The sequence below is a fragment of the Pelodiscus sinensis genome, chromosome 21 (assembly GCF_052426305.1).
Source record: "Pelodiscus sinensis isolate ZL-2025 chromosome 21, ASM5242630v1, whole genome shotgun sequence".
In the NCBI taxonomy this organism is placed as follows: Eukaryota; Metazoa; Chordata; order Testudines; family Trionychidae; genus Pelodiscus; species Pelodiscus sinensis.
In genome coordinates this window covers 8,080,009-8,152,097 of record NC_143072.1, presented here as the reverse complement: position 1 = coordinate 8,152,097, position 72,089 = coordinate 8,080,009, and the positions used below count along the sequence as shown (strand labels likewise).

The following is a 72,089-nucleotide window of genomic DNA, read 5'->3' as shown; positions in this document are numbered from 1 at the left end:
AGGGTTCTGCAGCTGGGGACAGGGTGCCAGTGGGGACAGAGTTCTGTGGCTGGGGAGAGGGAACTGGGGAGTGGGGCGTGGGAACAGGGGGCAGGGTGCCAGTGGAAGCAGAGAGTTCCCCGCCTCATCCCAGGATTCCCCCCCCCCCCCCGAGAGAAGCCGGCGTGTGCCTCCTTTCTCCCCCCACCCTCCCGCAGCGCAGGGAAACCCCACGCACGCCTGCCCTGGTGCCGACTCATCCCTCCTGTGCCGGTGCAGGGAAGTCGCCATGCTCCTCCTCAGGGGCCGACGCCCCCTCCTGCAGCACACCCAGCAGAGCAGCCAGCGCATTTCCAGAACCCCTGGAAGTGGCGCTGAGCTGCAGGATTTCCGTCCACCCGCAGGAAGCCAGCACTACTTCCATTTTCGCAGGAGGGAGGTAGTTGGGGCTTCTTGGGGGTGGGGGAAAAATGGGGGGGCCCGGATGCCTCGCGATCGACTGGTCGAGGCCTCATGATCGACCAGTCGATCGCGATCGACCTGTTGGTGACCACGGGGATAGGGTGTCTTTAAATCATCTTTTGTGCTCATGGAACCATGCAAGCCCCTTCCTAGTCCATGTGTAAGGTAGAGCAGCCTCTGGACTGCTCTAATGTACATGTTGGTTCCCATTGCCTATATGGGCCCAGGGAAACAGGGAATACCTGTACTGCAATTCTCCCAACGTGGCTCCTACACAAGGAGCAAGGACAGTGTTGAGCCTGATGCTAGCCTGCATCACCCCTTGTGGAGGGATCCTCGCAGGGGCTGTTTCCATGCATTCCAACATTTCTTTCTAGTCCTGAAGAGGCATAAAAGGGCCTGGATGTAACCAAAGGCCCACGTTTTTCGGTTTCTTTTGCTTTGTGTCTTTTTCAGTTCTTTTGAATATTTAAGCCACTGGATGCCTTTCGAATGCTGTGACATATGGCCGGGCTAGCCCTGGCCTGGCTGTATCTTTTCCGAGCAATATCTCCATGCCTACCACTGCAGGCCAGCCCTGACTGAAAGCCCCGTGAAGAAGTTAATTTTCACAGAACCCTGAAGTGGACGCCTGGGGGCAGAGCATTGGACAGGAAAAAGCAAAATGTTTATACTGGCCAGGGTCACGCATTCCACTGTCCTATCCCCCTCCGCCATTCACAGTCAGGACCGGCCAAAAGGACTTTTTTTCTCCCATTGGAAACAGCCCCATTTCTTTTACAGAGAAGCTCATTTATCCTGTAGTATCTGCAGCTGGGAGTTGAAGCACTTTGGTGGGTCTGACAATTTTCATTGTGTAACAAAGTAACAACCCTGATGAAAGGAAACAGACGAAATCTCTTCAGCTTTAGTTGGAGTACATTTCTTTGCTTTTTTTTTAATCTATCGAACAGTCTATGTCAAGCAACAATTCACAGAATCACACGGCTAAAAGGGGCCACAAGGGTCATTTAGTCTGAAATTCATTGAGTTGACTCTACATTTTCTAACTAAACCAACTGAACTGTCTGGACAAAAAATCAACTGAATAGGAGTCGTCTAAAAAAGTCAAGGAAAACGTTTTCTCTGAAATAATTTCCATCATGCAAGCCAGTTCAGAAGTAAAGCTCAGACAGAGGCTGACACATTTTACAGGATTTCTAGAAGGGAGTCTGTCCAAAATGGTCAAACATTTATGGGGCTGGCACATGGAAACAGGAGTGGAGAGGAAGATTACCATGAGCCAATCCCTACCTAGATGAGCCTACACGCACCCCCTTCCTCATGACGTTTAGGGGGTTCCTTCCAGGAGGCTGTCATGCCAATGAGCACACGGGCATAGAGATGCAGACCCCGATCCCGTGCCAAGAAAGACTCACAACATCCTTCCATGACTTCTACTGAGGAGCCCACCACTAAAGAGAACCCATCAGGTTGTATTTGTCACCCTCCCCCCCATCCCCTTTCCTCCCTCTCTTTTCATGCTACATCTTTATGCCAGGAGCGTGGTGTCCACAGGATCAGGGATCAGACACTGTAAACTCTTTAGCGATTGCCTATAGAGCACCCACAATGCTTCTGGGGGCTCAGATGAAATTCTCCTCTATATATGCCTCATGAAACAAGGTTTACCAGAGTGGTCGACAAAGCCTTCCCTTGTCGACTGCGGTGCGTCTAGACTGCCCCGCTGTGTCAGATCAGCTGATCGTCGGCACAGCATGGCGACCATGTTTATTTTAATGAAGCGGGTATTATTTAAAACCCCGCTTCTTTGCCTATGCCGAATAAACTATTTTACATGGCTCTGTCGACGGAGCCATGTAGTCTAGACATAGCCATTAATCTAGGAGAGAGATGCCAAAGAGGTGAAGTTAGATCTGGATTTGGAACATTCCAAAGTTCGGGGATATTTGGATCCAGAATTTTGGGTCAGTCCACTATAATCATAAAATTAGTGAAATGCAGCTCCAAGTTCAAGATGCCTCCTAAATGCAAGGATTTTGATCAAATATTTCTCCTGGATGAATTGCACAAGAAACAAAAAATACAGCATTCTTCACATACCTGGATTGTTTTAGCAGCTCAGATTTTCTAGCTTTGGATGCTTATTCTGGTCTGTAACAAAAGGGGTCAGCTCTACCATGTCAGAAGACCCTAACGAACCGATGCACTGTTAGCCCTCAGCTGTACAGAACACCCAAACCCAGCTAGATCATGTCAAATGGGAGACATTCAAGAATATGGCACAAAGAAACAAAGAATGTTTGGGCTTCAAAAGGTGCAAGCAATAATTGTATTCACCTGATACAGGAAACTGAAGAATTGTATTGTGTGTGAGACACAGAAGGTTTCTCTTAGATGGTTATCACCTGTGGTTAGCCACATGAAACAATACATTCAGCAGAGACCAATGTGCACATTCTTAGTGAAGTACCCACCAAGACTTACTGTGGTAGGAAAAATGTTCAGGCCAAAAACGTAAACCATTGGTAATTGCTAAGGCACTTAAGCATTTATAAGGCCATATGGTCATTTACAACAAGGCTCCTTTACATTACTCTGGCAATATAAAGGGCCTTAAAACTTTTACACCTGTTTTAAAACCCCTGTAGATACGCGGCAGTGGGGGAGGGGCAGCTGAAGTGCTGGTACTTGGTAGCCCCTTGGCCAAGCCAGTCAGAATCACCTGTCAGAGGCGCCAAGATTTACCAATAGATCCCGATCTACTGGTTGGTGACCACTGGGCTAATATATACCCCTGCTGGCCTTCCACCCCCTTGGTTCCTTCTTACTGGACTACTCTGGTGAAAGGGAGATGGGCGGGATTTGGAATGGACATGAGCAACACATCTTGAAGGACAACAGTTAGGAAAGGCGAGTAACCGTTTTTTCTTTGAGTGATTGCCCACGTCCATTCCAAAGCAGAAACCCTAGGAGGCGGGGTCGGAGTCCTAGCCCTCCATGGAACGGAGAACAGCCCAGCCGAGAGCGGCATTCTCCGTAGCCTGGCGGGCCAGAACATAATGGTTGGCAAAGGTGTGGACCAGAGACCACGTGGCTGCCCTACAGATGTCCAGGATGGGCACCTGAGCCACAAAGACCATGAAGGAGGGATTGGTCCTGCCTTGGGCAGGGGGCTGGACTTGATGACCTCCTGAGGACCCTTCCAGCTCTATGATTCTATGAGGCATGGGCCCTAGTGGAGTGGGCCATCAGAAGAGGGGCTGGCACCCCTCAGATCATCACACTCTCTGATGCAGGAAGTGATCCATGACAAACTCATCCAAATGGAGACCGGCTGCCCCTTCAGCCTGTCCACAACTGGCACAAACAACTGTGGGGACTTGGGAAAGGGTTTTGTCCTGTCTAAATAAACACTAATGCCCTTCTACCATCCAGCGTGTGCAAGGCCTATTCTTTGCCAGAGGTATGGGCCTTGGGGTAAAACACTGGGAGAAGAAAGTCCCGAGATACATGGAACTGAGACACCACTTGAGGCAGAAAGGCCGGGTGGAGGTGGAGTCTGACTTTATCCTTGAAAAAAACCATGTCAGGAGGGTCTGAGGTAAGAGCCCTGAGCTCTGATACACGTCTGGCCAACGTGATAGCACCAGGAATGACACCTTCCAAGACAGGTGTAGTAGTGAGCATACTGCCAGTGGTTCAAAAGGGGGCCCAGTAAGCTTGGTCAGGTCCAGGTTGAGGTCCCACAGTGGAACAGGTGGCTAGACATGTGAGTAAAACCTGCCCAACCCTTTCAGAAGTCAGCGTTTGCTTACTGGTTAATCAGTTAATCGACTACACTATTACATCCTAGTCTGTCCCTGGGAGTGTGAGTGAAAAGAGGAGCTAGCCGCCAGGTGGGCCCTAACAGACAAGAAGGACAGCCCTTGGACCCTGAGGTTGAGGAGATAGTTCAGGACCAGGGGGACCTGGCATCCATGGGAGGAATCCCCTTCTGAGTAGCCCAGATAGAGAAACGCTTCCATTTGGCCAGATAGGCAGCCCTAGTGGAAGGCCACTCTCATTAGTAGCCCTGGACAAAACTTGTCTTGGAGGCTAAAACTGCCCTAACATGGGGGAGTGGGCCATTAGGGTCATGGATAGGGGAGCCATGGGCCCCGAGTACTCCAGCCTTGAGGGGCCCACGCCTTGGATCTGATGGTTGGCCCAGGGTATCCAGAATGGCCACTGGATGGGAGCTTGCCAGTGCGATGGCCAGGATTGCTGCTCTGGCTGCACTGAAGTACTCCGGTGGTGGGAATGGTGCTGGGAGTAGGACTGGTGCCGTGACTTAGACCTGGGACAAGAAGGGATGAGAGAACAGACTCAGTCTCTGAGTCAGTGTGTCGAAGGGTGAGCCCCCTCGACGGTCCGGAAGTCCCCAAAGTTTGGGTCACTGCCCCCTTTTTCCCGGGCAAACATGGCTCAGTTCATGGCAAATGTCCTTCTATCAAAATATCCACGGCCCAAAGGCCTCTCTATCAGGGTATATATGGCCTGGAGGCCTAGTCCGAAGCACAGTTCCCTCTATCAGGGTATCTACGGCCTGGAGGTCTGGTCCACAGGGAAGCCTCCCAGACCGCTAGGGAGCTGGTCTGTTGTGGGGTGGGGAGGTAGGGGGATGGTGGAATACTCACAGTCTGACCAGGGCGGTGCCATAGCAGTGGAAACCGGCGACCTGAGGCTCGGAGTGTGCCTGGCCACACACTCAGGCTTTCTGTGGTGCCAGGGAGGAGGTGGTAGCATAACAGAGCCCAGTGCTGGGACTCCATGTGGTGGAGCAACATGCATGGAAAGGCCCAATGACAAGGGTGGTGCCGCGTGCACAGCCTAGGTCAGTGCTGGTGTCGGTGTTGGTGCCATTGACAGAAGTGGTGCTGGTGCCACTTGGTGCAAGGTGCTGGGTGATTTGACATCAGCACGGTACCATCTAGAGTCACAGTCCCTCGCCGAGCCTGATGCCAAGGCCAGAGACAATGTCAATTCTATAAGGTCTCTAGTGGCCTCGAAGATGTCCAGCATCAAGGGCTCCAGGAGATTCTCCACCAGGCTGGGATCCTGGCCCGGGATGGGCTGGTGCCAACCCGACCTTGAGAGTCCAGGTGCCGAGTCAGATGGAGCCACGTGCCCCACCTGAAGGTGCACTGCCAGCACGTGTTTCGACTGAGACCTGCCCCTACTAGGTCTCTGTTTCTTCTGAGGCACTGGAGATTGAGAGTGGTGCCAAGGCCTCCATGGCACCGGGGAGGCACACAAGTGGCTAGGTGCCTCTCGTCCCGAAGCTGGTGCGCTCTCAGTCACCAGTGCCAGGTCGGATGCCAGTGCTGCACGAAGAGCTGTCTCCATTAGAGGATTCCCTTTCCCACATGGTTTGCAGGGCTTGGACAAATGGGCTTCCCTGAGGCACTCCAGGCAGCCTTCATGGGGCTCACCACAGGGCATAGGCTTCTGGCATGTCATGCAGGGCTTGAAGCCTCGGGGCGCAGGTATGCCCCACTGCCAGCGCTGGGGACGCCAGGCGAGTCCCCGCATGGAAAACAGCTATCTACACTGACAGGACTATTGACAGAAGAGAAGAAAACTATTAACCAGAACACCTAACCGATTTAGAAGACAACAGGGGAGAACTGCTAAGACACGCTTGCAAAAGCAAGAGCAAGGCATGTTCCAACAACCATCACAAGCGGTAAGCAGGAACTGAGGGGGTGGAAGGCCAGCAGGGGCATCTATTAGCCAATACAGTGACTCCACTCAAGGGGGCTCCCCTGCTGGCCTGCGTACTGCTAAGGGAAAACCTTCCAACGACACGTGCACGCACACCTACGAGCAATCACTCGAAGAACAGCAGCAGCATTCCTGCTTATTTTTCCACCTGTGTGCAGAATACATTTTATGTGCACCAAGGCATGTGGAGATGGGCACCACGCTGCTGGCTGCTGTGGGCTCTGTGCTAATCAGGTGGGCGGCATTTGAATCTCTCCTGGGCAGCTGCCCAGGTGCTCATCTTAGAGGGACACTGGTGAACAGGGAGCACCAGAGGGGGCAAGAAAATACTAGGGAGTATTTTAATGCCCAGCTCAGAACATTCACAAGAAGAATCAGCTGAGCTTCCCTGCATGCCTAGAGTAGATTGCTTACACTCACTTCTATGCTCTCCTTGAGCCCCGGAAAGGCCCATGTTGCTTGACTAGTCTAAGTGGGGCCTGGGCTTGGAGGTACAATACTTGCACTGAACTGCACTTTCAGACTGCAGTGAGCTGCTGTTCTGGTGAACAATGAAACTGCTCTCTGGCTCCATGCAATTCAAAGAGCCAGCTGACTTGTGACAGTTTCTCTTCAGTGGGTCTCGGCGTACCGCAAGAAGTGAGCTCAGCTGCGCCAAGTCACTAATTACACAAACTCGATCTGCAGCAAAGATGTCTGTTCCAACAAGGCTTTGGCAGTAGAATTCATAAACAAGATTTTCAAACCACATTGGCCTAAACAGAGAGAACATCAAAGCAACTGGGTTTCAAGCTTTAGGGAAACAATTCTGCAACTAGAGTCTTGTGGGTTCCGCAGAGGAAGTGGGGACATGGAGCTGGACAACTCGGGAGACTGGTGCTGAACAAAGCTAGTTGCGATGACAGGAAACGGGAGAGGTGTTGGCTTTGCCATGGCAAATAATGCAGTTGTCATTTTAGTCCACTATATATTTGAAAGAGTGAGTCCATCCATCTGTGAGTCTGTTTGTTCAAGAACTCCTCCTAAACCGTAAGAGCTACGACCACCAAATTTGGTATGGAGCTTCCTCTTGCCATAGCTTAGAGCAAGGAATGGGTTTGGCTGTGCCAGGACAATGGGACGTCCTTGGAACTTGATTGTTTCTCATCAAATGGAAAGGGAGGGGTCAGGTAGGAGGGAGCTATACTGTAGAATGACCACAGGGGGCAGCAAGGGGCCAGAGATGCGGACTGGGACAGCAGTAACCCCATTGGGCGAGCAGGGAGCAGGGGTGGAGAAAGGGACAGCTAGCTACTATATATTTTAGAGAGTTTGTCTGCTTGCGTATGTGTGACATGCATCCCTCCCCTGGCTCTGGGCCCTGGGCAAGTGCTTCTCATCTGGCCCCAACCTGCTGCAGTAAGAGACGGCTGGGGTAGTCATCTCTCCCTGGGGCAGCCCCCAGGCCCAGCCCCACCCCAGACCAATGATTTAAATGAAGAAAAACAAAATGTATTTGAGCGAAGGACTGAGCAATGCCAGGTAAATCTTCTAGTTTTAGATAAAGGAAAAAGTCATTTACAGAACAAATTTTCTGCTAACCTGCGAATCCCCCATATGACCTGCTGTCCTAGGGGGCGGGGCTCATGCCCACTTCAAAACCCCTTGATCCAGGGGCTGGGGAGGCGGACCTTGTTCCATGCAGTGGGAATGGGCAGTTTCCCTCTCTGCTTGATCTAACAATTACAGCAGCCAGGACTTTCCCCATCAGAGTCTTGAGTGGGGCTGCCCTCCCAGAGCTGCCCTTAACAGCAGCCTCCCCAGTTGGCCAGAAGATACGTCTATGCTAGGCGCTGGGGAGCTCGAGGAGGGTTTGCATGCTAAAACTGGAGCGTTCGAGCAGCAGTGTGAGCTGCAGGATCTGTCGGAGACCACAGGCATTCACGCAGGGTCTCCAGCCTCTTCTACTGCTCATGCAGAGGCAGCAGCGTGCTATTGTTTGCTATCAGAGTTAGCATGGTTGCGTCACACCTCCAGCTCACACTAGCAGCAGGTTTGTATAATTTTGGTGGTGACCAGAATGGTCAAAGTCCCCTCCCCCCCCAAACACACACCTGTCTAAGGCTCTGGAAGGGAGTTCAGATGAGGAAGTGGTGCAGATTACAGGAGGGAAGTTTGGGTGCAGGCTCTGAGCTGGGGCAAGGGTTGGGGTGTGGAAGGGAGTGGGGGTCCAGGGCTTACCTCAGGCAGCTCCTGAAAGTAACCCTCACCCCTCTCTGGTTGTGGCTCCTAGGCGGGGTGCCTGGAGTCTCCGCGCACCACTGCCCGCAGGCACCATCACTGCAGCTCCCTTTGGCTGCAGATCCCAGCCAATGGGAGCTGTGGAGTTGGTGCTTGGGGCGGGGGCAGCACACAGACACCCCCTAGGGGCCACAGGGATGTGCTAGCCACTTCTGGGAGTGGTGCAGAGTGAGAGCGGGCAGGAAGGAGCCTGAGCCCCCACTAGTGGCAGCAGTGGCCGTGACCCTGGGCCCAGCCCCAGTGACAACTGCAGAGCTGCAGCACATGCAGGGTGGCTGAGCCAGGCTAAAAGGAGGGGTGTGTTCTCCACACGCCAGACGCCTCCCATTGTTCTTTCAGGGGGAGATGCCCAGGATCCACACACCAGACAGAAGCCTTAGTATCAAAGCTGACAAGCTTGGTATCAAATCAGGGAGCTGTAGCCAAAAGGCTGGAAAACAAAGGCCTCCATCATACCCATTGCCTTGCATTCAAGGTGGGTATAATCTTACTTGGTCTGCACTGAGCGCTGCAAATCCATAACCCGCTGTGTCTACTCACCTGCTTACTTATATGGACGAGTATAGTCGATGCTGTGAAATTAATTAGGGGGGAGGGGTTCAGGACCAGGCCTGGAGGACAACTGCCCCTGTCAATCAGAACGGGGATAGCCGCCTCCTCAGAAAAGCTAAGGAGGCTCTTACCTGGAGACATGGCCCCTCCCAGCCAGAGTTGAAGCACATCAGCAAAGGCTGCAGCTACCTTTTTTTTTTTTTTTTGCATCTGGCACTTTGTTCTCCAGGACTTTCGATCCAACATTTGCCACCAACAGAGAGAGTGCACAGGGAGAGTTAAAAGAAGGCTTCATTAAAGCCAGAATATGTGATGCCCTGCGGAGAGTTGGCGTCTTTTAGTCAAACAAATTCACATGTTCTAGGGTGAACACAAAAAATGTCAGGTCAGCACCACTGTGCTAGATGGGAAGAGGATAAGTATCTGCACCAGACTTTGTTATAGCCAAAGGGACAAAATAATCAAACAACGTACCCAAGCGCCCATCTTCTCATGCATCCTCAACAGCAGCCTTGTCTCTGAGCTCCTTCCCAAGGCGCAATCTGGTACGGACCATGTGTCAAGAGTAAGTTAAGAGAATGTTCTTCATTCCCAGATCCCCGCCCCTGGCTGTAGGCCAGCATTGCAAAAGTGAACATCCTGTACAAGACAGGCATCAGTATTCACCAACTCCAGTGACTTGAGTTACACTGGGGAGTTGAGCATCTATGGGATTGTTTCGTGGGTGTTTCCACCGGAGTCCCCTCCATGGCTGTTTTCAAAGCTCATTGATCCTTTTTGGACTCCTCTTTTCCTTTCAGATGGTTCCCTCCCCTCCATAGCCCCCGGCTGGTTCCTGCACCACTTTTGTTTCAAATTATAATCTTAAAGCTTTTACAGCATCTTGCACACCTTTGAAGATGGCTTTATAAACCAGTAAAATGAATGCAATAAACATTCTTAGCAATTAAGGAAATTAATTCAACCAATATGCTTTGACAGATTTTGTTGCTTGTGGCATGCAAAGGACTTGAGGGTCTAACAATGTCTTCTAAGTGCACTGAACATTTAACCAAAGCAAATTGGCTGAAGCTCTTATTTCAGTTAATTCTTGTAGTCTGAAATGGTTCTGCGGTCACATAGACTGTTTTCTTTCATAAGGTTTACCGCATGTCCAACCAAAACCAGATTGCTATTGACCTGCTGTGGGTTCTCGGGCACATCAACAATGCTGTGCCTCAGTTTCACTATCTTTAAAATGGGGCGGATGCCGCTTACCTGCCGTACAGAAGTGTTGAAATGGTTAATGTTCATAAAAAGCTCTGACAGCCTCTTCCTTCAGAGGACATGTGTAGGGTGTGTCTAGACTAGAGTTTTGTCGACAAAACTATACCTGCGTCTACACTACCGCTGAGTTCTGTCGACATAACGTCGACAGAACTCAGCAGTTTTGTCGACGCTGGTAAACCTCATTTTACGAGGCAAAACACCTTCTGTCAACAGAGTTCTGTCGACAGAAGGTGTTATTGCCTGTAGGGTTGCGTCCAGACTACGGGGTTCTGTCGACAAAGCAGCTTGCTTTGTCGACAGAACTCAATGTGTCTGGACGCTCTTTGTCGACGGAAGTTTTGTCGACAGTATCTGTCGACAAAACTTCCGTCGACAAAACGCGGTAGTCTAGACGCTTCTTATTAGCACTGGAGGGCTGTTATGTGGTCGCACAGCTAACCCGTTACTACAGATTAAAAAATAATGCTGTTGCAGAGAAAATCAAAGGCACGCACCTATCCTCCTGCAACATCATACCCATGTTTTCACATGAGTCTACCCTGGGCAATCAGAACTAAATAGATGTTCTTTACTGGGACAGAAAGACAAACACAGAAACTTAATGCTTCAAATCTGAAGATACGATAATGTATAATAACTGTGCTAATATGGATATCACTGATCTCTCACTTGACTGCTTTCCAAAGTGCTTTGCAAATAATTAATAAAGAATTAATCCATCAGTTAATTAATCCCATAATATTAATTAAATCAATTTGCACTGTGCAGAACAGGCAAAAATCTCACGGGGGGCATCAGGCTGTGAGCGTTAGCGGTGCAATGAAAGGATCTGTTTAGGGGCTGCAGGACATGAAGGCCACTTGCCATAAAGCAGCGAAATAGCTTGTTATTAACAAGGGACTGATGGAAGCCAGCACTGCAATGTTAAGCAGGGACATGGCTGTAACAGCAGCTCTCCCTTGCTCCTGCTTTTCCCCACCCAGTTCCTTCACCCTCCACACCAAACTGGGGTATGTCTACATCACACAGTTTTGTTGAAAAAAGGGTGTTTTTCCCCCAAAACTTGCGGAACATCCACACTGCAATCCCGTTCTTTCGACAGTAAATGGAAAGATCAGCAGGGTTTTTCCGACGCTGGTAACCCTCATTCTACGAGGAAGAACTCTTTCGCAAAAAGTCGCATGTGGACGGGGAGGCGGGGTTTTTTGAAAGAAGAGGCCTCCAGGAAAAAGCACTGGTGCCCTGGTGGCCAGTTCATACAAGCCAATCACAGCTCTCTAGCTCCTGTCTCCTGGCCCCTCTTAAAGCTCTAGGACCCTGGACAAGCCTTGTGGCAGGAAGCCGGCCAAAGAGCAGCACTTCACCGTGCAGCTCTCCTTGCCACAGGCCTGCTCATTGATGACCGAGCCTCAAGCTCCCCGCAACTCCCCTGGCCCTCGCAGGGAGCAGCCCCAGCGGTCCCAGGATCCACCCAGGGGGATGAAGAGGCGCATCCCGTCCTGGTCTAGTCCAGAGAATCAGTCCCTCCTCGAACTGTGGGGTGAGGAGGAGACTTTACAGGGTCCCTGGGCCAAACGCTGCAACACGGACGTTTATGGCCGGATGGCCGAGTCCCTGGCGGAGCAGACACCACCTCGGACCTTGGAACAGGTCCAGAGTAAGGTCAAGGAGCTCCGCCAGGGACGTGTCCGGGCCAGAGAGCGCAGCTTGTGTTCAAGGACAGGACTCCACACCTGCCCCTACTACAAGGAGCTCCACAAGACCCTGGGGACAGGGAAACATCTTCCCCACCCATCCTCGTGGACTCCGGCCTCGAGACCCCAGCGATCGTCCAGCCGGAGGTCTCTGCAGAGGAGGAGCAGGAGGGCCAAGGCCCGCCGGCTGTGGCGAAGGAGGAGACGGGCACTGTGAGCCTCTCCCGTGAGCCGGTGCCAGTGACCCAGGACGTCTCCCAGGCCTGCTCGGACGCCAGGGAGGGATCTTGCGGTGAGTGGTTGCACTTTGTCACACACACAGGGGGGAGTGTCGCTCGGGCCGGACATCGTGCTGCGGTTCGTGCACATGCAACCACGTGCTGTGTTATTGTGTGGCATGTGGACACAGCAGCAGCCCCTGAGCACTGGTGGGATCCTGCTGCCAGGCTCACGGGAGGCCACACGCCCTGGGAAGCAGGCTGGCCACGAGAGCGCAGGCCCTGCCCCATGCAGACGGAGGAGTGCCGCACACAGCACACGGGCATGTCTCCCACACACACCCCAGCGACCCGCACCTGTGTGTGCGGACCCCAGGGAGGCCCAGGCTGCTCACGGCTCCTCTGCCGCCCATGAAGGGATCCCACCGTGGCTAGACGCTTCCCTGGGCTCATGTCTGTGGGCTGGGAGGTGCGCTGGCAAGCAGGCAGCACGGTCCTCTGGGCACATTGGGGCCCCTGTGAGACAGGGCCAGCTGTGCAGGCCCCACATGGCCTTGTACCTGGGACATCCCACTCCCCTGGGCTGCAGACCACTGGTCACTGCTCCCAGAGGAGGGCACGGCCTCAGGGACAGTGTCTGCAGGAAGGACTGACGGCCTCTCCCTCTGTGTGTTCTCCACAGCCGGACCAGCCGGGACTGAGGGGCGAGCCTCACCCACCGCAGCCACCCGCCAGAGCCCCAGGGACCCGAAGGGTGCCAGGGTCCATGAACACCTGATGCGCCAGCACATCCATATCCTTCGCGACATCCACCATAACGGTGGGACCGTGCCTGGGACCAGCTGATGCAGCCGTGTGACGTGTGCACCATCATGTCCCGCATGACGGCACACCCACCTGAGGCTGCTGCTCCTGGCTTCCACCCTCCTGCCCCCCTGCTATGCCCATTCCCCATCTTCCTGCCCCCCTGCTATGCCTCTGCCCGCTCCCCAAGTGATGCCTAATTGATGCCCATTAGGGGGCAGGTGCTTGTGCCCGTAAATCCGCCGCTTGACCGAAGTTAGTGGCGAGGGAGCCCGCTGGGCCCGGTCCTCTCGGGGGGACAGGAACTAGCACCCCAAGACTACCGTCACAGCCTTCAGTAAGGCTGCTTTAAAATACTGCCAGCTCTCCTGGACTCCTTTCCCCTTCATGTTAACATCCCAGGGGATCCTGCCCATCAGTTTCCTGAAGAGTCAGTCTGCTTTTCTGGAGTCCAGGGTGTGTATTTTGCTGCTCTCCTTTCTTCCTTTGGTCATGATCCTGAAATCGACCATCTCATGATCACTGCTTCCGAGGTTGTCACCCACCTCTACTTCCCCTATTCGTTCCTCCCTGTTTGTGAGCAGCAGGTCAAGCTGCGCATGGCCCCTGGTCGGTTCCTTCAGCACTTGTACCAGGAAGTTATCCCCCCAACATTCTCCAAACACTTCCTGGATTGTCTGTGTCCTGCTGTATTGGTCTCCCAACAGATGTCAGAGTGATGAAAATCCCCCATAAGAACCAGGGCCTGCGATCTGGAAGCTTCTCTCAGTTGTCCAAAGAAAGCCTTGTCTACCTCATCCACCTGATCTGGTCGTCTATAGCAGACACCAACCACAACATCACTGCTGTTGTTTGCCCCTCTAAACTTAACCCATAGACTCTTAACAGGTTTTTCACCCTCTATATACTGGAGCTCTGAGCAATCATACTGCTCTCTTACATACAGTGCAACTGCTCCTCCTTTTCTCCCATCTGCTCTTCCTGGACAGTTTATACCCTTCCATGACAGTGCTCCCGTCACGTGAGTCATCCCACCAAGTCTCCATTATTCCAACCAAATCATAGTTCTTGGACTGTGTCAGGGTTTCTAATTATTTCTGTTTGTTTCTCAGACTTCTTGAATTCATGTACAAACACCTTAGATAACCAGCTGATTGCCCAACTTCCTTCATTTGAATCAGGGGTCCTCCTTTGTTGCCCCTTCCTCCTTGTGTTTATTCCCGGTATCCCACTTCCCCACTTTCTTTAGAACATTATTTTACCCACACAGTTCAGTGGTGTCACTCTGTTAGAAATGATTTCACTGACTCCCAGCATGACTCAAGTTGCAGTGGGGGAAGTCTAGGTTTGATATTAGGAAAAACTATTTCCCTAGGAGGGTGGTGAAGCACTGGAATGGGTTCCCTAAGGAGGGGGTAGAATTTCCATCCTAGAGGTTTTTAAGTCTTGGCTCGACAAAGCCCTGGCTGGATTGATCTAGTTGGTTTTGGTTCTGCCTTGGCAGAGGTTTGGACTTGATGACCTCCTGAGGTCTCTTCCAGCTCTATGATTCTATGAATAACATGCCTATATTCCTAGGCACACAAATGCCAACGCTTATCGGTGGGTGCTATTCTTACAGCTGGCATCGGAGAGGTATTATCTCAGGGAACAGCAAATACAGAGAACACAGGCACAGAAAATACTAGACAAAACAAAACCAGTGTCCAAATTCTATGCAGTCATGAATGGGGCTTAGTTTAACTCGGAACTAAAATTCCAACCTTGCTCACATTGATGCCAAAGGACTAGGCCCAACCAATGAAAATGGGTGAATTGTTCTAGACTTTGGGCAGCGAAAGTTGACACTTCAATAGCAAATGAGAGATGCGTGTTGTTACAAAGCTCCTACGAAAACTCGGTGGGTCCTGCACTTCCTGGCAGATTTGCTTGACTCAGGGCTCAGAGCAGTCCCCAGTTTTAGGCACCACACCCAGGGCTTTCATTTGCTGTTTGCTGAGCTCTTTCCATCATTGGCCAGCGGATGGTAAAACAGAACAAACTCCACAGTCCTTCTCCCCGAGTGGAAATGGTGGGTGTTGGGGGTATGCTGGGCCCAGCCTCTACTCCAGGTTCCAGCCCAGGGCCCTGTGACAGTAGCTGCCTGTGTGCATCCCCTACACCTGCTCTAATACAGCTCCAAGACCCCTAGGCTACTTCCCCAGCCGCTTGCCACTTCATCCTCCTACTTGTGGTCTCCCCCGCCACTGTAGGCCAGCTTCTTCTACAGCCAGTCTGAACCGGCTTTCTTAATTACTCCCAGGTGTCCTAATTGGCCTAGGCTGGCCTGACTCCCCAGGCCTGGTCAATTAGCCCCAGGTGTGCCACTACCCCCCAATGAGGCTGCTGGTTCTAGACCAGCCCCTTCCCTCCCTATTCTTCTGGGGGCAGGGATCTCCCCACTGCTGCTTTTTTATAGAACCTCTGAGCTGCCCACAATCCTTACCGTGCTCCCCTCCACCCCGCTCCTCTCTTCTCCGGGGGGGTTGCTCAGCCAGCCGGCCGTGGCTGTTTCTCATTCTGGGCCACGCCCCCTCTTCCTTCCTGCTCCTCCCTGTTCCCCCCTCACCTCAGCTACCTGCTGGGCATGGTGGTGAGTGGGGGCCTCTGCTGCGCTGCCCCTAGATGGAGGAAGGGGAGGACCCCCTCTTCTTGGGGGTCTACCTGCCCCATTTCTTTCTCACTGCTGCAGGCCTGGTCTCCACTGTTCCTGCTGCTCCCCCTTGGGCCTTGGAGCAGCTCCTGGGTCCTCTCTCCCCACAGCCTGCTCTGTGGAGGTGTTGGGGGGAGTTTGTAAGGGGCCTTCTCGCCAGCTGTGTCCCTAGGTGGTGGCTGGTGCAGCTCTTGTGGGGCACTGGGGGTGGTTCACCTCCCTCTGGCTCTGCCTGCTGCATTTCCGCTGCCCCTGCCTCCACCTAGGGTTGCCACGTGTCTGGTATTTTTGTCTCCTGTCTGGTAAAAAATATTCAGAGAATACTGGACACCTGAGATGTCTGGTATTCTTTGAATTTTTCTCCAGCCAGGAGGCAAAAATGCCGGGCACCTGGCAACCCTATAAACACTCAGTGCCCGGCTTCCCTTCCCCCCCAATCCCTATGCTTACCTGGTTCCCCAAGGCTACTGGAACAAAATGGCTACCGGCCGAAAGACCTAGGCTCCCCTGTTCCCATCCCTGCACTCACTTTTAAAGGGGACATGCTGGTTTTTTTGTTTTTGTTTTTTTTTGCTCAACAACTTTGGTTTCTTCCCCCCCCCCCCCTTCAACAGAATTTTTTCCCTGTTTTTTGGGGGGTTGGGGGTTCGGTATTTTTGTTTCAACTATCTGGCAACCTACCTCCACCAGCACTGCTCTCTCCCCAGCCTGAGTTATTGGCCCCATGGCTTGCCTGACCCCATCCCCCCTCAGTTTGCTCTGCTGGGCCCTGCAGTGGGTGCTGTGGGGTTGCCACTCAGGCACCCTTGTCCTCTCCCCGTACCAGCAGTGTCCTGCTGCTCTCTCCCCTTTTCCTTGCTGCCTGCCCTCCCTCTCCACAGCCTCCCCCTTTTCCTGTGTGCCCAGGTTCCCATTTTCTTCTGTGTGGCCGAGGAGCCGGTCTTGCCATCCTGTGCTGGGAGTTGTACCCCTTGTTCCTCTATCTCCCTTTCCCCTTCCTGTATCTCTGCGCTCCCACCCCACTTCCAGCCTCGCAGCAGGGAGTGTGAACCTTCCTCTTCCCTTCCTCCCCCCCCCAGAGCTCCCTCCCCAGCACAATTGTCCCCTCCCACTTGCTTGTTCCTGCAATGGGCCATGGAGTAAACTTTTTTTTAAATGGATAGAGGCCGATAATGGCCGATAATTTTCAGGAATAATGGCATTGCACAAAAGGGGTTTTCTTGCGCAAGAAGAGGCAGTATAGACAGCTCCTTCTGGCGCAAGAACCTCTTCTGCAAAAATGGCGGCTCATTAGGTATGCAAATGAGGCTCTGTGATATTCTGTGCTTAGCCTTGTGACGCAAGAAGCCGCGAGTGTAGACATAGCCTGTGGGCCCTCCCCATAGGCAGGGAGAGGGTCCTTGAGCTGTGGGCAGCATAATGCCCACCCACCTCCCAGACTCCAATAGGAGTACTTGTTTATAGCCTTCTGTTCGACATAGTGCTGACACAATATGTAGGGTGGAAAGTGAAGAAAAGCTGCTCAGATCGGTCCCAATAGAGACGAGTGAGCCAATGGAGAGCTGCAGGGAGAGGGGTGCTATCATCAAAGGACTGGGCTAGGGAAATGATCTTTGCAGCAGCATTCTGAATGGACATTGAGTAGCACTTTGACAGGTCAGTTTAGAAAGTAAATGATCTGTGGAGCCATAAATGTCACCTGAGATACCTTATTACCTGATTTCTCAGTTTCCGTAGAAACATAAAAGTCCAACATCAGAACATACTCACTGTAAGATCATTGTCATTTTTTATTCCATTTTCTCTTTGCCCCGTTTCCTAAAGCTTTTGTCAGTTGTCTTGTGCACTTTTCACTTTGACTACTTCAGCTCTGATCCCTCTTATCTCCTTTCCATCCAGAACGCTCTGGCCCAGTTAACTTAACCCTTTGCCATTTACCCCCCCTCCCCATCTCGAATCCCTTAACTATCCTGCCGTCTTGTACAGCAACAATGCCAAACCCATTCCCACTGTTGAGATACTACTTAACCTTAGCCACCCTACACCTCTGCTTTCATTTCCGTTTACTCTTCTCCCAGATTCTCCATTTACTGTCCCTTGCAGCGTCACTCTTGTTTTCATGCCCTTTTTCATGGTGCCCCTCTGCTTGGAAACATCTATCGAACTCTTCTCTATTAAATTATCTTTGCTCCTCTTTCAAAATTATTTTTTTCTTCAGCAATATTTCTTTCACCCCCTCCTTTACCTAAAGTTCTGATGTGTTCTATCAAGGCACTCAGACCCAGATGCACCAAGGCTATATCTACACTGGCAGGTTCTTGTGCAAGAATATCTTGCACAAGAACACGTCCACGTGCTTTTGCGCAAGAGCATCCATGGCAGTGTGGATGCTCTCTTGTGCAAGAAAGCTCTGATGGCCATGTTAGCCATAGGGCTTTCTTGAGCAAGAAACCCGCCACGCGTCCCCATTGCCTTCTTGCACAAGAGGGCTTATACTTGTTATAAAAGAGTGTAGCTCTTGCACAAGAAGCCCTGGCTGCTGACGCCGTACTGTCAATCTTCTTGTGCAAGAGTGGGCGGGCAGTGTGGACACTCTGCAGAAAAACGGCCGTTCTTGTGCAAGAACCCACCCGTGTAGACATAGCCCAAGGGTGCATCTACACCACACCATTATTTCAAGGAAACTAGGGTTATTTCAATGTAACAATGAGAGCCATTCTGTTATTTTGAAATAATTTCAAAACAGATGGTTTATTCCGAAATCTGTACACCTCATTCTACGAGGTATAATGCCTATTTCGAAATAAGGTGTGTGTAGACGCTCCACTGCTGCTATTTCAAAATAGCCCCTCACCAAGGCCATTCTAAGTTATTCCTTCCCGGTGCCTCCTGGGGCTCTAAATTGAGATAGCAAGTCTACATTAGGGAAGTTGCCTCAGACTAATTTTGAGGCTTCCCTGCAGTGAAGTGACCACCAAGTCATCTTCATCGTTGCTTGACAAAGACGGTACGAAACGTGGAGTAAACGAGCGTAGGAAGCTACGCGACGTGGGGGTGCTGTCGGTGCCGAACAGTGGTGTTGTGGGCACCGAGGATACCCTGAGCACCTCCTCCATGGTGAATGGTGCTGGCCCTGGGATACGCAACGCCAGGGGAAGCTAGGGTGGAACTATGGCCACAGTCTGCGGCGCTGACTGTACCGAGTGAGAGGGCGTTGGTACTGCATGCTTGTGGCTCCTCGGTGCCAGAGGCAGCATAGGTGTCGATGGTACCGTGTGCAGCTTTGCCTTCTTCGGTGCCAGTGGTGCCACGGTTGTGGCCAGCTTGATTTTTTCCTTCCTCATTGCCGACGTATGCACCAGCAGTGCTGATGGTGCTGATTTTGCCTTCGCCTTGCCTGAAAGCTTATGAACGTCCTTTGACCCTTGGGAACCCTTGGTAGGCATTGTATCAGGGGGCAGTTTAGATGCTTGCTCCCATTTTTTTGAGGGAGAGTCACCTTTGTTGGAGGAATGGGACCTTCCTATTCTGGTCAGAGGAAGAGTCCCTCAGGGAGACGCTGGCCAGCGTTGACTTTTCAGACATGGCTGGGGTGATGGTCGGCACGGGGGAGATGAATGCTCCGGATCTGAAGCAGGTCTCACCGTGTTCTCTGGTGAGAGAAGTTTCAACTGGCGCTCCCGTGCCTTCCTTGTGCAAGCTGTGAGTTATTTGCAGTGCTCACATTGTACTATAATGTGTGCCTGATCAAGGCAGCGCACACACTTGGAGTGACTGTCAGAGACAGAGGGGATAGAAAACCTGCAGGAGAGGCAGTGTTTGTAACATGGGGAGCCAGGCATCCCAAGGATAGTAGGACTGCTAGATGAAAAATTTGTGGTTTAACAGAAAAATCATTGTTTAGATATATAAAGGAAAAGAAATCTTAATTCTATCTAACTAACTGTAACTATGTTGAACTAGTACGCGAATACAGGCAGTCCCCAGGTTACGTACAAGATAGGGACTGTAGGTTTGTTCTTAAGTTGAATCTGTATGTAAGTCGGAACTGGCGTCCAGATTCAGCCGCTGCTGAAACTGATCAGTTTCAACAGCGGCTGAATCTGGATGCCAGTTCTGACTTACATACAGATTCAACTTAAGAACCCCAGGCGTCCCCAAGTCAGCTGCTGCTGAAACTGATCAGCGGCTGATTCCAGGAAGCCGGGGGAAGAGCAACTCTGCCTCGGGCTTCCTGTAGTCAGCCGCTGGTCAGTTTCAGCAGCGGCTGACTTGGGGACGCCTGGGGCAGAGCAGCTGGGGTGCTGCTGGATTGCTCCAGTAGCGCCGCTCCTTGGCGCTACTGGAGCAACCCAGCAGCACCCCAGCTGCTCTGCCCCAGGCGTCCTGGGCAGAAAAGTCTGGTCTGCTGGATGGGAGGGGGCACTAGCTACGCCCCCCCCCCCCCCCCCCCCCCAGCAGACCAGGGAGACACAGAGCAAAGCCGCGGAGGACACCCGCAGCGGGATAGCCCAGGCGCGCCGCGGCTGTCCCGCTGCGGGCGGCCTCCGAGGCTTTGCTCCCCGTCTCCCTGCTCTGACCAGCAGACCAGGGAGACGGGGAGCAGCTTTTCTCGCCCCCGAGGATGCGGGCGGCGGGACCGCGGTTCATCTGGGCGTCCCGCTGCTCCCGTCCTCCGGGGCGAGAAAAGCCCCGTTTGTAACTGCGGATCCGACATAAGTCGGATCCGCATAACTCGGGGACTGCCTGTAAGGAGAGCAACTGCGGTTCCGACTGACGCCGATGGCGGTAGAGAAGGAACTGAACTGCGCGTGCCATCTGCCTTGCATGCGCGGCACACCGGAGGGCACTGCCACTAAGTCTTTGTCTAGAGGCGCAACGCCGTTGCAAGACCTAAGGTGGAGCACCCACCCACAGCGACACTCCTTGAAGAAAAATATTTGTTTTCCATAAACCATTTCTGAGTCTCAGGATCATGGCTTCCAAGTAACCAATCTGAGTGAAAACAAGCATGAAGCAAGAGCTGTTTATAGTTCCAGCATCCACCACCTGTATTTGTGCAGTCAGAGAATACAAGCAGCAGATTTAAAACAAAATTCCTTAATGCAGTGCACATGTTGAAAACCTATATAGCCATTCACAAAATACTTCCATTTGGCAAAATACTTCCAAATCTTTTTTGTGTCTTCACTGAGCTAAGTAGACTATTCTTTATTTGTACAAAAGTAACTATCATCATTCATCTGGAAATGATTTATTGTTAAATTTAAAAATGTAGTAAATGGGCTGTTTCCTAGCAATCCAAGCAACACATTTTCAACTTTCATCATAAAACCACACTGATGCTGGTGCAGATATATGATGTGATTTAACAACCTCTAACATTTCCAACATTAAGTGTTTGAGCCTGTTGTCTGTGATCAGATAAAAACTCCTGACTCCTGTGGAAGTTTTGCTTGGGCAAGGACTGAGCCTTGTTAAACTTCTGAAAACAAAACAGGGAAATTCATAGTTAAAGTTGCCATGTCATTGTTAAATCACCCAGTTGTGCCACAGTACCATAGCTCAAGTGGACTGCACACTACTCTGCCTACACAACAGGTGAGTCAAAGGAAAAAAAGCAGGCTTAACCTTCTAAATGCCTGTTGTCTGCATTACTAAGAACCCCAACATTATGGGCCAAATCCTCAGCTGGTGTGAATAAGAACAGCTCTACTGACTTTGGGATTCTGTCCTTTTACATCAGCAAGGGATTTGGCTCTATATTTAAAAGAAACATAGGGTCATATCCAAGGTGTCCTTGATACCAGTTACCATATCAGCATAACCTTTACATTCTTTCCACTCTCATGGTATAAGCTGCAAGGATCTATTACAGCTGATTTTATATGGTTATTTAATAACTTCTGAACTTCATTCTAATTATGTATTGATACCATAAAATGGCTTTTTCTGCACAGAATTAGGCACTGCATTGTAAACATCTGAGTAATTCAAAAACATATGAAATCAGTTATAATTATAGTATATTGCTATGATAATTAAAACATTGCCAGTTGCCTATAATCCTGCTCAGAAGAGAACTGTTACATGGGTAATTGAAAAACAGAATATTAAAGCTTAAGGTTTGTTTTCCCTATTTTTCAAACCGCTGTGTTATGAAGCCAGTTACTATCTTTCTCATAGCTCACAAAAGGCTGACATGAAAGATCTCCTTTGATTTATGTTTCTTGTAAACAACAGTTACTCTTATGAAACCTCCAGACATGGTCTTTGTAATCCAAAAGTTTAGCTGGTTCTTTTCCCACTAAGTTTTTGATGATGTTGCCAACTTTGGGTCAGATGCCGTCTATTCTGGGTCACCTTCTTCTTCAGCTCCCATTGCCGACGGTCTCTGAAGCTCTTCCTCTGGGTTCCCTGGAAGAATGCTGGAGACTGTCTGAAGAAGTGACTCAATTTGCTCTTCTGTTAACCTTTCTTCACTTTCCTCTACCATCTGCAAATTAAAAACACTCTACTGTAAAGTGCTGAATTCTTCGGATAAAAACATTCCTACGGAATGAGAGATGCTCCATGGTTATGATGGTGGCTAGATCTCTAGTACAAACCAGATTTGTAAGATCCCATCTCCAAAAATCAAATATTTTTCTAAATTTTGCTTTCCATGTCATTCCCAAGTACATGAGTATTTTAAAGAAAATGCATTACAGTTGAGACCATTTTAAAGTTATAGAGCTATATGACTTGGATAATATTGTCAAAAGTGCCTGAGTGGTTAGGAGCTAGAATTTAAGTGCTTAGATCATTTTGGAAAAAGAAACTTGTGGTGCTTTTGCAAATGTTATCTTTGGTATAGAGGTTCCAAATTCCTTTTTTCCCCTGTTAGCTTGCTGAGGAAAGGAATGCTTTTCAGGTTTTGTTTCTTTGAGAGGTGTTATTTTTAAGTGTATAAACATTTTGGGTGGATTATTAAAGAGCGCTCAGACCTGGCCTCTGCTCTGAAGGAGTGAGTCTTTGCCATGATTCAAGGGGAAAAGTTAGGCCAAAACTGAATGCTTTGCAAGGTCCCACCTTTGCAGCTTTTCCTTATATTCATAAAAATATGTTATTATTTACTCACCACGGTGCACTAGCAGAAAACTTAGGGAGCTCTGGCATATTATAAGGAACCTTAAATACTTAATTTTGAAACAATTAGGTCTAAGGAAGAGACCAGTATATTAATTCTCCTGTGTGCATCCATCAATTTACTATTACTTTAGTACACAACAAAGGGGGATACAGTACAGGCAGAGTGGGAAGGTGTAACCTGCATGGGTCAATAGCAAGTATGGAGACATATGTGGAAGGAAGAAAATGGCTGCATTGCTTAACTATTCACTTCCAGAATATCATACCTTGGATTTTTTCCCATGAAGTCAAATTTCCATGGGAATTATAAAAAATATTTTGGAATCATTCATATCTGTTGACTATAGACACAGTAAGCTATATCCACAAAGGGATTTAGGCACCTAAATCCAAAATTAGGATCTTCAAAATTTTCCAGTGTTTTAATTTACTTTTCCTTGCTAAAGCAACTGAAAAGACTCAACTCAAACAACTGGCCTGTCATTCTATCACTAAAAGTGCAGGAGGGAGGGAGAGAGAGATTGGTCTACCTGGTTTTGCACCATATTATAGTGTTATATTATTAATCAATAAATGTTATTGTAGGGCCAGAGCCTTAATGTGCTAGGCTAGGGCCTGTCAGAGTCAAAGCTAGCTTAGATTCAACGATTCATTTCTCAATGCATTTGTTAAACTGTAGGCTGCTTTAACTTCTCACATGAATAGTAATGCTGCCATCAATAGTAATATTCAAATGAGGAAGTCATACAGCACTGGTTAATTCCAAACAGTGATTTAAGCATGCACTCTCATTCTCAACAGTTCTTATATACTGGAATGGGAGCAACAGAAAAAGTTTTAATGTTTCGGGTGAGCTGAGCGCGTACTACTGAGGTCCATGTTTCTGCAGAGGTGGCATAAAATCACTGAGCTCTAGGATCAAAAGAATAAACTAGAAAATTAGAATCCCCTACCCCCAAAACAGCAAGTGTAATGACATGAAACATATTAGAAAACAGCAAAATAATATGGTAACAGAGAAATGCAAAAGATTAAGCATGAACGAGATACAGACAAAGAGACAAGTGGAAATAAGTCCAATAAAAACAGCAAGAAACAGAAGGAGATTCAGTTCACCAGACTTTAGTACACACGCTTCTGATTTGCTCCTGATTTGCAATTTTAAGACAAAATGCTCTCTGATTACAGTACTGATTATGGTATTATCACAGGCAGTGGCTAAATATACTGCTTGGGGAGGCAAGCTCCACAGCCTCTGGCCCCACCCATATTCCACCCCTGCTCCGTCCAGGCCCTGCCTCCTTACTCCCTCTCCACTGTCTCCCTCTTCTTTCTGTTCACCAAGGTTTCCTCCAAGTTGTGCGGCAACCCAGCCCTGCAGCTGCTGGCCCAGCCAGAGGCTCAGGCTCCATGCAAGAAGCTACCTGACCAGGCGGGGCTGAATAAGAAGCTGCAGAGCTGTGCTGCAGCAGAGCTTAGAGGGAACCTTGCTGCTCACCCCTTCTAGCCAAATCCCTGAACCCAACAGTAGAAAATGACATTTGGAAAAAAAATCCCACTCTTCTAAAGAAAATGGAGTGTGTTTTCAATTGCATGCCAGATTGTGAAGACTGGATATGCAGAAGATAATTAAAGGCACTAAATTTAGGAATAAAAAAAGTCAGCCACAGATTTTTTTTTATATACTCTGAAGTTTGTCAGAGATTTATTTGTAAAAACTCTGTAGGAAAGGCAAATGTATTGTCCTGATGAATGCAACATTAAATATTATGGAACACATGATGCAGCCCTTCTGTTTTACATTTTCTTCATCAGTATTTCTAAGTTAATTTTTTTTAAAAATATACTTGTAAGCAGAGCTCGCCGAGCCGCAGCAAGCCTCGCTCGCCAGCTGCGCAGATTGTTCTGTGCATGCGCAGATTGCCCGAACCCAACTTGTCCGGGATGTAATCTACTCGCCATGGGTGTGTAGATTACATAGATTGTCGAATCCTGCTTGTAAGCCTTCATTCCAGATCACTACATATTTAAACTCACTGAAACATAGACATTAGTTAAGAATGTTGTCTCTTTAAGGGCTTCTTCAACAGAAAGGTGAAAGGAGAGTACAGGCAGTCCCCGGGTTACGTACAAGATAGGGACTGTAGGTTTGTTCTTAAGTTGAATCTGTATGTAAGTCGGAACTGGCATCCAGATTCAGCTGCTGAATCTGGACACCAGTTCTGACTTACATACAGATTCAACTTAAGAACCCTAGGGTCCCCAAGTCAGCAGCTGCTAAAACTGATCAGCAGCTGATTCCAGGAAGCCTGGGGCAGAGCAACTCTGCCTCGGGCTTCCTGTAGTCAGCCGCTGGTCATTTTCAGCAGCGGCTAACTTGGGGACGCCTGGGGCAGAGCAGCTCGGGTGCTGCTGGGTTGGTCCAGTAGCGCGGCCGCTCCTCGGCGCTACTGGACCAACCCAGCAGCACCCCAGCTGCTCTGCCCCAGGCGTCCTGATTCAGCCACTGCTGAAACTGATCAGCAGCGGCTGAATCAGGACTCCTGGGGCAGAGTAGCTGGGGTGCTGCCGGGTTGGTCCAGTAGCGCCAAGGAGCGGTGCTGCGGGACCAACCGGCAACGCCCCACCTGCTCTACCACAGGCCCCGGGCTTTGCTCCACATCTCCCTGGTCTGCTGAGGGGGGCACTAGCTGCGTCCCCCCCAGCAGACCAGAGAGACGCTGAGCAAAGCGGCGGAGGACCCGGGGCCGGACCCGCGGCGTTTCCAGATCAGCTGGAAGCGCCGCGGGTCCGGCCCCGGGTCCTGCGCGGCTTTGCTCAGCGTCTCCCTGGTCTGCAGACCAGGGAGACGCTGAGCAAAGCCGCGCAGGACCCGGGGCTTCCAGCTGATCTGGAAGCGGCCGCGGGTCCGGCCCCGGGTCCTGCGCCGCTTTGCTCCCCGTCTCCCTGGTCTGCTGGCTCCTGCAGCAGACCAGGGAGACGGGGAGCAGCTTTTCTCGCCCCGGAGGAGGCGGGCGGCGGGACCAGGCATCCCACCGCTCCAGTCCTCCGGGGCGAGAAAATCCCTGTTCGTATCTGCGGATCCGACATAAGTCGGATCCACGTATCTCGGGAACTGCCTGTAGTCATTTGCTACTCTTGTCATTTGGTATTCTATAAAGGACAGGAAGACTTTGGACACAAGCTTTTGCACTATAATTAAAATTAAAATGTGTATTTTTGATAAGGGTGGTCTTTTTGAAAAAATTATGTATATCTGAAGATCCAAGCATTTAAGGCTCAAGCTGTGCAATACCTATGCATGGATTTTTAGAGATGTCATTTTATAATCTTCAGACACAAACCAATGAAACAATTAAAGCAAATTTTAAACTAGGGTCTTGCAGACATAGTTATGCACAACAGTTTTGTCAGTAAAATCAGGGTTGGCACATGCCTATTAAATGGTTTCATTACCACTTTATGGCTCTTTCACAGGTTCAATGCATGCTAACAGGTCTGGCAAGCTGGAAGGCTTTTCATTTTTAAGTTAACAGATGCACTTTGGGGGAGGAATCACCCTGCAACAGCCTGTTATGGGAGCCTTCAGGAACGGTCAGAATAAGGAGGAAAGCAGTTGAGCACTAAGACCCAGGGGAGATATTGCCTCCCCCCCCTTGCCTCTTATACCTGTAGCCTATGATTACAAACAAACACTAATCTCACAGAAAAATATTACAAAAGAAAAAACACAAAGGGAAGGAAAGAAACAAACATTTTAAGTATGAACATTTATAATGAAAGTTTCACAAATAAAGGAACAATTACCTTTACAATCCACTTATCGATTATAAAACAGTCCTACTAACCCCTATCCTCTGGCTAACAAGATCAAATTTATTGCCATACTACAATAAATTTGACACAGACAAATACTTCAATTCAATTATTTTCATTCAAATGTGATATATTAATACTATGGGCAACAATCACAATTCTTCTCTCTTTCTAGTCAGCAATGGTCACTATGACAAGTTCAGAGCAGGAGCCAGAAAAAAAAAGGTAATTTAAGTGAATACTATTCTTTAATATAATTGGAGTAAAATGCTTTCAGATGAAAAAAAGGCTGTTCCTTAGGCATTTGATCCACAAATACGTACTGCAAATGCTGGAGAACAAAGAACTTTAAAATACCCTGCACTGTTGAACAATATCTGATATGCTAATAAGACTCCAGTGCCAGTGAAGAGAACAAGCTGTGGGTTGCACATTATTGTTTTTCTGTAGATAATAGTTTCAAGACTGTATTAAATAAAAAAGTCACTAACAAAAGAGAGAAAGGTGCATTGGGTGTTTCTCAGAATTACCAATCATAATACACTTTTGTTCCAATGCAGGAGACCCTTTAAAGCAAGGAAATACCTGCAGTCTCCTCAAATGTAGAGTAATTCCAAGATGTTCAGCACAAACATACAAATAAGAGAGACCATGAGAAAAGGAAAATACAGCAAAAGGCTGGATTCATCTTCTTGTGACAGGAAGCTAGATAAGTATGCAAAGTGCACAGCTGAGAACATGAAACATTTAAATCTTCCAGCCTTTTGCATTTTTTCAGGGGAATAGGTGAAACTGTTATTCTGCTCTGCTCAAAAATAAATGGCAATCCGACTGTTTGGTTGCATGAAGTGGATACTAGGAGGCAGTGAACTCCAGGTGTTGAAGTCTAGTTTTAAAATATGCAAAACTGCTCCACTGAGAGACAGATGCAGAACAATCTGTTCTTTAAAGAGAAGTGCCTCACTCTTCTAACATATTTGTTAAGTGTTACATAAAGTTGGCACCCATGTCATGGATAGAACAACATCATTGTCTTTTTTATTCTGTGTGAGTCACCAATCCATGAACAACACATGTTGGAGATTAAAGCTAGAGGTCAAGACAACTGTACTGTATACAATGTTTTACCCAGTGGGATAAGGATTACAATATCATGCTGCTTTTGTTATTTAAAAACAAATCTCAGGATTAAGTCTAGAGAAGGAAAAGATAAACCAAGTGCAATGGCTTCTGCAAGAGGAAGACACAAAAAATACCCACATTAAAACAAAAAAAGGTACCTCTCCTCAGAAAGATGGCTTTTAGATGTTATATAGGTACTCTGACTTGTATTTTGTGCACTATTACAGGGCAGGAATTACACAGCCTCTCTCTGAGTTACGAACGAGTTACAGACCAAACACTTGGCCGTAACTCGAGCTGTTCGTAACTCGGACCCCACTGAGTTACATGCGACCACACTGTTTGTAAGCGCGGGTCGCATTCGTAACTCAGGGACCGCCTTTACGACCGCTCCATGGGAGCTTTGGTCGTAAGTGCGAACGGTCGTAACTCGACTGTTCGCGACTCAGGGAGTGGCTGTATAGGAGAAAATATAAAGCAGGCCTGGACAAAATACCCTCCGCAGGCCAGATTCAGCCTGCCAAGCCACCAGATCCGGGACAGACACAGCAGGGGGCCTCAGGCAGATCCCTGCCTGCTCCCCACTGATAAAAGCTGCTGCGGGGCTGTTTGAACAGATATGAGCCCGGGGGAGGGAAGGGACATTTCATGTGCTGCTCCCGCCCCCAGGACAATCCCATTGGCTGGTTTCCAACCAATGGGAGCTGCCTGTTTCAACAGGCAGCTAAGGAGGCACTCCCACCCCAGGCTTGTAGCTGTTCAAAAACCACATGGGCCCTGCAGTCAGTGTGGGGGCTGGGTAGTCAGGGAGCCTGCTTTAGAAGACTGCTGGCTGGGTATCAAGCAGGTAATTCTCCCAGCCAGAGTCTGCCTCTGGCACGCCAACCCCTCTGCCCCCATATCCCTTCCCAGATTCTGCCCCCCATTCCCCTGCCCCATGTCACAGTTAGGGTTGCCAGATGGTTTAACCAAAAATACCAAATACCCCCTGGTCCCCCCAAAAAAAACCACCGGGAAAAAAATTCTGTTAAGAAAAAAAAAGGGGGGGGGGGGAAACCAAAGTTGTTGCGAGAAAAAAAAAAAAAGGACCCCAACAGCAGTTAAGCCAAAAAATAAAAATAAAAATCAGCCTTTAATAAAAGGCTTTTTTGCTGGTGGCCATTTTGTTTTTCTGCTGCAGCCACAAGACAAGCCCCTGTGGTACAAGGTAAGCGGTGGGGAGTACGAGGGAGGGCCCGGCGGAAGGTCCAGGGGCTGGGCCCGGTTGCTGAGTGAGTCGTAGGGTTGCCAGGTGTCCGGTATTTTCACCTCCTGGCAGGGAAAAAAAAAGTAGAAAATACCAGGTACTAGGTATTTTCTGAATTTTTTTTTTTTTAAACCAGACTGGAGGTGAAAATACCAGACTATCCGGTTCAATACTGGACATCTGGCAACCCTAGTCACAATCTAAACCCTCTGCTTCCCTCCTGCCCCCATATTCCCTCCCAGACCCTGCACCCCAACCCACTGAACCAGTCCTCTGCCTGAAGCCACAACCTCCTCCTTCCCTAGGTCACTGCTCAAACCCCTCCCACACACTAGTCCTGTAACCCAGGTCCTACACCTCCTCCATTAATATGTAGGAGTGTGGCCCTTGACCACTTTCCAAATTCTTGGAGTGATGCCCCCATCAAAAATTATTGCCCTCCCCTGACAAAGACTTGATGTCAAAACCAAATAGCATTAAACAACCTTTTATATACACACTTTTGGGGACCTGGCTTGTTTTGTTTTTTAGTCAGTTCCTCTTTTAAAAACTGAATAAATAATATATAGAGATATACCTATCCCATAGAATTGGAAAGGACTTTGAGAGGTCATTGAGTCCAGTCCTGTGGCCTTACAGCAGGACCAAGAACCATCCCTGATGGATTTGCCTCAGATCCCTAAGGGGTCCCCTCAAGGATTGAGCTCACAACACTGGGTTTAGCAGGCCAATGCTCAAGCCACTGAGCTATCCCTTCCTCCCTCAAATTCAGCAGCTTTTGGTAAAACTTAAAGTAAAAAAATGTTAAATATCAATTGCCTCAGATCTCTATCCAGGGATGAGTCAAAGTTTTTAAGAAAAAAATTCACATGGCAAATGAGGCATTTTTCATGGAACCGGTGTATAGATAATCTGGGTCCTCCTGAAGTTAATGATGTAACTTCCAGCGGCTTTTGTTTTTATGTATTAAATTCCTTATAAATACAAGGAGGCTCTGCTTAGTTGAGGATGCTGTAACTCTCACTCTTGTCATTATATCGAAAAAACAGCCATTCATTATGCAGATCCCAAAGGTAATGTTCACAAAAATGGCTTGTAACTCTCCAAATAATGACTAGCTAAATGAAGAATCTATGTAGTTTAAGTTTTTTGCTGACTTAATTTGACACAATGCCATGTGTATATGAGCAATCCACTATTCTTAATATATTGTGATGCTGTAGAAACTTGAACAGCTATAATCTAATCTAGCATTAATAGTTCACTCTACTGTCTAGTTTGGGGATGAACTCAACTGTATCATTGTCAACTACAACATTACCTTACTCCTAAGAATAATTTCTTATTACATAACAGGTTGCTTTGGGTTACTTAGAGAAAGTTTACATATCAAACTGATGAATTCACATTTAACTTGTTTTACTGCCTCAAAACATCAGTTTTAACAGAGCAATTTTAATTTTTATATTGCTAAACCTTGAAAGAGCTGAGGTACAAATGTTACATTAGTACAATAACTTTACTCCATATCAAAGTCATATTTTGCTTATAGTTGCCTCGTCAACGTGAAGCTACTAGCTGGATATTGGAGCATCAACAAATATTCTCCATGTTATGTGGACAGACAAGATAATTAGTGAATGGGAGAGCAATCACAGACGAATGAGGTCTATAAAGTGACAATAAAATGAGTATATTTTAAGAAGAGGAGAAAACAGAATATGAATATGCTGGAACCTAATGAATTATAAGTGCAATGCGACAAGCTAACAGAAATAGAGAGAAATTCTAAATATTTAAAGGCTCTACTTCACTTCTGAAGAAGCTGCGTATCAAAACTAGTGATGCCTTCATGCTCTTGTCTGCAGTTGTAGAAAATGGAATTAACTCATGGTAAACTTGATGATAATAGTTCATATGGTATCATATCAGCTGTTTTCATCGCTGGAATGTCTAGTTCTTGGCTATCAAGGAATGTGAGAAATACAGGATGCAGTCCAACTAGCATCCACTTCTAACCTTTTTGCCACAGAATGCAGTCCTGCTACAATCAAGTCTCAGGATAAGATTATCAACAGATGTTCTCCATGCAAGACAGCTGTATTAGAGGAACAGTCTTGTTATAATAAACTCCTTATTAATACAGCATTTGTGTTCTTTGCAGGATGGCCTGGAGACCATTTAATCAATCTATCTTTTTATCCTTGACATCCCTTTCTCCAAATGCTGCGTTGGACAATAGACTGATAATGGATCGTTTCCAACTGAAAGCTTTCCAGCATACAGTTCTTATGTCACACAGTCATTTCAAAGCACAGTAGCAAACACTCTCCCCAAATTTTTGGCTTTTCTGTACTTTAAAAATAATTAAAAGGAATATACCATAGTAGTTTTCTAAATCAAAATTCATATTCCAAAGTTCTCAACTACAAAGCAACTGAAGAAAACCAAAGATAAATTTTCAATCTGAAACACTGGAACAAATGTGAGAGTGAAGGATATGTCTTCGAGGAAGAGTAAATCTTATAGAGGCCTCACTGGGGAAGCCAAGAGAAAAGAAAATCAGAACACATGAATATAAAGATGTGTAGAGAAGTCCTATCAGTCAGTGACCACGAGAAAATGATTATTCAATTGATTTTTCAAGATTAAAGCTACTTTAATAGGGTATGTCCACACTACAATGTTAGTTCGAACTAACGGACGTTAGTGCGAACTAACATTCATAGACGCTACACTAGCGCTCCGCTAGTTCGAATTTGAATCGAACTAGCGGAGCGCTTAGTTCGAACTAGGAAAACCTCATTTTACGAGGATTAAGCCTAGTTCGAACTTACTAGTTCGAATTAAGGGGTGTGTAGCCCCTTAATTCGAACTAGTGGGAGGCTAGCCCTCCCCAGGTTTCCCTGGTGGCCACTCTGGCCAACACCAGGGAAACTCTATGCCCCCCTCCCGGCCCCGGAACCCTTAAAGGGGCACGGGCTGGCTACGGTGCCCGTGCCAGGTGCAAGCCTGCCAGCACCCAGCCAGCAGACCCTGCACTTGGCACGGCACAGAGCCACCCACCCGATGTCCCCCAGCCCACCCCCTCTTCCCGGGACCAGGCTAGCGGCTCCCGGGAGCTTGCCCGGGACCGCAAGAGGCGGGCACCTTCCTGGGCTAGTGCGGAGATCGTGGACCTCGTCCACGATCTCCGCACTAGGCACAGGAAAGTGGCCGTCTAGGGCAGGAGAGCTGCCAGCCTGGCCACCCAGGAGCAGGTGTGCATGAAAATCAAGGGGGTCCACTGAGACCCCCGACCCTAAGCCCTGAGCTTACAATGGCCATCCTGGGTCAGACCAAAGGTCCATCTAGCCCAGTAGCCTGTCTGCCGACAGCGGCCAACACTAGGGACCCTGGAGGGGATGGACCGAAGACAGTGACCAAGCCATTTGTCTCGTGCCATCCCTCTCCAGCCTTCCACAAACTTTGGGCAGGGACACCACTCCTACCCCCTGGCTAAGACTACTCCATGGACCCAACCTCCATGACTTGATCTCACGTCCCTTTAAACTCTGTTCTAGTTGTAGCCTTCACAGCCTCCTGCAGCAAGGAGTTCCGCAGGTTAACTATTTGCTTTCTGAAGAACAACAACTGTCTCTTACTAGTTTGAAGCCTGCTACCCATTCCTTTCCTTTGGTGTCCTCTAGTCCTTCTTTATGGGAACTCAGGAAGAATTTTTCTGAATGCACCCTCTCCACCCAACCCCTGCTTTTAGAGACCTCTATCCTGTCCCCCCTCCGTCTCCTCTTTTCTAAGCTGAACAGTCCCAGTCTCTGTAGCCTCTCTTCATCTGGGACCTGTTCCCAACCCCTGATCATGTTAGTTGCCCTCCCTTCTCCCAGCCTTTCTCTTCCCCTCTCCCACCTCCTTTTCCCAGTCTCCCCCAGTTTTGTTCAATAAAGACAGAGTCAATGTTGGAAGAAACGTTATCTTTATTTTGTACATCAATAAGAAGGGGGGCTAGGGAAGGGTAAGTGGAAGGAGGTGAGGGAGGAATGGGGTACGAGCCCCCGATGGGGAGGACTGGGCTGGCTCTGCGGGCGGAAGCTCTCCTGCAGCCCCCCGATTGTCCCCTCTCCCCAGATGGCAGCCTGCGGCAAGTGCAGCCGGGCTGATGGCCGAGTGCTGTGATGTGCCCAGTGTGGGTACTCCGGGCACTCCAAGCCAGAACTTCTTTGCAAGTGGGGCACCCCTTAGAACTGTCTGTCCGGGGTGGGGGTCGGGACCCTTTAAGCGCAGCCCTTGGCTAGCCTGAGACAGCATCTCCACGCTCTAAGTCCTCCTCTGATGCCCTGCCGGCACTGCTTCCGGCCATCCTTAAGCCCTGTTCAGAGTCCACTCAATGTGGACTTGCTAGTTTGAATTAGCAAAACGCTAATTCGAACTAGTTTTTAGTTCTAGACGCGTTAGTTCGAATTTGCTTAGTTCTAATTAACTAATTCGAACTAAGCTAGTTCGAACTAGCGCTGTAGTGTAGACATACCCATATATAGTAATAGAGATGTAACCGTGTTAGTCTAGTCTAGCTGAAACAAAAAACAGGACTATGTAGCACATTAAAGATTAACAAGATGGTTTATTAAGTGATGAGCTTTCGTGGGCCAGACCCACTTCCTCAGATCAAATTGTGGAAGAAAATAGGCATGACCATATATACCAAAGGGATACAATCGAAGAAAGTGAACACATATAAAAAGGACAAATCAAATTTCAGAACCAGACTTGAAAGAGAAACCTCTGAACTGTCATTCATGCTTAAATTTGACACTTTACACGGGGTCTTAACAAAGACACTAATTATCTTATCCATTACAAAGATAGCTTCCCCAATTATCATCTCTAATATCATTAGCTCACAGACATTTACCTTCCCCCCCATTCCCTCTCTCTTCTGAAATTTATATATAGATTTTGAGCAGTTAAGAGCATTATAACTTACCAGCTGTATCTCAACTGCAGTCATTGGCCTGTGGTTAAGCAACTGTAGCTTCTCTGCTCTGTTTAAAAGCAAAACATTAAACATTTATATAGGATTCTGAATAAATGAATTGTCAGAAACAAACATTTCCTTAATACTTGAGACCTGAAAGCTATTTCCAGAGGTCTCAATCAATATTCTCTCTCTCTCTCTCTCTCTCTCTCTCTCTCTCTCTCTGAATGACACCACCACTCACGCTCTCAAGCTATTGACAGGGGGAGGGTTGGTGAGCATAATGAGCACAGGGCACAGCCTGGTAGTAATTCCGTGTTTATCTGTTCTATGTAAACTGGTAATTGGCAGCCCAAAGTGGCAAAGCTGTTTTGGTTACAATCTCGTGTTTCCACACATGCCTAACTTACTAAAGCATTCATCTTTTGAAATGGAATTTCCCATGCTTTGTCTCTGCCTTAATTATTTATTAATTATTTTTTGCACTCCTAGAGCATCTTCCATCTTGAACCTCTTTAATCCAACAACCCTGGGAAACAGGGTACACCAGATTAAGGATTTTTTCAGAATATGGAGGGTGGCAGGTGGATGAGAGTGTGGTGCTTCACTCCTGGGAGCACACATAGTTCTGTACCCCCTACAACTCCCAGGCACTTTCCCCCACCCCTACGGGAACAGCAGGAAAAAGCCTTCAGAGAAATGCATTACTATGCTGCTGTTCCCCCAGCCGGGGGCGGGGAAAGGGAGGAGAGGAAGTAACAACATCCAGAGTCACTCCCTCTTCCTCCTGCCAAGGTCCACATCACAAGTGTTTCTGAGTCAGGGACATCCAGAGTACAGACGTTCAGGTGTATCAGTAAAACTAACCCTCAACATCCATGAGAGGTAGGAAAGCATTGTCACCAAGCCTCAGCAGACCGCAGCTGAGAATGCCAAATTCAGGACCGAGGCTAAAAAGTTGTGTTATTTTTTTAAATAGAACGATGAACTGGCAACGAATAACTAACTAGTAACAATAAAATGCTAAAAAGGCAGGAATAAAACTGAAATTATTCATAAAGAGAATAGATGCCCGAGGTGAGAGAGAATCTCCATCGGTGACCGAGGATGGTAAGTGAAGAACTGAAGGGGGGGGGGGTGGTCAGGCTGTGCACAAGAGGTGTCAAACTATCAATAGCGTAAGTAGCCTTCCACGCACGCACAGCCCAACTGACAACTGCTAAGAAAAAGTTCCGAAATGCAGCTCTGGGGATGACCAACGGTGGAGCACCTTTGGGGACATCATCCAAAGAAGAACTTTAGATACAAAGGCAATACACAGATTTGACTATGATAATCATATTTGATAGATTGTAATATTTTCTGCCCCAGGTTGGTGCAGGGGTTGATTGCAGTGCCACTGTCGGTGCAGGCATTGGTGTCACTGCCTGTGGGGTTGGTACTGCTGGTGCCAGGAGGTGAGCTGAAGTCTCGGTATTAGGCACTGATGATGTTCTGTGCTGCAACTTTGGTTCCACGGCACCCTTCAAGTGGGAAGTCACAATGCTGGATGTTCCCAGCTTGTCCCCCGTACTCATGGGGCATCTGTAAAGGTAAATCTTTTGTGCGCTCTGTTTGCAACTGTTAAGGATTATCCTTTGTACTTCCTCTGAGCAGGTGAGGGGCTGCCATGAACTGAAGCTAGTGCACTTCTGGACGGAGAACTCATCCCTAGTCCTGATATACTATATTCAGCCATTGTGGAAGAGGAATCGGAGGAGTACTCGACATCTGTGACAGGTAAGGGAACCAGGTTTGTCTGGGCCATGTGGGTGCTATGATGATCACACTGGCCCGGTCTTGTGTATGACTTTCCCAAGGAGAGAAAGAGGCAGAAAGGCATACAGTAAGTAGCGAGACCAGTTGTTCAACATGGCATCCCCCATTGAGTTGTTGCCCAGACCAGCCCTGGAATAATACCTGGGGGACTTGGTGTTGAGTGATGTGGTAAATAAGTCTATTTCTGCAAAGCCCCACCTAAGGAAGACAGTATGTAGGGCTTGCGGATATATTTCCCATTCACGTTCTTGGTGAAATATGCAGCTCAGTAGATCCACAGCGATGTTTTGTTTGCCTGAGAGAAATATTGCTGATATGCTGATGCGATGGAGGATGCTGATGTGAGACAGTGATGTGGCCTCATTGCAAAATTGGTATGATCTGGCTCCGCCCTGTTGATTTATGTAGAACATGCAGGTGGTGCTATCTGTATATTTTCACCAGTTTGCCCTGAATTAGGGGAAGAAAGTGCTCGCAATGCTCTTCTTACAGCTCATAGCTCGAGAACATTGTTGTTTAGGTTTGACTCATGGGAGACCATCTTCCCTGCATACTGTGTGTGCCACCCAGCCCTCCAGTGTGGCATCCGTCGTTATGTGAATAGACAGGGCTGATTGATGGAAAGGAACCCCCAAGCAGAGGATGCCATCATGTAGCCATCATGTGAGGCTGACCTTGTCTGAAGGACTGAGCCTCCTGTGCAATGAATGCCTGCGAGGGCACAAGCGCATGTGTAGCCACAACTGGAGAGTTTGCATGCGTAACCTCGCGCGAGGGACTACGTATGTCATTGCTGACGTGTCCAAGTAACTGCAGGCATTGCCTGGCGGATACCGTGGGGCTGTTTATGATTGTTTTTGCTAGCATAGTTAGGGTGTGGAATCTGGCAGAGGTAGCTGAGTCTGTGCTTGTATGCAGTCCAGCATGGACGCCTATGAACTCCAGCTCCTGAGATGGTGTGTGATTTGACTTTCGCATGTTTATTTGGAGCCTCAACCTTGTAAAGAGTCTGATCATGACCTCAGTGAATTGTTTGGCCTGTTGCTCTATTGGAACCACTATCAGGCAATTGTCCAAGTAAGGGAAGATCACTATGCCTGATTTTCTTACATGGGCCACTGCTACTGCAAGAACATTGGAAAAAACACTGGGTGCTGCTGACAAACTGAACGGTAAGACTTGGTACTGATAATATTGAACCTTTGGAGTGAACCCAAAGAACTTTCTATGAGATTTGTCCTTGGATTTTGGCCCTATTTCTGCTCAACTTCAAAATGAGTTGAAAAAATGTATTTAAACAAGTGTCCAACTAGAACCAATGATAACAAAATACTGGCTAGCCATAGGGTCTTCGGTTGGAACATTTAAATATATGTATAAGATGATTGGGCTGCATGCATATTGGTCAATCCAGTTGTGTTGGTAGCTGCTTTAGAATGCAGACTCCATGTTTCAACACGGCTTCTTAACTCAGTTTGAGCCCAGTTTGGATGGGATGTCTGCCTGGAGGTGGGAGAGCTAGTTGCCACTGTTGCAGTTAAAGCATATTTTAGCATCTGAACATTTTTTATAATTTTATTTTCTGGAATTAAAAAAAGGGGCAAGAAACTCAATACAGAAAAATACAGAAAAATGGCAGGGATCAGATGAGTAAGCAAGATGTCAAGGTTTATACTGAAAATATATAATTCTGAAAAATACACAGCTTTAACAATCTAATTCACAGCATCTAGCCAAAAAGAAGTCACTAACAAAGTTGTAGTCTGCACTGAACAGAATGGAGCAAGGAAATTCTGTGAGAAACAAAAATCCCTCATCTCTTCCCAGAGCTACCCCAATTAATTATGGAAAAGAAAAACCTCGTACATTTTTTCTCATTTTTTACTAAATACTTAATTCATGAAGGAGAACATTATAATACATTTTTGTTTTTTCCGAATGATGTCTTGTTAATTAAATGTATACTGATCACATAAACCAAAGCTATATCATTCCTAATACTAAAGATGTTATAATTTAAGTCTTATTTATTTAGAACAATTTTAAAAGACATAGATCTCCAGCTATCCATACCATATTATTGCCAGAACAGGCAACAATAAAAACAACTGAAGACAAATGGACGTCATAACTAAAACCAGCTAATGTGATCATTAAGCAGAAATGCTCATCATTCCTTGAGACAAGGACCATAGGTTCCAAGAGTATAAAGCAAGTCCATCTCTCAAAAAGTGTTCTGACTTAAATGTAATCAATAGAAAATATAATAACCTATAATGTAGTTTTTAGAAGGCTTATCAGCAATACAATATAATCACAATGAGAAATGCTTCAATAAAAGATGAAATAATACAGACTGTTCCCAGTTTTCAAAATTTATGTGCAGAAAAATGAGGGGTAATTTAGTAGCAAGTCATTAAAATGTGTTATTTGGACAATTTCATTGTGCTTTTGATTATAATGTTCCCTTGCAGAAAAATGACTAAATGCACCAAAAAAGCATTAGCAGCAGTTGCCATGTCTTTTTTTCATCCTAAAAATGTCTGAACAGGTCCTAGCAGGTTATAAACTGAAAATACTAATTTATACTGAAAAAAAATTAGAAGACTCGAGCATAAGTATTAATGTCTTTCAATCACTGGACAGTCAGGATTACAAACAATGCATTTGATATAAAATACAGCACTTCAACTGGAAACACTAAGGCTACGTCTACGTTGGCCCCTTCTCCGGAAGAGGCATGTTAATTTCCAACTTCAGAATAGGGAAATCCGCGGGGGATTTAAATATCCCCCGCGGGATTTAAATAAACATGGCCGCCGCTTTTTTTCCGGCTTGGGGAAAAACCGGAAAAAAGCGTCTAGACTGGCGCGATCCTCCGGAATAAAGCCCTTTTCCGGAGGATCTCTTATTCCTACTTCGAAGTAGGAATAAGAGATCCTCCGGAAAAGGGCTTTATTCCGGAGGATCGCGCCAGTCTAGACGCTTTTTTCCGGCTTTTCCCCAAGCCGGAAAAAAAGCGGCGGCCATGTTTATTTAAATCCCGCGGGGGATATTTAAATCCCCCGCGGATTTCCCTATTCTGAAGTTGGAAATTAACATGCCTCTTCCGGAGAAGGGGCCAATGTAGACGTAGCCTCTGGGAAAATATCAAAAGTTACAGAGGGAGCTATTTGAGAACCAGTACCTAGTCATCTATTTACTGACTGACCTAAATCCTGTTCTGACCATCACAGAAAAAATGGTTACTTACCTCGTAACTGTTGTTCTTCAAGATGTGTTGCTCATGACCATTCCAGTTAGGTGTGTGCGCGCCACGTGCACGGATTCTGGAGCTTTTTTCTCTTAGCAATATCTGTTGCGCCAGCTGGGGAGTCCCCTGGAGTAGTGCTGCTATACTGGTGCATGTATACCCCTGCTGGCCCTCCACCCCCTAAGTTCCTTCTTGCCGGAGTCCTCTGATGAAGGGGAGGCAGGTGGGATTTGGAATGGACATGAGCAACACATCTCAAAGTACAACAGTTATGAGGTAGCTGTTTTTTCTTCAAGTGCTTGCTCATGTCCATTTCCTAGCAGCATCACAGAAGGCTGAGTCAGAGACTAGTCTGCAATGGACTGCAACACAGCCCCCGCAAAGGCCGCATCATCCCTGGCCTTCTGCGCAATAGTGTAGTGACTCATGAAGAGGGCTCAACAAACTGCTGTATCTACTTGCCTATGGCAAGTAGATTTCAGCCGGTCACCCCATTTGCCCTGTTCACCGGCGCTGAGCGCATGCGCGGTGCGGAGCTGGCGAGTAGATCTCGCCGCAGTTTGTCGAGCCCTGCTCACGAACATATGAACCGAGGACCACATGGCTGCCCTGCAGATCATGAGAATAGGCACTTGCGCAATTAATGCCGTTGACAAGACCGGCATCCTTGTGGAGTCAGCTGTAAGGGGAAGGTGCCGGCCTGTAAGCAAGATCATGACAGGTTCTAATACGTGATGTGATCCAAGAGAATAAGCATTGTGCTAACACGGGTAAGCCCTTCTTCCTGTCATGAGGGGTGACATTTGGAGACCTTTGATTAAGGTATGCATAGTCATGAATCTGACCCTTGGAAGGGAAGTCCTTGCCACAGTGGAGTCCAAGTGGGCCCCTACAAAGTCTATTATTTGAGTGGGTTTGAGTGTGGATTTCTCCTCGTTTATGAGAAGACCCAGCCTGAGAAACAGGGCCTTGGTCAAAACTATGTGGTCTAAGAACTGTTCCTTGGTTGAACCCCTTATCAACCAATCATCCAGGTAGTGGAAAAGCTGGACCCTGCATCTCCTTAAGAGGCTGCCACCCATTTGGTGAAAACCCTCAGTGCTGTTGAGAGGCCAAACGGAAGGACCACAAACTGGAAATGATCCTGTCCTACTGTGAAACTCAGGAATCTCCTGTGAGCTGGGATCACTGAGATGGAAGTATGCTTCGTTAAAATCCAGGGCAGCGTACCTGTCTCCTTTCTGATGGGAAGGAATGATGGAGGCTAGGGTAACCATCCTGAACTTCGCCTTTTTAATGAACAAATTTGGGTCCCTTAAGTCGAGGATGGGATGCAGCCCTCCTTTGGATTTCGAGATAAGGAAATACTGGGAGTAGAATCCTCTCCCCTTGAACTCCTCTGGAACAGGTTCAACCGCTCCTAAATGCGGCAGCAAAGAAACTTCTTGCCTTAACAGATACTCATGAGAGGGGCCCCTGAAGAAAGAGAGGGAAGGGAGTAGGAGGGAGGAACTGAAACGAAAGAAATGGCAATAACAGCTTTCTACCAAGTCCACAACCCATAATCCAAAGTAACCTAGGACCAGGCCTAGTAGAACAGGGAGAGACAGCAACCATACAGGGGTATAGGGTTGGATACTGGAACTCTCTTTGGGAGTACCTTCAAAATGAGGACTTGGGGCTGCTGATTAGGCGGTGGGGCGGACCTCCTGTCGGAGTCCTACCTTGACCCCCTGCTCCTATTGTTGCTGTTGCCATTATCATTTCTACCCTTTCTTCTGCCACATTATTTTATACCTATTTGCTTATGAAATATCCAGATGCACGTAAGTGTAATAAAAAAAGCTGCAACTATTGCATGGGAGGCCCACATTAGCAGATTAGGGATGTCAATGTGTAAATGACTACACCATTAACTGATAAGCTTGGACTTTTCACTTAATCTTGTCAACTACACACATCCCCCCCCCTTTCCCGCCTCTGTATCAGAGGCAGCAAGGAGAGGGAGGGAGGTGAGAGCTGGTACCTCCCCTCGCCCTGCACTGCTGCCTCTAATAGAGAGGTGCCAGCACAGAGGGTGAGGCATGCTGACTCCATGGACCCACCTCTCCCCCCACCCCCACCTCCTACAAAGGTGGCTGGTTGTGAATACAGGAGCTTTTAAGCTGGTTGCCCCCAGCACAGGCTCCACGGTGCTGCCTGCCCCACATCCCCCACACTTCAGAGACAGCAGTGGGGGTGGGGAGAAGGGGAGGCTGCTGTGAAGCAGCTTCTGTCCATGGCACACCCAGGCTAGCCAGGGACAGAGCCTGCTCTGTGGCAGCCTCCCCGTCTGCATAGGGTCCAAGCTGCAAGTGGAAAGGGGCTGCTCCGGTATTCCAAGGAACAGCCTCTGTGCACAGCAAGTGTAGGTCTGCCCTGTACAAAAGCTGCTCAGCAGCAGCAGCAGCCCTTGTCCACCGGGAGAGGGGGGGCGTGTCCGAGCTACCAATGGACCCCACACACACAGATGGGGGATGCTGCTGCAGAGCAGCCTCTGTCTGCAAGAAGCTCGTTCCCACCACAAACAGGGGATGCTACCACCCCACGCTATCCCCCTTGTGGCTATTGCTATAGTGAACTAAAAATCTTGTACAAGTGCTGCACAGCAGGCTTAAACTCTGGTAGTCTCCTCCTGCAACATAGGTGGAGAATGTACTATATTAGCACAAAGATCCACCATTCAGAACTAGAAACCAGAAAATCCTCCCTCTGCATGAAGGCAGATTATACTTAACGACATTGGTCCAGGAACTAGGGGTTCAGAGGGTGCTGCAGCATCCCCCAGGTATTACACAAGGGCCCAGCTGCTGATCCCCAGCCCCAGCCTAGACCCTCTTAACCTTGACCGCATTCCCAGAGCCCCAGCCCTGCTCCCAGTCCACCACCCCTAGAGCCAGGAGGGCATGGACGGGGGGGGGGGGGGGGGGGGGGGGCGGGAGATGCAGCAGCCATGCTCTAAAAAAATATTCCAATGCCATTGCTTGAGGAATATAACTTTTCTAGTTGCTAGAAGAAAAGTCATATTGCGGAATCATACTGTGGCATGTGCTTTCACGACTTTATTTTAGCACATGCTTCAAACCCACAGGGTTAAATCCTATCATTGCAATTCAGCCAAGACTCCCCACTAGGTGCCTGGCTTGAATCAAGATTACAGGAATTTCTTTATAGATAATATGCCCAATTATGATTGCAGTGAAGTGTGGGAAGTACAATGGATATTTTTCAGGAAGCTAGAAAATTATGCTGCTACTTTCATAATACCATTCTGTCTTCCAAGAAATGTTTTCACTCTGAAAACTCTGACAAAACACACAGCCTGCCCTAAAACATTTTAACAGTTTTGCTCTATTTTAATTTTTGCCATTGACAATGGAAAAGTATAATCAGGATGAAATTCATTTTAAAGTACGACTGATTTTCAGGTCTAAAATTATTTGAATTTGTTGGTTTAAAGGCTAAAAAGATAATGGCTGAGTCCTAACTGTTATCCATCTGTTGTAGGAAAATTCATTCTCCCAAAATAAAAGTTATATAGGTAATACAAGTAAGAAAAAGTGAGAGAACAGTTCTATTTAAGATTGATACTTGCACTTTTAAATAAAGTGGCATTAACAACGACAGAAAAATATCAGATCCTTCTAGAGAAGATTAGACATGGAAAATATAATCCGAGTGATGCAGACTCCCTTCCAGTTGTTGCCTAACTTCAGGGAACATTATCATTTATATAAGATATAGGATCACCAATTCATCTGATCATAACTGAATAAAGTTCCTGTCCCAGAATCAGGCTACACAGAGTTTTGCAAAGAATCTTGGGGTGTAGGACAGGACATTCAGATTGGAAACAAAATAGTCTTACAGGCTTTTATTTCCATAAATGGAATGGTAAACAAATGGAAAAGCCATCAGAATTAAACAGAAATAATACCCTTCTTAGAGGTACATGTGGTATCATTTACTATGTTAATATAGGAAGTTTTATACTCACACCCTCCCTTGATGATCCCACGCTAAGTGCCAACTTCATGTGTGGCATAACAAAATTGTTGCTGTTGTTTCCCTCTGCTCCCGCCCCTCTGGTTGCAAAAGGCTCTACAGCTTCTGCATACATAATGCTAGGCAGTGCAAAAAGATGATCCAGCATCTGACAGAGAATCAGATGCTGCTGAGAGATCATTCTGAAGTTCTCGGTTCCTCAATTCAAATACGTTTTGTTTTTCTTCATTTAAATCATTGTTCTGAGGTGGGGCTGGGAATGAGGGGTTCAGTATGCAGGCTGCCCCAGGTACAGAGGACAACCTCAGACCTCTCTCACCGCAGCAGCTTGGGGCTAGGTAAGAAGCATCTGTCCATGGTGGCTGCACCTGCAGGGGCACAGCAGGGAGAGGAGTGCATGTCCCCTACTGGGGGACAGACACAGACTCACACACACAAACAGATAAACTCTCTGAAATAGAGTAGAAAGCTGTCCCTTTCTCCACTTCTGCCCCCTGCTGGCCCAATGGGGCTATAGCTGCCATGGTCCTCATCTCCTGCCCCTCGCTGCCCTCCTGTGGTCATTCTGCAGTATAACTTCCTCCTATCAGACTCCCCCCTTTCCATTGTATGAAACAATCAAATTCTGGGATGTTATTACATGTGCCACAGGTTCTGCAGGGAGTGAAGTCCCCTCCCCGGGAGCTGGACTGGCAGGGGCTGCTAGGGAGGTTCTGCTGAAGGCTTTGCAGCTGGGATGGAGCCTTCCAGCTCCTAACTGAAGGGCTCCTTGGAAGAAGGAGTGGCTTCTGGGAACCGGCATGTGCTGGGACACAGCCTGTCGGCAGATTAAACTGCAGAGCCCACAGCAGGGGCAGGGAGGGGATCTGACTCCCCAGGCGGGCAGAGTTTAACCGATAAAATTAACCAACATGAAAGCAGACAAGGACAAGGAGTAATGGGCTTAAAGTGCAGCAAGGGAGGTTTAGATTAGACATTAGGAAAAAATTCCTAACTGTCAGGGTGGTCAAATATTGGAATCAATTGCCAAGGGAGGTGGTGGAATCTCCCTCTCTGGAGATATTTAAGAACAGGTTAGATAGACATCTGTCAGGGGTGGCGTAGACGGAGCTTGGTCCTGCCTTGAGGGCGGGGGGCTGGACTCGATGACCTCTCGAGGTCCCTTCCAGTCCTATGATTCTATGATTCTATAATCAACTTATTGGTTAACTGGTTAATCAGTAACTCTAGCAGCCATACTGCACATCAAATGTGGTGGTCCTAGCTCTTACCAGTTAGGAAGAGATCTTGAACAAACAAACTCATAGATGAACAGACAGATGCACATTTCTGAAAGAAGACTGAAAAATAAACTCACAAGGGTAATCAAGGGGACCAACAGAATTGCCAGGTCCTTGGCCCAGGAGAATGGGGGTGGGGGGCGCTCCATGCTCCTGGAAGGGGCAGGGCCTCAAGTGAAAGAGGTGGGGCTGGAGTTAGCCTTCCCCCTGCCAGCCTTCAGTATTGCCTGGGATTTTAGACTATGCTGTGTGGGGCTCCAGAGGCAATTTAAAGGACCTGGAGCTCCAGACACTGTCAATGATGCAGTAGCAGAAGTGGCAGCTAGGAGCCCTGGGCCCTTTTGAAATGCCAGGCCCCAGGGCAGTCATCCTCTGGGCTCCACCACACCATCAGTGGTCCTGAGGGCCACTAACCTCCAGCAAGTGGGTTTTGGAAAATGCCTCACTGAGCACAGCAGCAATAATGAGAAACTTGCATCAGATCAGATAGCTGGTCCCACAAGGCCACTCTGAGGAATAAGAAAAGGCTTGTGGCAGTTATTTTACTGGGATCACACCATATTAAATGCTTTGAACTATAAAGCTATTGCTAGAAATTAGGACACAATGACCAGTCACTAAGGCAATTCTCTTCCATGGCTACTCATCTTGTTGGTTTGCAAAGGGAGGGCTGAATAAAAAGAATTCGCTTGATAAGGCATAATTCTTCATGTAGCGCAGCTTGAATAGCCACTGAGCAAACAAAACCATCTAAAATTCTGCTTTGTAACAGCTCCCCCTTATGTTCAATCCATGCAATAACAAATGGAAAAGGCCACTTTCTTATTCTCACATAGCTCATGTTGCATACCTAGCTCTTCCTCTGCCATCAATACAGTACTTCTTCCCTGGGGAGCCCAGCACATTCAATATCCTCTTGTCACAGTCTACTGCACATTCTTCCTTATCCTTTCTGACTTTCTCTTTTATCCCTCGAATACCCAGCTGAATGTTTGCTAAGTTTCTTCCCAATCTTTTCCACAATGTCCCTCTCCCAACCATCTGAGTCTCCTCTCTGAGGATATTTTCTAACATGTCCTGCTTTATCAGCTGCCTTTTGCTCACATTTGTTACTTTATTATTCTATTAAATGTATTGTCTCTTTCTCAGCCATGTGTGATGGGAAGCTTCCAATCTCTGTCATTGGCCAAGTCTTAGCTCCATAGCATTCTCAGTACAAGGACATGGTATCATCTTATCTTTAGTTTGATGAGGACACTTCTGTTTGACCAGAGATTGTTCATCCTTCCAAAATGTGGCATTTGCTTTTCCTCATCTTGTCTTTATCCCAGACACCTTTAAACATCATCACACTGTTTAGATAGCAGAACACTTTTAACCTGTTTAATTTATTATCGATCCACATACACCTTTGCATTCATTGCTCAGTTTCTTACTCTCATAATCTTGGTATTCTCTGCATTTATTTTCAATCACATTTGTATGGCTTCCTATTCTACCTCAGATAGAAGAGCAATCATTCTTATTTCACATCATATTTAGTAAAGCAATACCACCAGGAAAATCAAGATCATGTAATTCATTTCTGCACACACATTTTACACCATTCACAATGCCTATTGTTGTCTGTTTCATCACCCAATTTATTGCTAATGCAAAGAGGATTGGTGATAACTCACATTCTCATCTAACTCTAGTCTAAACATCAAACTATTCACCCAAGAATGTATGCAATCTTTCTGCACATTTACTTCCATCATATAAACTCCTTATTATGTTGACCAGTTTTTCTGATTCTCCAAAGCTTCTTGCAATATTCCATGTGACTATGAAGTGCTTTTTAAAGTTGATAAGATTTTTGATGATATACAGAAGAGTATCTGTTCACAACATAATCTATCTGGACGGAACACAATTTATTCTTCTCATATTATTTCATCCACAGCCATCTTCATTCTATTCATCATGACAGCATTCAATACTTTGCCCACAATTAACAGAAGTACAATATCTCTTCAGTTCACACAGAGAACGTCTACGCTGCAGTGCTACATTGGGTCTTTTGAGTGTACCTGTTATTTCAAAATATAATGGGCTCGCTATTCCGACGTCCCTGTAAACCTTATTCCATGAGGAGTAAACGACACTTCGGAATAGTGATTAAATAAGCTATTTAAAAATTGACTAAATAAGCTACACAATTTGCATAGTTCAAATTGTCATTATTTCGAGCTCCTGGTGCAGTGTAGATGCACCCACACTGAGTACAGATCACCCTTTTTTGGCAATGGATCAAAATACAAGTGAAAGAACAGCTGCCGTAAGACTGACACACTCTTTTAAACTGTCCCTATTCTAAAGAGGCATATTAAAGGCACAAAACACAAACTATTGAGTCTCCAGTGAACCAGTAAATGAAGCTGAGATGTATAAGATTTTAAAAATACTTCTAGATAAAAAACTGCCAATCATTCATTCTTCAATCCTCTTCCTGGATTAGCATCCGAGGGAGAGTAAGGAACAGCTCAATTTTAGCAGAACAGTAACCAGTACATCTGACTGGGTATGAACAATCAGAGGTACCTTTTAAAAAAGTGACACTTGCTGGTTACACGTGGAAAGGTCTGTTATGGGGATTTCAGGAACACCTCTCTCAATCTCAGTGTCAGGCCGTTATAGTAAAGACTTTCCTCACACACCAATACTTCAATGTCCAACCTGGAAGGGATTAGGAGAGCTTGTCTGAATGCTTGAAGATGAAATTGTTCTCCTAGATTATGTAATTTGCTCAGAAATCCTTAGAGTGCTTTAAGTATTGTGGCATGAATGTGGTTTATAGGATCTATGCAAAGTACTTCATTGTAGGATATAATTTCTGGGCAATTAATGCTAACTATAATTGAAATGAATGAAAGCTGCACAAACAAAAATGACACTATTGATGTGAAAGTCGAGTGGCTTCTCAGGATTAGTAAAATGTCAACAATAAGAGTAATACCGGGTGTTCAGCCAAATGTTGCTAATACACTGGGCACATGGTACCTGGGGCTGAATGGATTTTCTTTCTGTCAAATTTACTCTTTCCAAAGGAGTAAGCATTTCCCTTGTAGCGCTATATATGACAGATAAGAGGTTACTCACCTTGTGCAGTAACGGAGGTTCTTCGAGATGGTTGTCCCTAAGGCTACATCTAGACTGCATCCCTCTGTTGACAGAGGGATGCAAATCAAGCACATCGAAATTGCTAACGGATCTGTCGAAAAATGGTTTATTTTCGACAGATCCGTATCTAGACTACCGTTTTTTCTGAAAAAGCTGTTTCAAAAAAAAGCATTGGCCATGTTTATGCTAATGAAGCATGAAATATTTAAATCCCTGCTTCATTAGCAATTTCAATGTGTCTAATCTACAGCTCTCTGTCGACAGAGAGGTATAGTCCAGACACACCCAATGGGTGCTCCACTTTAGGTGTCTTGGGCGCCGCTGCACGCCTGATCAGGGATTTTTGGTAGCCGTGCTCTGCAATATACCGCGTATGCGAGGCAGACGGCAAACACGGTGCCTCCACCATGCGTGCGCGGCAACCTTCCGTTCCTTCTCTGCCTTTGAAGGAGAATGCAGTCCACCGAAGCAGAGGGGAGGGAGGGACGGTGGTGGAGCACCCACAGAGACAACCATCTCGAAGAACCTCTATTACTGCACAAGATGAGTAACCTTCTCTTCTTCTTCATGGAGTGTCTCTATGGCTGTTCCACCTTAGGTGACTATGAGCCGTACCCGTGAAGGAGGTGGGTGCTTCGGTTAGGTGGTATTTTGCATTGTATGGATGACAGTGTGGCCAAAATGGCCCTAGAGGGGCAACTGTCCAGGGCATAGTGCCTTACGAATGTGTGGGCAGAGGAACACGTGGCCGCCCTACAAATGTCTATGCGGGAAATGTCCCGCACGTAGGCCGTGATAGTGGAGGTAGCTCTAGGTGAATGGCCTTCATGTGGAACGGGGTGACTGTCCGCTAGAAGCGTAAGCTAAACTAATACATTCCACTATCCACCGAGATATTCTCTGAGTGGAGATGGGCATGCCAAGCGATCTCTTTGTAATGGAAATGAACAGTCTGTTTGTTTTGTGAAATTGCTTAGTTCTGTCCAAGCAGAAGGACATCACATGTCTCACATCAAGTGTGTGCAATACCGTCTACCTAGCACTTGTGTGAGGTTTTGGGAAAAACACAGGTAAGATTATAGGCTCATTACAGTGAAAGTGTGAGGAAACCTTTGGGAGAAATTTTGGGCGAGGATGCAACAGTACTTTGTCTTTATAAAATATAGTGAACGGTGGGGTCTGACATGAGAGCGCCAATTTCACTGACTCTCCCGGCCAATGAAGCATGTTGCCAGAGGTTCAAATGGTTTCATAGTGAGGACTCATAAGACCAGGTTCAGATCCCGTGCCGGAGCAGCGGGACCATGAGACGGGTAAATAGTTTGTATGCCTCTCAGAAATCGTTTGGTAGTAGGGTGAGCAAAAACTGATTTGTTGTCGATAGGCTCATGAAGTGCTGCTATGGCGGCGAGATGAACCTTAAGAGAACTGAGCTCTAGTCCAGAGGCTTTCAGCTCTAGCATATATTGCAGGATGACGCTGAGAGGAGCTGTGGTTGCTAACAAGTACCACTACATGTGAGGAACTGTAGTGGGGCCGCCCGCTGACACAGAGGAGGAGGAGGAACCCCTCCAGCCACCATGTTGGGCAGAGGCTGACCCCTCCCAGCCACCGACCAGAAGCTAGGGGGCGGGCCCAGAACTATAAAACCCCAGCTGGTGGACTCAGTGAGGGCTGAGCCTGCAGAGGGACCAGAGGTGTGCTCAGGGCTCCCGGCCTGGAAGGCTGGGACTGAGGCCTGGCCAGGGCCTCCTACCTTCCTGGGGCCAGCGGCCGACTACCTACTCCCACCATGGGAGGCTGAGGCCTGGCCCAGCCACCTTCACAGACCTTGCAGAGGACCAGCCTGATCCCATGCCCCAATCCTTGCCCTGGAACTGGGAGAAGCGGCTGCTACTGTCAAGACCGGAGGCTTGGCCCGGGACTCTGACACAGCCTGACCCTGAGGCCTGGCCCTGACACTGCCTGCACCAGGAGACCGGCTGATCACTGGAGACCTGGAAGCCACAGAGAATTGGACTGGACCGCCGGGACCCAGTAGGATGAACCTGCCCTAGACCCTGTGAGCACCCAGCTAGAAAGTCAGGTACCGGCTGAGGGGGAGACAGGAAGTGGCCCAGGAGTTAGTGGGGGCTGTTAAAGGCCCCAGGCCGGCACGTTTTGGGCTGGAGCCCCTGCTGAGCCCATAGCAGCCTGCACTTCTACTCCTAGGGCTCTGGGCCAGGGCACAGTGGAGTGGGTGGGCCTGCGCGTCCCCCGCCACCCACCTACTGGGTGGCAGTCTCCCTCCTCCTTGCCACCACCGCAGGCAATTGGCCTACACCCCTCCTGAACAAGGAGCCCCTGAACCTGTGTTTGTTTGCGGCCACGCCCTGAACCAGGGCCTGGCCTCCCTGTTGAACTGAAGGGGGTTTGTTTGTTGTCATGCCCTGCACTAGGGCCTGATCCCTCTGTGAACTGACTGTGTTGTCCCACTCTGAGGGCCAGGGCCTCCAAATTGACTGTGTTTGTTATTGCCACACCCTGAACCAGGGGCCTGGCCTGTACATAAACTGATGGTATTTGCTTGCTGTCACGCCCTGAACCAGGGGCCCGGACTGGATAGAAACTAACTGTGTTGGTTTGCTGCCACGCCCTGCCTGTAAAATTGACTCTGAATTGCCCGTTGCCATGCCCTGAACCTGGGCTTGGCATATCTCCAAACAGGGGCTTTGTGGACTCGTGGCCCACCCTGAACCAGGGCTGGGCCTGGATAGATACAGCGGCTTGGTTGCGTGCTGCCCGCCTGAAGGAAGGTCAGGCATGGACTTGTGATGTGGGGGCTTGGCTTAAAGGGACCGTGCAATGGGGCAGAGTGGCCAGCCACTGACATGGAGGAGGAGGAACATCTCCGGGAAGTCAAACTGACTACAGGAACAGTGATAGAAATGTAGCCGTGTTAGTCTGGGGTAGTTGAAGCAAAATGCAGGACAATGTAGCACTTTAAAGACTAACAAGATGGTTTATTAGATGATGAGCTTTCGTGGGCCAGACCCACTTCCTCAGATCAAATAGTGGAAGAAAGTAGTCACAAATGCCCACAAAACAGATATTAGACAAGATCACAAAGAGAAAACAGTTTGCCACTTTAACCAGAAAGGACACTCTCTAAATGACTTAGCCACCTGCATTCTGCTACAAAGACCTTTTACATCTGCACTTGAAAGGGAATCCTCTGAACTGTCATTCATGTTAAAATTCGACACTTACGGACAAGGACTTAACAAGTCTTTGAACTTTCTCACCCATTATCAAGACAGTTTCCCCAATTATCACCTGTAATACCATTAACTCACAAACATCCCACTCTCCCTACCTTTAATATCAGCAATTCACAGACACTTACCTTCCTTCCTCCCCCTTCCCACCCCCCCGCATCCTCCTTCTGTTCTGCAATGTGATTTGTCCTTTTCATATTTGTTCATTTTTTTAAATTGTATCCTTTGGTATATATGGTTGTGACTACTTTCTTCCACTATTTGATCTGAGGAAGTGGGTCTGGCCCACGAAAGCTCATCATCTAATAAACCATCTTGTTAGTCTTTAAAGTGCTACATTGTCCTGCATTTTGCTTTGACTACAGGAACCTGTGCCATTTGTAAAGGTAGGATTTTCTGGTTGATATTCTGTGACTGTTGAGTAAGATTGGTTGAACTTGTGTCGAACATGTTAGCTCTAACAAGGTGAGCCATTGAGGAACCAAGCGTGAAGATGGAGTGACTGGAGGTTGGGATGATGCAGGGTGCCCTTCTCCTGTGTTAGGAAGTGAGGGAGAAATGGAAGATGCCATGATTGTTTCGTAGACATTTGAGTAAGGTAGGTGTACCACATCTGTCTCGACCAGTCCAAGGCGATAAGAATCACCGTAGGTAATTCCAGTCTTATTTTGTTAACCACCCATCCCCCGCGGTGCATGAGGGGGATGGGTGGGTAGGCATATAAGAGTGTTGTGTTCCATCATATTGCAAACATCTCCCCCCCAGGGGGAGTGCCTGCCAATGCCCACACGTGAACAGTAACGTGGACACTTCTTGTTGGCATTAGTTGCAATCACGTCCAGGTCGGGAAACCCCCAGCATGTGAAGAGGTGATCATAGAATCATAGGACTGGAAGGGATCTCGAGAGGTCATCGAGTCCAGCCCCCCGCCCTCAAGGCAGGACCAAGCTCCGTCTACACCATCCCTGACAGATGTCTATCTAACCTGTTCTTAAATATCTCCAGAGAGGGAGATTCCACCACCTCCCTGGGCAATTTATTCCAATATTTGACCACCCTGACAGTTAGGAATTTTTTCCTAATGTCTAATCTAAACATCCCCTGCTGCACTTTAAGCCCATTACTCCTTGTCCTGTCCTCAGAAACCAAGAGGAACAAATTTTCTCCTTCCTCCTTGTGACACCCTTTTAGATATTTGAAAACCGCTATCATGTCCCCCCTTAATCTTCTTTTTTCCAAACTAAACAAGCCCAGTTCATGAAGCCTGGCTTCATAGGTCATGTTCTCTAAACCTTTAATCATTCTTGTCGCTCTTCTCTGTACCCTTTCCAATTTCTCCACATCTTTCTTGAAATGTGGTGCCCAGAACTGGACACAGTACTCCAGCTGAGGCCTAACTAGTGCAGAGCAGAGAGGCAGAATGACTTCACGAGTTTTGCTTACAACACACCTGTTGATACAACCTAGAATCATATTTGCTTTTTTTTGCAACAGCATCACACTGTTGACTCATATTCAACTTGTGGTCCACTATTACCCCTAGATCCCTTTCCGCCATGCTCCTTCCTAGACAGTCGCTTCCCATCTTGTATGTATGGAACTGATTGTTCCTTCCTAAGTGGAGCACTTTGCATTTCTCTTTATTAAACCTCATCCTGTTTACCGCTGACCATTTCTCTAACTTGCTACGGTCATTTTGAATTATGTCCCTATCCTCCAAAGAAGTTGCAACCCCACCCAGTTTGGTATCATCTGCAAACTTAATAAGCGTACTCTCTATCCCAATATCTACATCATTGATGAAGATATTGAACAGTACGGGTCCCAAAACAGACCCTTGAGGAACTCTACTTGTTATCCCTTTCCAGCAGGATTTAGCACCATTAACAACAACTCTCTGACTACGGTTATCCAGCCAATTATGCACCCACCTTATCGTGGCCCTATCTAAGTTATATTTGCCTAGTTTATCAATAAGAATATCATGCGAGACCGTATCAAATGCCTTACTAAAGTCTAGGTATATGACATCCACCGCTTCTCCCTTATCCACAAGGCTCATTATCCTATCAAAGAAAGCTATCAGATTAGTTTGGCATGACTTGTTCTTCACAAACCCATGCTGGCTATTCCCTATCACTTTATTACCTTCCAAGTGTTTTTCCATCTTTCCTTTTTCAAGCTTTTATAATATCAATGGATCCAGTTCCCATTCGTGCTCGGATTTGAAGTTTCTGCTGAGTCTGTTGGCCATTAGATTGTCTCTGCCCGGGAGGTATGAGGCCTGTCATACACTATGCACCATGTCCAGAGGCGGACAGCTTCTCTGCATAACAGGAAAGATCCTTGCCTGTTTATGTAAAAAGTTGTTGCCTGATTGTCCGTGAAAATCTGAATTGTACAATTTTTATTTGATGTAGGAAGTGTTGACACGTGTAGAATACTGCCCTGAGCTCCAGAACGTTTATGTGGAAGCTGGATTCTGGTCCGACCATTGACCTTGGGTAGTGAGGCAGCCCTCCTTAGGTGGGGGGCTCATCTAGGCATGCGCGGCACACCAGAGAGCACGGCTATCAACTATCTCTGACTAGGCGCGCAGCCGCGCCCAAGACACCTAAGGTGGAGCACCCCCAGGGATGCTCCTTGAAGAAATTTTTTTAACGTGTGTCCTCTTTTTGGACAGGACTAAGTCAGACTTCTCCCTAGAGCAAGATTTCTTTATGAAATCTCCAGAGAAGAAAAAAGTAGTCAGAGTGTCCACGTGGAGTACACTGGTCCCTTGTGGTGTAAAGCAAGAGTTAAGAAAACAAATGAGCCTTTGTGAAAAGCTGCGTTTGAAAAAGGAAAGATGGAAAAAGATAATTTAAAGCTATGCAAAAGGGGGAAATGTACTCACTCCTCCCAATTCTCATGAGTCTGAAAATGTATGACAGACTTCACTCCCAGTCTGCTGCAAGGTGGAAAAAGGCACTAGGAATACCCATTCAGGCGGTAGGAATATCCATTCACACATGTTTTGGAAGCTTGTTGTAGGTATGAAGGAAGCCAGTCAAACTTCTAGGGCACGGGGCTGGACTTGATGACCTTCTGAGGTCTCTTCCAGCTCTATGGTTCTATGATTCTACTCTGAATTGCCCAGAAGAGACAGGCTGCTGTCTGTTTGTTGATTCAAGTGAACACACATTTCCTGGAAATCACAGAAGACTTACTTGTAGTGTTCAAGGAACACAGGGGCAGGATGATCTTAATTTGCTCAACATGAATAAATTAGAGGGTATGGCTCCTGGGAAATACTGAACACCTGCAACTCAGAGACTCAGGCAATAATTAGTTTCTTCAACAGATTACAAATTGCCCATACATCTTCACTGGGACTTCATTATCTGTCACACTGCCTATTCTTTGCTGAGGAGCCATCCACTATTTTAGGAATGGATTAATTTTTCTGAGGCTAGTAATGTGCAAGGTGACAATACACTGAGGTGTCTCTTAGTGCCCCTCTTTTTTATGAAAATCAATCCACTTCAAATAGTTTCTATCTCAGCAAACATTTTTAAGACTTCTTTCCATTTTGACTATGAGAACTCATGTTGAACACTAAGGGAAATACAGGCAAACAGAAAATGTTGGCAAACATCCACTTAAAGCAAATGTGTATGTGTGTAGGTCTTCATCTGACAAGAAAAGTATAGTTTGGACAAAGAAATTAAAATTTGCCCTTCTTTTTCTGTGAAATTGATTAGAAAAATAAACCAATTTCTTTATTAATGACCTGGATGAGGGATGGATTGCACCCTCAGCAAGTTTGTGGATGACACTAAGCAAGGGGGAGAGGTAGATACGCTTGAGGGCAGAGATAGGGTCCAGAGTGACTTGGACAAATTGGAGGATTGGGCCACAAGAAATCTGATGAGGTTCAACAAGGACAAGTGCAGAATCCTGCCCTTGGGACGGAAGAATCCCAAGCATAGTTACAAGCTGGGGACCAACCAGTTAAGTAGTAGTTCTGCAGAAAAGGACCTGTGGGTTACAGTGGATGAGAAGCTGGATATGAGTCACCAGTGTGCCCTTGTAGCCAAGAAGGCTAATGGCATATTAGGTTGCATTACGAGGAGCACTGCCAGCAGATCCAAAGATGTCATTATTCCCCTTTATTCGGCTTTGGTGAGGCCAAATCTGGAGTATTGTATCCAGTTCTGGGCCCCCCCATTACAAAAAGGATGTGGACGCATTGGAGAGGGTCCAGCGGAGGGCAACCAAAATGATTAGGGGGCTGGAGCATATGACTTGTGAGGAGAGGCTGAGAGATTTGGATCTGTTTAGTCTGCAGAAGCGAAGAGTGAGGGAGGATTTGATAGCAGCCTTCAATTTCCTGAAGGGTGGTTCCAAAGAGGATGGAGAGAGGCTGTTCTCAGTAGTGACAGATGGCAGAGCAAGGAGCAATGGGCTCAAGTTGTGATGGGAGAAGTCCAGGTTGGATATTAGGAAAAACTATTTCACTAGGAGGGTGGTGAAGCACTGGAATGGGTTACCTAGGGAGGTAGTGGAGTCTCCATCCCTAGAGGTGTTTAAGTCCCGGCTTGACAAAGCCCTGGCCGGGTTGACTTAGTTGGGATTGGTCCTGCCTAGATCAGGGGGCTGGACGTGATGACCTTCTGAGGTCTCTTCCAGCTCTATGGTTCTATGATTCAAAGCAGACAAATAATTACATTCTGTTTAAGAAGAGCTGATTTTGAATATTCTCATGCACTCACAAACACAGACTCAAAAGGAGATCTTTACTTACTTGGTTAGTTTATGGCCTTTTGTTGCTATGAGGAAATCTCTTACAACCTCAGGACTTTGGAATCTGCACGGTGTTTTGGATATGTATTTTAATGTCTGCACAAGGTTGGAAAAAAGCATAGGTTACTCCACTTTATGTTATGAAAAATCTCTTCACACCTTTTGAGAGAAGTCTGAATGGGAAACTAAGTTCTTTAACTTCTTTCAGAAGACGGAATGTGCTGTCATATTTGGCATAGTTATTTGGATCTGCCTTGATTCTCAGAGACCATGTTCATTTCTAATGATAGTGTAAGCAACAGGCAGTACATAAAACAGTCATTATGTGTTGGCAATTATTCCAGCATTTTACAAGGAAACCCCGCTGAAGTTGATTCTTAGAGAAATATAGAAACTCCTATGTTCTTCTAACCCAACTATGAAAGTTCCCTCTGTTGCATTGGAAAAATCACTTAACCTTCCTGTAACTTCACCTATAACATGGGGATATCTACCCATATTTGCAAAGTGCACTGAGGTATATGGGATGAAAGGTTCTTTTTCAGTGCTAAGCATTTAAACACATACAATTAAAAGAATATTCACCTGTAACAAATTTTCATTATCAATTTGAATGAAATGATCATAACTGGCAAATCAAATTGACCAAAATATTTCTCACAGCATTAGATATTTAGAATGTTTTTAAAAGCTATAATATGTATAATTCTAACAATACAGAGAGTCTCAAAAGCTTGTTTAAAAAGGCCAGTTGTTGTTAATGTTGGACTGAATAACTATCTTATTCATCCTTGGGACAATGTAAACTTATTTTCTGCCAAGTGTCCAAGAATTCAGTGAGTGTGGAACTAATTACTAGGTCATAAATAGCTAATGTAAGCTCCACAAAGCTGAAACAAAGGCTTCTAGTATTCAGATGTTTTAAGAGTCTTTTAATCAGCGTATTTGGCAGTATTTTCTCAAAGAGCTCACAAGTTATTTATGCAGATTACAATTAAAAACAAACTTTACAAAGATACTAAAATAATTCATTCAAATATTTTTAGTGAAAATTCACTTCTTTGTTCTCTATCTTTTTCACTAACATATGCTTTTAAAGGACATGTTAGATTTTATTTCTTTGATTAAATGAATGAGAATCCAAGATGACAGATAATACATCTTGCAACTTATCCAAGCCTGTCATCTGAATTAAATGCCAATATGCCTTTTTAAGATGAAGCAACCACATCTGTATGAAGTATTCAAGATGTGAGCATAACATGGTTTTATAACTATACTCACTTCATACATAATGGTGTTCAGATTTTGCTGGCCAGAGCTCTGTTTGTGTTTTCCACTATCTTTGCGCTGCTGCTTAAGTTCGGTTAATAGCTGGAACACCTAAAACAAAAAAAAGTCTTTTATTACTAAAATACTTTACAAGATTTTTTGAATTAGTTAAACATTTTTTCTACTGCAGTTTTTTAAAAATATGTTATTAAAATATTACCAAATAAAAAAGATTATGTTGCCCTAATTGACTGGGTGATTAAAATGAAGCACATTTTAGTAACAGAAAAAAAATGTATACAAGAAATGAGACAGTAGCTCGTTCTAATTTAGGATTACTGGTCTTGAAGTATTATTTAGAGTCCTACCAAATTCAGGAACCATTTTGGTCAATTTCACTGTTATAGGATTTTAAAAATAATTGAATTTCATTATTTTAGATATTTACATCTGAAATTTCAGTCTATAGTTGTAGGAGTCTGGAGCCAAAAAGGAGTTGTAGGGTGGGTCACAGGATTATTATAAGAGTGGATGCACTACTGCTATCTTTACTTTCTTGCTGCCGCTGCCACAGCCTCTTCAAAAGTGGGCACCCAGCCAACAGCTGCTGTTCTCCAGCACACAAGTAAGGATGGGAATACTCCAACCCCCCTAAATTAACACTGCGCCCCCTTCCCCGGCTACACTTTTAGGGTCAGGATCTGCAATCTGAGAAACAGTGGTCTCCCCTGTGAAGTCTGCACAGTCTAAGGTAAAAACGCACAAAACTTCAGATTTCTCAGGGAAGACCAGATTTCACAGTCTGTGACCCCATTTTTCAAGGCTGTGACATTGGTAGGGTTTTAATTATGTTGAACAAAAAGATGTAAAAATTGTTGGGCCAAACCGTGTTGATATTTTAATGGACTATCACTACTTCTTGAAGCCTTACCCAAAAGCCTCAAAAGAAAAAGTGGTCACCACAAGCGGCCTTGTAAAAATTACTGGTTCATAAAATTATGAAATGAAATACGATTATTACCAGTTCTAAAGCTAATTCTGCCATTACCACAAATGTTGCTGTAATACACCCTCAAACAAATGGAGTCTTTATGTACTGAATACAGTATAATTAAAAATAACAAAATTAGGCCTTGAAAGAGGACACTGATTCCACAAAACCAACATACAGATAAATATTCCCCATTATATGAGGGAAAGTGAATGTACACTTTACTTATTCAAACTCTTTTGTAATATTTTCTCTTTCAGAAGGCGATCAGGAAGAAATTGTGCAAAATTCCCCCTTCCTTTATCTTGATCAGTACAGTCCTTACATGACTAGTATCCTAATCATACATGAGATATTTCCTATAATCTTCATAGCATCATAGGATTGTAAGGGTATGTCTAAAACTACATCCCTTTTTCGATAAAGGGATGTAAATTAAGACATATTGAAATGGCAAATGAAGCCGGGATTTGAATTTCCTGCGCTTCATTTGCATAATGGCATCCATGGTTTGTTTTTTGTGTTTTTTTTTTTGAAAAGCTGCTTTTCGGGGAGGGGGGAAACACCTCAATTAAAATGGGGATTTTTTGACAGAAATGCCCCCGTTTTGAAAGATCCTATAACCCCATTTTTTAGGTTACAGGCTCTTTCAAAATGGGGGCATTTCTGTCGAAAGATCCCCATCTTGACCATGGGGTTGTTTTTTTTCCCGAAAAGCGTTTTTTCAAAAAAAAAAAAAAAAAAAAACACACACCACCATGGATGCCATTATGCAAATGAAGCGTGGGAAATACAAATCCCGGCTTCATTTGCAATTTTTGATATGTCTAATTTACATTCCTTTATTGAAAAAGGGATGTAGTTTAGACATATCCTCAGGGATCTCAAGAGGTCATCAAATCCAGTCCCCTGAACTAATGGCAGGAACAAGCAGCATCTAGACCACCCTGACAGATGTTCATCTAATCTGCTCTTAAAAATCTTCAATTATGGAGGTTCCACAACATCCCTGATCAATTTATTCCAGTAGTTAACTACCCTGACAGTTAGGAAGTTGTTCCTAATGTTCAACCTAATTTTCCGATGCTGCAATTTAAGACTATTGCTTCTTGTCTTATCAGAGGTTAAGAACAATTTTTCTCCTTCCTCCTTGTAACAAACTTTTAGGTACTTGAAAATTGTTGTGCCCATCTCAGTTCTTTCTTTTCCAGACTAAACAAACCCAGTACTTTTAATCTGCCCTCAAAGCTCATGTTTTCTAGACTTTTAATCATTTTTGTTGCTCTTCTCTGGACTTTCTCCAAGTTGTCCACATCTTTCCTTAAATGTGGCGCCCAAAACTGGACACAATTCTCCAGCTACGGCCTAATCAACACAGAATAGGGAGAAAGAATTACTTCTCATGTCCTGCTTACAACACTCCTGCTAATGCATCCCAGAATAGTGTTCACTTTTTTTTTTTTTTTACAACAGTGTTACACTATTGACTCATGTTTAGCTTGTGGTTCACTGTGACCCCTAGATCCTTTTCTGCAGTACTCCTTTCTAGGCAGTCATTTCCCAATTTGTAAGTGTGCAACTGATTGTTCCTTCCTATGTTGAGTACTTTGCATTTTTCCTTATTAAACTTCATCCTATTTACTTCAGACCATTTCTTCAATCCTATCCTCCAAAGCAGTTGCAATCCCTCCCAGCTTGGTATAATCCACAAACTTTATATGCCTATGCCATTATCTATATCACTTAACAGAACTGATCCTCAAACAGATCACTCTGGAACCCCAGTTATGCCCTTCTTACATGACTATGAACCATTGATAACTACTCTCTGGAAATGGTTATCTTACCAGTTACACTCCCACCTAACAGTAGCCCCATCTATGTTGTACTTCTGAAATGTGTTAATGAAAAAGTCATGCAAGACTATATCAAAAGCCTCATTAAAGTCTAGATATACCACACCTACCACTTCCTCTCTATCTACAAGGCTTATTACCCTGTCAAAGAAAGCTATCAGGTCAGTTTAACACAATTTGTTTTGAACAAATCCATGCTGACTATTACTTATCACCTTATTATCTTCCAGATGTTTGCAAATTGATTGCTGAATGTTTTGCTTCACTATCTTTCCTGGTACAGAAATTAAGGTGACTCATCTGTAGTTCACTGGGTTGTCCTCCCCACCCAACCCTTTTATAGATAGGTACTATATTTGACCTTTTCCAGTCAAGTGGAATCTCTCTCCTCTTTTAAAGATAATAGCTAATGGCTCAGATATCTCTTCAGTCAGCTCCTTGAGTATTCTAAGATGCATTTCATCATGCCCTGGTGACTTTAAGACTTCAACTTGTTCTTTCCATATTTTTGCTTCTGAACCCACCCCATTTTCATTGGCATTTTCATGTTAGGTGCCCAATCACTACCAACCTTCTTGGTGAAAACCAAAATGAAGAAGCCATTAAGCACCTGCACCATTTCCACATATTCTGTTATTGTTTTCCCCTCTTCATTGTACATGTCTATAGCACTTTCCACCTAAGGATCTCAAAGCACTGTGTACACATTAACCATATACCATAATACATATCAATTCAATATTGAGACAGGAAAGTGTTGTTTTGCAGACGATGAAAAGGAGGCACAAAAGGAAATCTTTTTTAAATAATCAAGGACGGAACTCAAATCTCCTGATTCACAGTTCTGTGCTTTATTCTGACCATTTTTAGTGCCAAAATATTAGTTTGGCACTGACTGATTTAGACATCCTGGTCAAATTGCAGTACAAAGGAAAGAAGCACCAAATAACAGCCTAAGGAAAACAGGATCCAAGTTTTAGAAGAGTTTGTACACTGAAAACTGTTTAAAATATGTGCTTAAAATGCCTGCCACTGCAGACTGCAAACCTCTTTCTGAAAAGAATTAAAAAGCTCTATGTGCTGAGACAACTATGCTGAAAAAGGGAAATGGTGAATAAGCAGAATCTTCAGTAATTCAATTTTCCACTTCCTTTCACTTTCTCACTTAGCACATATGGGTGTATTTAGCAATAGTGGGGAGATATTGAGGCTAAGATTATGATGTTGCAGAATGAGGGACAGAAAGTGGCTTTAAAGTAAGTTTAGCACATATAATTAAGTGTCCAATCTGCAAAGCACCTCACTGCATCAGGCCATTGTTCTGGGGTGCCAGAAGACTTACACAATGCAAGAATTCTCCTTGCATATGAATGACGGGATTTGTATCCAATTTTACCATAACATCCTTGCATGATTGAAAAGATATACACAGAAGTAATGGAAAGAATTGATTAGGCAAGTGATAATCTCTTCAGTACTTCTTGCATTCTGTTCTACAGTTCTTAAAACGGACATTTAATACTACACCTATATCCTATGAAATAAAGCCATGGCTAGTTTCTATTTCTTAAACAAGAAAGTTCCTTTCAAATACTTCCTCAAAGCTCTTTTAATGACTGCCAGGTGGTATACTACACCCTAGTCAAACACTTCAATACTTATCACAAAATTATGACAAAATAGATGTGTAAACCCAAAAGGTCAGCAAGGAAATAATCTGAAAAAGTACAGTTTTTAAAGCCTTTAAAAATAAAATACTAAAATTCTAAAGCTACATGGTTGAATTTACAAATGTCACATTTCTATTTTACCATCACCAAAAAGGTACTTTCACTCAGAAGAGTGTAAAAAAGGAGGCTTGCAAACCCTGCTCTTCACTAGAAAAAAAAAAAAGGTGGACGTTTCTTATATAACATGGTAAAACCTTAGAATCATAAAATCATAGAACCATAGAGCTGGAAGAGACCTCAGAAGGTCATCAAGTCCAGCACCCTGCTCTAGGCAGGACCAATCCCAACTAAATCAACCCAGCCAGGGCTTTGTCAAGCAGAGACTTAAAAATCTCTAGGGATGGAAACACCACTACTTTCCTAAGTAACCCATTCCAGTGCTTCACCACTCCCTAGTGAAATAGTTTTTCCTAATATCCAACCTGGACCTCTCCCACCACAACTTGAGACCATTGTTCCTTGTTCTGCCATCCATCACTACCGAGAACAGCCTTTCTCCATCCTCTTTGGAACCTCCCTTAAGGAAGATGAAGGCTGCTATCAAATCCCCCCTCACACTTTGCTTCTGCAGACTAAACAGACCCAACTTCCTCAGCCTCTCCTCATAGGTCATATGCTCCAGCCCCCTAATCATTTTGGTTGCCCTCCGCTGGACCCTCTCCAATGCGTCCACATCCTTTTTGTAATACTCCAGATGTGGCCTCACCAAAGCCAAATAAAGGGGAATAATCACATCTCTGGATTTGCTGGCAATTCTCCTCCTAATGCAACCTAATATGCCATTATTCTTCTTGGCCACAAGGGCACACTGTTGACTCACATCCAGCTTCTCATCCACTGTAAACCCCAGGTCCTTTTCTGCAGAACTACTACTTAGCTGGTTGGTCCCCAGCCTGTAACAATGCTTGGGATTCTTCCATCCCAAGTGCAGGACTCTGCACTTGTCCTTGTTGAACCTCATCAGATTTCTTGTGGCCCAATCCTCCAGTTTGTCTAAGTCACTCTGGACCTTAATTCTGCCCTCGAGTGTATCTACTTCTCCCCCCAGCTTAGTATCATCTGCAAACTTGCTGAGGGTGCAATCCATCCCCTCATCCAGGTCATTAATAAAGATATTGAACAAAAGCGGTCCTAGAACCGAACCTTGGGGCACTCCACTAGAAACCGACCACCATCCTGACATCGAGCCGTTGATCACTACCGGCCGGGCCCGACCGTCTAGCCAGCTTTCTATCCATCTTACCGTCCATTTATCCAATCCACATTCCCTTAACTTGCTGGCAAGAATATTGTGGGAGACCATATCAAAAGCCTTGCTAAAGTCAAGGTACATCATATCCGCTGACTTGCCCTTGTCTACAGAGCCAGTTACCTCATCATAAAAGCTAATCAGATTGGTCAGGCACGACTTGCCCTTTGTGAATCCATGCTGACTATTCTTGATCACTTTCCCCTCTTCCAAATGCCTCAAAATGGATTCCTTAAGGATCCCTTCCATGATTTTTCCAGTGACCAAGGTAAGACTGACCGGCCTATAGTTCCCTGGATGGTCCTTCTTCCCTTTTTTGAAGATGGGCACTATATTTGCCTTTTTCCAATCATCCAGGATCTCTCCCGATCTCCATGACTTTTCAAAGATAATAGCCAAAGGCTCCTCAATGACATTTGCCAACTTCCTCAGTACCCTCGGATGCATTAAGTCCGGACTCATGGATTTGTGTACGTTTAGCTTTTCTAAATAGTTCCTAACCTGTTCTTTACCCACCAAGGGCTGTCCATCTTCATCCCATCTTACGTAACTTAGCGAATTAGTCTGGCAGCTGACCTTGTCCGTGAAGACAGAGACAAAGAAAGCATGGAGTACTTCAGCTTTCCCCACATCTTCTGTCACTAGGTTATCTCCTTCATCCTATAGGGGCCCCACACCCTCTCTGATCACCTTCTTCTTGCTAACATGCCTGTAGAAATCTTTCTTGTTATCCTTCACATCCTTTGCCAGTCACAATTCCAATTGCACTTTCATCTTCCTGATAACCCTCCGGCATTCTTAAGCTATACATGTATAGCTCTCCCTGGTCATTTGTCCAAGTTTCCACTTTTTATAAGCTCCCTTTTTGTGCTTAAGTTCACCAAGGATTTCCCCTGTAAGCCAATCCGGTCTCCTACCATGTTTGCTTCTCTTGCTACACATTGGAATGGTTTCTTTCTGTGCCTTCAATAAGGCTTCTTTAAAATACTGCTAGCTCTCCTGGACTCCTTTCCCCTTTATGTTAGCATCCCAGGGGATTCTGCCCATCAGGTCTCTGAGGGACTTAAAGTCTGCTTTTCTGAAATCCAAGGTGTGTATTTTACTACTCTCTTTTCTCCCTTTGGTCAGGATCCTGAAATCTACCATGTCATGATCACTGCTTCCGAGGCTGTCACCCACCTCTACTTCCCCAATTAGTTCCTCCCTGTTTGTGAGCAGAAGGTCAAGCTGCGCACGTCCCCTGTTCAGATCCTTCAGCACTTGTACTAAGAAGTTATCCCCACAACATTCTCCAAAAAATTCCTGGATTGCCTGTGTACTGCTGTATTGGTCTCCCAACAGATGTCAGGGTGATTGAAGTCCCAAACCTCATTCTAGGAGAAATAACGCCTTTTCCGAAATAGTTATTTTGAAATAAGCATATGGAGACTCTCCACTCCTGCTATTTCAAAATAGCTCCTCACCAAGGCCATTCTAAGTTATTCCTCCTCAGTGCCTCCAGGGGCTCTAAATCAAAATAGCACATCTACATTAGGGAAGCCTAGTTTGGACTAATTTTGAGGCTTCCCTGCAGTGTAGATGTGCTATTTCGAAAAACTATTTCGGAATAACTATTCCGGAATAGCTTATTTTGAAATAAGTGTGCTGTATAGACATACCCTAATATATATCATGCCTACAGCTTCTTCCCATCCACTAGGTCACTAACTCAAAGACAGAAATCAAATCATGGCAGACCAACCTATTCTTGACAAATCCATGTTGGCTATTATTTATTACCTCATTATCCAGTAAGTGCTTACATAATTGATTCCAGCATCTTTTCACATATTGATATTATTGCTTTATATGGGTCCTCTTTCTAAAGATAAGTATTCTGTACCTGTCCAGATATGAGACCTCACCTGTTCGCCATGAGCTCGCAAAGATAATCACTAATGATTGCTTCATCTAGCTCCCTAATTCTAAGGTGAATTTCATCAGGCCCTGCTTACCTGAATACACCTAATTTACCTAATGTTCGCACACCTTTCCCCTGGCTAATATTAACTGTGTTAAATAGCTATTCACTATTAACGTTATTAGTGAAGAGTGAATAAAATAGGCATTTAACACCTCAGCTTTCTTAATGGCATCCATTCTTAACTCCCCTTCCCACTAAGTACTGGGTCTACACTTTCCTTCGTCTTTCTCTCACTCTTTACTTATAGAGCCTCTTTTTACAGCCATTTATGGCCTCTTCTACGAATTATGCATTTTGGCTCTTAGTCTTTGTGAGTTTGTCCTTCTATGCATGTGCTATTCTTCTGTACTCATACTTAGCAATTTGTCCATGTTTCTATTTTTTGTAGTATTCATTTTTGATTTATCTGTATAATTCTCTTGGCTCTCTCTTAAAACTGGTTTTCCATTTAGGCCTTGTCTTCACTGACTGGGAGATCAATGCTGCAGAGAACCATCTCCCAGAGGTCAGTTTAGTGGCTCTAATAAAGGTGCACTAAATGGACCATCGGTCACGCTCATGTCAACCCGAGTACTCCCCCAGGTCATGAAGAGTAAGGGAAGTCAATGAAAGAGTTTCTCCTGTCGATACCCTCAGTAGGGATGATGGGGTAAGTCGAACTAAGGTATGTTGACTTCAGGTATGCTATTCAAATAGCTGGAGTTGTGTACCTTACTTCGACTTTGCCCCCCTAGTGGAGACCTGGCCTTAGGCATCACTTTCTATGGATACAAAGTTGACAACTTAAAGATTTTGGGCCTGATGAGTAAAAAGTATAACTGCAAAGAAACCAGGGAAGTTTCCCAGATGAAAAACTGGTGTAAAAGAGTGGAGAATCAAACCCTAGATTACGAATACTACATGCAAAGTAAGGATATTCAGAAAATTAACATAAACATGTGAATGAAGAGAGAGATAATTAAAATGTTCTGAAGGACTATTTTCTCATGGATTTAAGAACACACACAATTCTAACATTTGGGGGTTTATTACTGATTTGGGATCCAAGCTAGGGATGTTAAATTTCGATTAATTCGCTAATAGAGTAGTTGATGGAATTTCTATTCGATTAGTCAGTAAGGGGGGTGCTTGCTATCCTGTTGAGCCTCTTGCTTTGAAATGTTATATTTCAAAGGGAAAAGTAGCGGGAATCCACAGGTAGCTCTTGTACGTTTCAAATGGAGAGGAGCAGCAGTCCAACCGGAACGAGTGGGACTGTTTCGATCCCCACTTGTGCCATTTCCCCGATGCCTTCTACTTCTCCTGCCCCCCCACGTAGACGGTGCTCTCCCCGCCCCCTTGCTGCATCCCTCTGATAAAGGCAGCAAGTGTGGGGGGGAGCAACTAGTCGAGTTCCTACTTAACTACCCAATAAGCATTTGCTTATCAGGTAGTCAACTAGTTGCTTACATCCCTAATCCAACCCTGCTCATATTTGTCATGCAAACAGTGCCAATAATATCATTTCTAAGTCACCTTTTAAACCAGGATGAGAGCCCCCATTTTACCAAGCTAATTAAAAACAAAGAAATCCACATGTGAAAAAGCAAAAGTCACAAACAGGTCTCCCAGATTTCTTGGAGACATTTTTATCTGCTCTGGTCCATGTTTTCATTGACATAAAGAATATATTTTGACTCGCTGTGATGATGTTAAGTTGTCAGTTTAAAATCATGGAGCAAATTAACTTACCTCAAGGTTACTCAGCAATGCAGCATTTGCATCTTTCCTGAAAAACAGAAAATTATGCATGTCTCAAAAGAAACGGTCACAAATCCATTCTCTCTTTTTTACTGATCGGGGGGAGGGGGGGGAGACCCGGGACGGGACGGACATTTTTCAGTAAATTCTGAGAATTTTTTAAATAAAATCTTCAAGATTTAATTCTGTTAAATCCTCTACAATTCCTAGCTATTGCTGCCTTTAGGAGTTACTTATTTTCACAAACTTCAAACACAGCTATTACAAATATTCTTACACAATTAATTAATTTGTGTAAGAATATTTGTATCATCAAGTGTTTAACTTGCACAACAGAATCATCTTAACTGGGACAGCCCCTGGACTGGCTTAACATCCTAAATAATCATAGTGAAAAATTCCCTGAAGGTGGACCCTTAACACAAGATTATTAAAAAAAAAGCATACTGCACAGAACGCAAATGAAAGAATAATAGTCATTAAATTTCATCTTTATTTTGTTCTTTTAATGTTTATTTGAAAAGTTCCATATTAGCAGACTGAAGTTTAGAGTTTCCCATCACTCAACACCTGCCAAATGCTTCCCTATTAAGTGAAATGTATAATAATTCTATCCCCATCAACAAAAAAAATAATTGCCATTCACTATCGTTAAGCTAAACAAGTTTGCTCTGAGTTATGCAAATTTACTTAATTAGGACATTCTTAATTGGGAAAAAATACTATAATTATATTTTAAAATACATAAATAAATGTTATGTTTAAAAAATAGGCAAGAGCACTATACCTCACCAGAGCAACGCATTATGCTGAACAGACAGTAGTAACAACAACAAAAAGTTATCAAACAAAACAAAATAAGGACTTTTCCCATGGTGCCTGAGTTGCTTCATATAAAAAAGACACAATATAGTGTCAGACAGCCAACTTTTTAAATGGAACTCTCACATTCATCTCCTTCAAATAAGTTTAATGCCTTCTACAAACTTTCATGGGTTCTATTATTGTTTTTAAATTAAAGGGACCTTCTAAACTTAATTGAGAGAAACTTCCGCAAGTAAGTGCTCTCACTCACTCTCACACACACACACCACACACACCAGTTTTTATTCATATTTTACAAACCATATTGCTTTTGTTTATTTGGCAAATGCAGTTCTTTGGAATCTTTGCTTTCAGTCTCCACAGGAAACCCCTATGGTTTGGGGACATTCCTTGAGATAATGACATAGAAGAATCACAAATAAAATCATCCAATTAAAAAAATAAGATGATTATGTGCAGTAAACACAAGGTTTGCAGGATGTAGTTCTGTGAAGAATGAGATTTTTAAATTATGTTCAAGTCTACAGTTCAGGGGCTTCCAGGGCACAACAGCCCAAACTTTTCAGGTACCAATAGGTGGCAAACAAACTGCTCAGAGTTGGGATTTTTTTGCAAGCAGTTTATATTTTGCCAGGCTAGCTGGACTTTAAACTGAACAACATAATGAAACACAGTTGTGAGGAGTAAGGGAAGCCAACAGGAGCCTTTGCTCCCTTCAGACTCCCTTTGTGAAGACAGCACCAAGCTTGGCTTAAGGTATGCCAACTCCACATTATTTACATAGCTGGAGTTGTGTACCTTAAGACAACCTTCTGGGTCTAGTGAAGACCTGGCCTTAGTAATGCATTAGACTGCCTTAGAGAATTATTGATGGCCTTAATTGCAATCCTAAGTAGGGATGTAAAGTCCCATTTAGTTTGTTAATTAAACTTTATGTTTAACCATTAAATGAAGGCAACTCTGGCTGGGCTAAAGTGGCCCCTCTACCCCTGTGACTAAGCTGGAGCATCTCCTTTCCCCTGCTGCGGGTGCATGAGCCTGCTGTTCTGGCTGGGCTGGAGCAGCTCCCTCCTGTGGCAGGCCCCGGTGGGGGGCTGGAGAAGCACGCTGCGAGTTGGGGGGCTGCTCCAGCCCCCACTGGTTAACTGTAACCAGTAAACCTCACTAGTTAACCTTTCACAGCCCTAGTTCTACGTGAAATATTACTGAAAAGATTTTTCTTTATAGAATACTGTTTATTTTATTGTTGGGAGCCCTTCATTATAAAATAATTATTATTGGCACCTTATGATTGTAACATTGCAATATATTCTATTGCTAAACCAAAGCCGTGTGTCAACTTTTTGCAGAGGTGAAGCGTGCAAAGCTATAGCCCCAGTACTGGAGGTGCGGGACCAAAGCTGAAGCCAAGCAAGGGCCTCAGCCACAAGCAGGGGGTTTGTAATCTGAGCCCCGCTGCCCAGGGCTGAAGCCAGGCTTTGGCCCCAGACCCCAAGCAAGTCTGAGCCAGTCTTGGTGACCCCATTAAAATGAGTTGTGATCCGCCGTGGGGTCCCAGCCGGCAGTTTGGGAACCACTGCTCTAGAGTTTCAGGACAATTTTATCTGAAGATTTTCCTCGACTAGGGCCTGCTTGAGGAGCAGGAGGGGAGTGTGGCGGGTGGGATGCTGCACTTGCACAGTGTCCTACCACAATCAAGGCAGCTCAGCCCTGGGCAAGAGTCCACTCCCCAGAGCTCACGGCAGGGTCAGGACCCGCTACGCCCTGACCTTGACCGCAGTAGCTGCTGGCAAAGGGGTGAAGGGAACCGCTCACTCCCGCAGGCTGGGGGGCAACTGCCCCTCACCAGAGCAACCCTGTGGGGCTGGATCCCACCTGCCAGGCTGCAGTCTCGATCAGCCCCACTGACAGAGAAACCCCCCTCGAAACGCCCCCCCCAGGGCCCGCTCCCAGCCGCCTCGCCCTCCACAGCCACATCCCACTGCGCCGCCAGGCACCCGGGACCCCCTCCAGCCCCGACAACCGGCCTGCCCCACAGCGGGGCTGCCCCACAGCCAGGCACCCCCGGGCCCCCCCCCCCCAGCCCCGACAACCGGCCTGCCCCACAGCGGGGCTGCCCCACAGCCAGACACCTCCGGGACCCCCTCCAGCCCCGACAACCGGCCTGCCCCACAGCGGGGCTGCCCCACAGCCAGACACCCCCGGGACCCCCTCCAGCCCCAACCGGCCTGCCCCACAGCGGGGCTGCCCCACAGCCAGACACCCCCGGGACCCCCTCCAGCCCCAACCGGCCTGCCCCACAGCCAGACACCCCCGGGGCCCCCTCCAGCCCCGACAACCGGCCTGCCCCACAGCGGGGCTGCCCCACAGCCAGACACCCCCGGGACCCCCTCCAGCCCCGACAACCGGCCTGCCCCACAGCGGGGCTGCCCCACAGCCGGACACCCCCGGGACCCCCTCCAGCCCCAACCGGCCTGCCCCACAGCGGGGCTGCCCCTCCCCCCCCGCTGCGCCCCTGCAGCCAAGCCCCGCACAGAGGCGCCCCTCCCCCCGGCTGTGCCCCATTTTGACCCCCCAGGCTCCTCTCAGCGCCCCCCCTCCCGGGAGCGGCCTGCACGCGCCGCGGTGCCTTACACTTCCATCCCGCCCTCAGCGCTCCCGGCCTAGCGCAGCCTCCGTCCTTCCCGCGCGGGGCCTCGCGCTCTGTGGGCGGGGCTTAGCCCAGGCCGGCCTGGAGTCCTTTACGGAGGGGGGGGGGGTGCGGCGTGGGGAAAAGAGAGAGAGAAAAAAAAAGCACAACTGCATTGGCCGGGAATCGAACCCGGGCCTCCCGCGTGGCAGGCGAGAATTCTACCACTGAACCACCAATGCTGATGATGAAGAAAGGCTCTGCAACCAGCTACTTGTACTTTCCTAGCTATGTTCCTTTACCTAGTTGATCCTCAGAGGTTTGTATTGTTTCTTTGCACAACAAAATTCTAGTGCAAACTCCCCTTATACATCAAAATTAGGATTTTTTTTTTTTTTACTATTTAACGCTATTATAAATGCTGGAGGCAAGACATGTTTTGGGGGTCAATGCTGACAGTTTGTGACCCATGTAATAATCTCACAAACGCCTGAGAGTCACAACTGCTAGTTTGAGAGACTCTGATTTAGAAATTTCATTTAAGATTAAATGAATATCTAGTTTCTATTTGCTTTCTGAGCAAAAAGAGCCCAACCAATCAATGCCTTGCACACCTGCCCTGAAAATTCACTCACTTACTCAAAATATCCTTGGCCTCCTTTTATCCTGACAATAGTTGGGGGGAGGGGGGCGGAATATTCAATTTTCCTGTTATAAATTAATTAGTCACTGTGACAGAAAACTCAGGACATATAGAAGCCCTTCAAAAATGTCCTGGAATGTCATTAGTGCTAAATTCTGGGCTACCCTTTACCAGGATAATAATAGAGAAAAAAACATATCTCACTTGTCCATCAAATCAACCAATTATTAGCTATGTGCAAGCAGAATTTTGCAAGTTCTGCAACAGATACATAAAAACTATTCCCATTTCCCTCATCCCTTTCCCCAGTTCTATGTATTTCATCCTATTCTTTCTCCCCTCCATTCTCTTGCACCCCTTTGTGTATAATTCAATTCATATGGTCTTCTTTAATCTCAGAGAAAACTAGATTTACTCTGCTGAGTAGATACAGCGGCGGATTTAGGGCAGGGCGAGCAGGGCGGCGGCCCCGGGCCCCGTGCTTCCAGAGGCCCCGCGCATGCACCTTGGCACCACGGCGCATGCGCAGTGTCAAAGGGGGGGCCCCGTGAAATTTTGCTGCCCGGGGCCCCGCGGCACTCTCATCCACCCCTGAGTAGATATACAGGTTGGACCCCTCTGCTTCACAAAGCTCTGCTGCTATCAGGGCACTGCAGTGGATCTGGGGCTGCTGGGGCTCCATTGCCCCTGGGCTCCACCACCCCAGGGCCCCCGGGGCTCTGCAACCAGTCCTGGGGCTACCAGGGCTCTGTGGCCAGCACCAGGGCTCAACAGCCAGCCCCAGGGCTGCCATGCCCCCAGACTCCCAGCGCTGCTCCCTGCCACTGGACCTCCAGGACTCGCTGCTGGGATGTTGCCAGACCAGAGAGTCCTGGACCAGAGAGGTTCAACCTGTAAATGAAAATCCCACCATTTATTTGTACTACGGTGTCCAGGAAGCAGATCTCTGTGGATGTTCTAGGCTGAGGTTGATGTCAATAATAGTCACATAAACACCACACTACACAGGAACCCTACTGACCTATTCTTACCTACATACCTCTAGTTTCCACCCGGAACACATCACATGATCCACTGTCTATAGCCAAGCCCTAAGATATAATTGTGTCTGCTCCAATCCCACAGAGAGAGACAAACACCTACAGCAGCGTTTCTCAAACTGTGGGGTTGCGAGCAACTTACAGGGGGGGTTGCAGCTGGATCTGGGTTTTTTTATGCAAAAATTTGTCTCTCCACGGCATCTCAGTTGCCAAGTGTCCGGTTTTCACCTGGACCCCTGCCGAATCTGGTGGGGGAGGGGGAGTGAGGAGCCCACAGAGTCTAGCAAAGGGGGGGCAGGAGGGGGCAGTTGCTGGGCGCCATGCTAGGGGGGCGCCAGGCTGGGTGGGAGCAGAGCGCGTGCTGCTCTGGCCCACGTGACCAGCAGAGCAGCTGGCCATGTGATGCCTCCCCTACAACCTAAGAGCTGAGGCGGCCAGGCGGCAGGAGCAGCCACTTTAAAAGTAAGATTGTTCCTCCATGCCTGGCTCTGCGGGGAGGAGGGGAGAGATTTAATTGGAGCAGGGCTCCCAAGGCTGAGGATGCCTGCC

General features: G+C 46.5%; 1 protein-coding gene and 1 non-coding gene across 2 annotated transcripts; both read right to left on the bottom strand.

Annotated features, from left to right (window-relative positions):
• Nucleotides 1-20,742: 20,742 nt before the first annotated feature.
• On the bottom strand, nt 20,743-69,982 carry CRCP (CGRP receptor component). Its single transcript, XM_075905097.2, has 6 exons — nt 69,863-69,982; nt 66,395-66,431; nt 56,887-56,985; nt 55,604-55,698; nt 34,013-34,070; nt 20,743-22,212 (listed from the first exon to the last, which is right to left on the bottom strand). Exons 1-6 carry the CDS (start codon nt 69,868-69,870, stop codon nt 22,066-22,068), a joined length of 444 nt encoding a protein of 147 aa, XP_075761212.1. The 5' UTR covers nt 69,871-69,982; the 3' UTR covers nt 20,743-22,065.
• Nucleotides 69,983-70,028: 46 nt separating this feature from the next.
• TRNAG-GCC (transfer RNA glycine (anticodon GCC)) lies at nt 70,029-70,099 on the bottom strand. Its single transcript has one exon. It is a non-coding gene; the product is annotated as a tRNA-Gly (tRNA).
• Between the last annotated feature and the right edge of the window lie 1,990 nt (nt 70,100-72,089).

Coding starts and splice junctions, on each gene's coding strand:
- CRCP (XM_075905097.2), bottom strand. Junction 55,699..56,886: donor TGAACACCATTATGTATGAA/GTGAGTATAGTT, acceptor AACCTTGTGCAG/ACATTAAAATACATATCCAA. Junction 22,213..34,012: donor CTGCAGTTGAGATACAGCTG/GTAAGTTATAAT, acceptor TTTAATTTGCAG/ATGGTAGAGGAAAGTGAAGA.